This window comes from Typha latifolia, chromosome 9, assembly GCF_019914945.1.
Source record: "Typha latifolia isolate L0001 chromosome 9, TyphaL0001v2, whole genome shotgun sequence".
In the NCBI taxonomy this organism is placed as follows: Eukaryota; Viridiplantae; Streptophyta; class Magnoliopsida; order Poales; family Typhaceae; genus Typha; species Typha latifolia.
This window is the reverse complement of record NC_133094.1, coordinates 4,371,217-4,441,611: the sequence shown is the minus strand read 5'-3', so window position 1 is coordinate 4,441,611 and position 70,395 is coordinate 4,371,217. Positions and strand designations below refer to the sequence as shown.

The window sequence follows — 70,395 nt, the reverse complement described above, 5'->3', positions numbered from 1 at the left end:
CCTTTCCAGAGCTTACATGTGGCACACCATGTTCAACAACTCACCAAGTCATCTAGCTAGCTAGATTGCTCTCTCTCTCTCTCTCTCTCTCTCTCTCTCTCTCTCTCTCTCTCTCTCAGATGCCAGTATATGAATTTTCTCCAGTGATCTATGTATTTGATTTGAAAAGGGTTTTTTACCTTGTATGTATGTTTATCCTTTCTAGATAACAAACACAAAGATTTCTTTTATGTGCATTCAAGCTTGTAATTTGGTGTTCTAAAATTATGTACATCTTCGAGCATTTCTATGCCCAAAATGAATAGATTCATCCAGATTCACAGATCAAGTCTTTGCACTGGTTTGAGTTCAGTAAGACTTGAAATTTGAGGTCTAAATCTAGCTATTCTCATATTCCTTGGATAAATGGGTATGTGTCGTAAAGAATGATTACTTACAATAGCTGGATGTCTCGGAGACACTACAGTTGGTAAAAAAAGGTGGTGCTCATCCATCAGACGCGGCAAGTGTTCAAAACTATTTGCTTGGTCGGAGAAGTGCTGCCGGTAAATGGTAACCAAGGGGAACATGGTGTTTGCCATTGAATCGTTTCTTTTTATTCATCTCTCAGCCATGGTTATAGAGCTAGTTCACGGTGAGAGAGAAAGATGGACAACACATTGAAAATATAAGTGCAAACCATTTTACTGGTATATTTATAACGTCGAGAACTCCTTTTATCATTATTAAAACTAGAAAATTTTATAAATCATACCCTAGATTCACTCTGTGAGGTTTTTGTAACTTAACCCATACTTTTTTTTATAATTCTTATTTAACATCTTTTGTTAATTTAAACGGTATCAGCAAAGAAATATTCAGTTATTTATATGAAATAATTTATAAATGCCTAAATTATTCATGCATTCTTTGAAGGAGGGATAGACACGAGGAAAAATAGTGGTGATGATATTTTAGTAATTTAATCGATATTAGTTAGTCAAAATAACGTTAGGATGTTAAATGAGAATTATAGAGAATAAAAAATGTTGAGTTATAAAATTGTGAAAGACAAGGCGTGAATTACAAAATAGGTAAAATATAAGATGTGATTTATAAAATACTTTTAAAACTAATTTAAACTTATACTCATGGAACTTTTTTTTTTCCTTCTCTTTCTGAACTTTTAAATTTGGTTAGGCATAAGCTATTGTTTGGTCACTAAGTATGGATTGAGTCAAGCTGTCTCCTGCATACATCAATGTTTGACTAAAAATAAGTGGAAAGAAGAAAATTGGTCAAAAGCTATTCTTAATCCACATAAATCTATGTTTGATCGATAAGAAGTGGAAAGAAGAAAATGGTGAAAGTTTATAGGAAACCACTTCTAGCAAGTAATTATAACTTACTAATTTTTAGTAAGAATTGGAAGTGTTATAAAATTAGATAATTATGATAATTAATGATGATAGACAATATATATAAAAAAAAGTTAGAAAACATCACTCTCTTCCTATAGAAAAGGAAATTAAATGAGCCAAAATTAAGAAATTACGGTAATCTTAGGGAAATAGAGATACTTACAATTTTACTTTCTTTATCCAAACACTATAAAATAGGGATGAATCGAATTTAGATCATATAATGATAAAATTATATGTCTAACCACATTTTTTTTTTTGGACACTTATAATGAACTTAATTTCTTCGTCAAATTATTTGCTGAGTACATAAAAACTTAAAAACTTGTGATATAATTATTGAAATTTATAGACAATTAGTAGATATATGCACAAAAAAAGAAGAGAAGATTTGATGTTCATATAAAAGTATACAAAAGTCATACAAAACTATTATTTTTCAAATCATACCCATCTCCACAAAAATTATCTAGATATAGATACGAATTCAGACACTAAACGGGTAGAAAAATCTCAACCCGCATTACGGCAAAACCAGATACGGAGCCGGATCGGACCCGTTTCCACCCCTACTTGTAAGAGAAGAAAGATTTGAACCGCCCGGTTCACAATTTTTAGACGGTTCATGCGAGCCGAACTAGTCTCTCTTGCATTGCCACTTGGTAACTCGGACCGGAGATTGGCAAACCGGACCGGCCCAACCGAGTCGGATGACGATAAAACTACGAACCCGGCACCGGAGCCTCTCACCTCCTCCTCTCCACACGAAGTACTCATCAAATCTCCGACCGAAAAATTGAAGGGGAGAAAAAAAAAATCCCACCTTATTTTTTCTTTTCCTCCATAATTTTGCATTTCGCGAGATTGGGTTTCTATTTGCCATGGCGTTGAAGGCCCCCACCACCAATCTAAGCCTCGCACCGCCGTCGTCGGCCGCTTTGGTGCCGTATTCGAGGAGGGCTTCATTCGCTTGCCCGCTTCTTAAGACTTCTTTCTTTAATGGCGGGGGTATGATGTTTTCTTTTCTTTTCTTTCTTTTTCCTTTTTTTTTTTGTTGGTATTTGCTGATGTCTTTTAAGCTATGGTTGCATTGATAGTACTAAAACTTGGTGTAAATGGGTGATGATGAGGGTAATTTAATGGAAGGGTAAACTTACAAATTCTTAGAATTGGGTTATGATGTAGTGAAATTTGTGAATACATGACAGTTTCTTTGGAAGGGTAATTTGTGATTGAGTTGTTGCCATTGTGAGGTCGCTTTTGCTTGTTTCACTTGGTTGTACGTTTGAATGTTGTTGTTCAGATGTTGGTAAGTAAGAATGATGCAGCTACTGTGAAAATATTGTGGCGGGGAAGTGTGGCCTTAGGCCTAAAATTTTGGGAAAACTGGTGCTGTTATTACTTCTGTCAAATTTGTCCAATGTTAAATATAACTACTTTGATATTGAAAGAGAGCAAGCTTATCACATGAGTTACTTCATCTGTTTAAGCCTATTAGATGCTAGAAATAAATTGATTTCATCTTTCCTTCTTGAGAATTGATGAGATTACTTGAACCTACCTAGTACACATATAAAAGAGAGTTATTCATTAAAGTATAATGTTTATTGAGAGACAGGGAGAGAAGGACAAGCAAAGCTGATACGGAAAGAAGTATTTTGAAAGAGCAAAGCTAGATTTTCCTGAACCATAGCCTGCATATGTAACACATTTATGGTTCTTCACTTGTCATCGTTTTCTTCTTTCAGAGATAAAATTTGTTTAATTATTTTCTTGGTTCAATTTATGACTTTTTACCTAATTCTTTTGTTTTTAAATATTTCAAGTTTTGTCTGATTTGATTTTTTGTCACGTCTTAGCCCTCTTACTGCATATTCAGATTTAGCAGAAGGGTATGAAATGCTTGATTTAGAAACTTTGTCCTGAATTGTCTTACTTGCAGACACTTTTGTTGGTGTACTAGAGTCATTAGACTATATGGTATCACATTAAAACCTACCCCTTTCTGACTAAGAATAAGGTTAGTTTAATATGTAATAATCTCTAATGATACACCATTTCTATCCCCACTAAGTTAGTTTCAAAATCAAGTTCTCTTTTAATTGGCATGCAGTTATGAATGTGTTTGAGTGCATAGGTGTCGTCATGTTTACGTGTTAATCATAGCGTGTGTTGCAACTTGCAAATGAGAGGTTTTTTTATCATTGATGTGATTATTTCTGTGCTTGTACACTATGGTGTGTACTCAACCATTGTGCATGATACATGAACAAGTATCTTTAATTTTAAGGATTGACACAGGACAGAGAATTTATAGACTGATGTGGTGTTATGGACTTAACAGCTTGTTGTTGGCCTCTGAATTTTCTCCTCTCAATTGTTTTCTTTTATAGTGGGTTCTTTAAAAGCAGTACAAGTTCAACCACCAAAAATTAACACATTAAGATGTGGTGCTCTTGGTGCTCGGATGAACCTATTTGATCGGCTGGCTAGGGTAGTTAAGGTGGGAAACCTGATTTATGTTCTCAGTGTTATTTTGCGATGCTTATTTCTTATATATTCTTCATGTTTTCTTGTGGCTAAAGTAAAATTTATTACATATATGGCTTGTCAGTCCTATGCAAATGCTGTCCTTAGTTCTTTCGAGGATCCAGAGAAGATCTTGGAACAAGCTGTACTAGAGATGAATGATGACTTAGTAAAGATGCGCCAAGCTACAGCACAGGTATGTCCTCTTTCAGGCAATATAATTCTGTTTTATATTCCTCATTTAATGTTTTATTCAAGCTTGTGGGAAACAAAGGGCGACCTTTTTGTTAATGTAACATGTTTCTTCCAGTTTTCCAACTTGGCCTAACATTTGTTATGTAATTTTGGTGTCAGCAATACTCATGACTGGTACTGTGGATCTAACTATCCTGTCCACTTTTGCTTCCCACCAATCACTATTTATGGGAACTAGCCATTGTTGAAACCTTTAAAACATACTCCCCTTTTAATTCAACTTTAAGCAAAAATATACCTAGAAGGTTAGAACCTCTTCAATAATAACCTGTGCCAGGTCTAAGGAGAGGAGCTAGTCAATGTTAAAAAAACCCCTTCTGGAAACTTCTCCTTTGTCCTCTTTTTTTCCCTCTTTTCTTATGTGTGCCTCCCTTTTTTTCTCTTGTCATACTGAAGTATTGAGTTGTGTATGATTGGTATGCATGGCATTTTCAGTTTCTATTTTGAATAAAAGCTGTTAGTTACTATGTTAGTTGAATTATTTTGGTACAGTATAGCAGTGAGCATTACATCATCATGTTGGGTGCTAAAAAGTAAAAACTAGGCATGCCCTATAGAAATTTGAAACAGTCACCATACTAGATGATAGGAGATTAGAGGATGTATTGGTATTTCAACTTTCATCCCTTAGCCTTCTAAGAACCAAAGGGTGATCTACTAAAAGGATACCGATGTAGCATATATGTATATGTATATATATATAATTTATAGTTTAAAGATATTTGAACTTTTGATATGTAAGATACTGAGTAACAAATAGAACAGAAAGCTAAACAGTCACAAGGAAGAAGAAGCTACATAAAATTAGAGAAGATATGTTATTATGTTTGTCACCTGACCAAGATCACATAGAATTTCAAGTATATCATTAAAAAGTATGTAACTGCTCTCTTATTCATACAGTACGGTCCATCTACATTGGGAATTCAGCTAACCTTATTTAGGTATTTTAAAGGGATCATGTGTACATATGAGTTTTGATAAACCACATTGGTGCATATGCCATGACCAAGCTTCTGCCTATGGCTTACATCAGTTATAGAAAATTTAATTCATCACATCTGTAGATGCACTAAATGTGAAAGGAGCTTTGTGATTTGTGAATGGTACCACAGAATGTTATGCTAACCAAAAAGTTCTAACAATGAGAACATTACATTGGGAAACTTTCGGCGTGGTTGTTCAGTAATGGCACTTTTCTTGGTTTTATATATAAAAAATTTCAGCCTTTGATTGTATTGCGAAACAGATTCGCACGGTGTCCATGATGAGAAATCAGATGAGATATAATATTTTGTAAGATATCAACTTTACTTTGTGTAAAAACTGTGACATTAAAAGGTTTTAAGGTCTTGTATTATACTCATATTGGTAATGCTGTCCACAGTGTGTGCTCAAACCTTTCATATCAATTTAGGTTCATATTGACTCCACTGTCCAAGGTACAAGAGATGGATCTCTAAACTTGGATATTTGCATGTTTAGTTATTGCCAATGTATGCTGACTAGCAGACAAACCTTGATTAAATTGACCCTTGAGTGTCTTTGTACATAATTTCTGTTGACAATGCCACTTCACTTTCTTGAATGTAAAAAAGAATCAGCTGCATTAAGTAAAAATACAATTTAGAGGTTTGTCCATGGATTTTCCTTCCTTTTGCCATATTGTGCTCAAAAGGTTTAAGGGAGCTAGGCATCAAGCTATGCTCAACTTACTCGATGCCATTGTGTGATTCAGTGAAGGACAGATCTATCATACTTCGTTATAACTTATAAATAGAAAGAACAGTTACTTTTATAGCAAGTTCAATTTTCTTCTTGCGAGTATCGTCATTACCCATAACGATATGTAGATCTTGATCATATACTGTGTTTAATAAATTATTTTGTTTGGATTTCCTGTCTTGAAGGTATTGGCATCTCAAAAGCGCATGGAGAACAAATACAAAGCCGCAGAACAAGCTTCTAATGATTGGTGATGTCATCATTGAAGTGCTATTCGACAACGAGCATGTATCTGTGAACTTTAATAATAAACATCTTTCTACTTGCAGGTATCGCAGGGCACAACTTGCTCTGGAAAAAGGAGATGAGGATCTTGCTCGTGAGGCCCTCAAAAGGCGTAAATCTTATGCTGTAGGTATCCTATAAAAGTATAAAATCATTGGACTAAAGTTTTTCATTTATACATGAGTTTCGAAGTAAAGTAAATGTTGATAACTTTGATATTTCTAACAGAACAAATTGGATTCTTATCAGAAATTATTGGTATTAAAATTTTCTGACTGAATTGCTTATAAATGGTACGTTGCTCACTAAATCGTTGTACTGAAGTATAAAAGGTAGAGATCAGCCATTGCTTTACTAGTTTAAACAGTTGTAATATAGAATCAGTTTTTCTAGATTCCAGTTACTTTTCATAATTCATAGTTTGCAAAGTTTAGATCTATTTCCTTAGAGGTCGATTGCTACAATTAATCTACTTTCTGTTAATGAGAGACATCATATCCATCTGAAATAGCGGTAATTTCCTTTCTGTCTATTGTTTCTCTGAAAGGTAACTTTGAGAGAAAAATGCTCAGTGTAGCTTCGCCATTCTCTTCCATTTCATGATTTGCTTGAGGTTAAAGCTGTAACACGATTCCCAAAAGTTGTCAGATATCTTTATTGATGTGTACATGGAAACCCAAATTTGGTGGTGCCTGTATTGTTTGTGATATAGACCTTGAAGAATTGGAAGTTCTGAAATTTGCTATTACTTTGTTATGCACATATAAAATATAGTATCTTTTGAGGGAATAAATATTGAAGGGAGTGAAATGGATGAGGTGGCATAGTAACTAAGTTTTAGGTGGAATATAAGCTTGAATCTGGATATTGGAGAATGGATAGAAAATGGATGATCTGCAGTGAAGAAAATTGTTGAAAAGTTTTTTGAAGAAGAATATTATCCACATAAGGTGGTAGGGTAACTCTTTCTTTGCTTTTGTCGAAGGTTGGTTGTACTGGTGGAATCTTATTGAACATAGAAAATGACAATACTTTGGTGAGATAAGTAGGATGAGGGAAAGCTGTACCATTACAAGTCAATAGGTGAATATATTGTCCTTTTACATGTGAAGTTCAAACTGTTTATGTCAACATGCCAAAAACATGGAAAGAAATCTCTAGTGTGAAATGTTATCATGGACTGGACGAATTGTTCATCATCTATGAGTCATGAAATATTAGTGCTTTTTAAAAAGATTTGGAACATTTCCGCATTTGTATTCACTCTTATTCTTATCTCTTACCTTTAGACCAAGACAAAGATATTAGTTGCTGTTCTTTGGATTCATCCTCCTTGATTCGTTAATGATTTTTGAAATTTCTGTGAATAGCTATTATGAACTAGCCACTAGGACTACGGTGCATTATGTCTCATCTATGTAGTTTATTGAGAAACATAGAGTTTCTAATTCTGACTTGTGTAGCTTCATTTTCCCATAGGATATATAATATAGAAATGATTTTCTTATTTTGCATCCTGCGGTCTGCTAGAATTGAGTTGTTACTTTTCATGTAAGCATAAGCTAGCCTTTTCTAATATTCACCTTCCAATAACTGCTATGAAGCCTGGTTCCATTTTAAGAAAGTGTTATAATGTGTTGAATTATTTATCTATCTTGTCGCAAAAGAGATCTTATGCTAGAAATTTAGATATGCAAATTTGGTTGAATCTTGTTTTCTGCACTTCTGTCTCAGTATCTTGATTTCTCTTTTCATTCATAGAAATCTTAAACTGTCCATATGCATGTGAAGGTGCAGAGATCTGTGTTGTGAGGTGTATGTATGCATGTAGATATAAATTTGGCTAGATTTATTCATATAACTTTTTTTCCTGGAATGTTGATTATGATCTTAGTTAAATAATCTGTAATCATTTGTAACTTTAATTTGTCAATCATCTTCAAATAGTTTTCTGAATATATATATTGCATATGTAGGAAAACAGAGATGAGTTTATATCTGGAATTTGATAAGGGTCAAATCTAACATTTCGTCAATTATGTGTGAGTTCTAATATGCATTACATGTTGTAACTAGGATAATGCGAGCTCCTTAAAGGCTCAACTTGATCAGCAGAGGAGTGTAGTTGATAATCTTGTATCTAATACCCGGGTGAGCTTCCTACATCTTACATTTCTCTTGTATTTTTCTCTGTTTCTCACATGTCTTGTCATAGTTTTCACTCCAGAAGTTGTGGAACTCATCATTCATGTTATATAGTAGTATCATTTTTTTTATCATGATTAGCTTTCTTAATCGAGAAATAACCTGGGGTTATGTTCACTTCAATTTTCTCAAATCTTCTAAGTTGGGGCCAATAACTTCGAAAAAGACCAAAATTTCCTTTTGATTTCTAAAATTTGAAGTATAATGATATAAGTTATATAGATCAAGCATCATAATGCAAAAAATGTGTCAAAATAGATGAAAGAGATCTGAGTTAGGTTTATTTAAAGTAAGAGATACTTAATTCCTAGTGGCATGCATTGACATGGATAACCATGAGGGAGTGTCAAGATACCCCCTCATTGATGCCAATTATCATGATATGTATCAACCCGTGCCAACTTTGCCAATGAGTACGGCAATCCATAGGTCAAACGATATTTTATTGGTCCACATAAATTGAGATTGATATTGTTGATTTATATCGGTTTATGAACCAAAAATATATATGTACAAACAATTCTGATAGGTCATATGAAGTACCATGTCATTTGTTTCCACTTTTTCCAATATTCATTTACTTTGATTTATCAAATTGTTCTAAAATATTTAAAGAAAGAAAAATTGAGTGCTTTGAACTCTTTAACTCAAATTAGGTGAACAATTGAACACAAGACTAATAGAATCAATGTTCGTGCCTTTATGGAGTGTCTTTTTTTCCATATTTTTCCTTGGAATAAAGGCTGCTAAGTTAAAGATTTTCTATGTGCAAGGTTGTTTTAGCGGCCTCCTTTCGGTGTGTGTGGGTTGGGGGGCATAGAATCATAGAATCATAGAATCAATGCTCATACCTTTATGGAGTGTCTTCCGTCTTCCTTTCCATATTTTTCCTTGGAATAAAGGTTACCAAGTTAAAGATTTTCTATGTGCAAGGTAGCTTTAGCAGCCTCCTTGTCGATGTGGGGTGTGGGGGGCGGGGCATGGACCGCCACACATAGGCATATGTGGCCTAGAAATGCAGGCGGCCCCGTCTAACTGGTTGTTGTGAGCATATTTTCTAGTATTTTTGTTGAAATAACGAGTGTGGTTTTACTTCTTTACTAGATTCCTGTTGATCATAGTTTATATTTATAAAATATTTTTAATATATTAAGATGCTAGACTACATATGCTCCTGCACATAAAATTAGCATGCACTATGTGGTTGGGTGGCCATGCAGGTATTGCCTCCACTTTTTGTAACATTGACATTAGTATCTTGTTCATCAAGCTGCAGCTGACTCTTTACTTGCCACCTTATTGTCAAACAATCAAAAACTGTCATAATCATGGCTATATGCTTTGTAACTTTGTTATGACTATGTTTATTATTTAGTTTCAGGAATTCTGCTATGATAGTATGCTATGCCTTTTCTATGCTGTTTATATTTTGATCTATAATGCTATGCCTTTTCTATGCTGTTTATATTTTGATCTATCTTATAATACTGAATTGCTTGATTAGTGGATATCTGTTTCCTATAGCTTTTGGAGAGCAAAATAGCAGAGGCCAAGTCCAAAAAAGATACCCTGAAAGCCCGTGCTCAATCAGCCAAGTATGTATCTTTTATCTCGTTGATGAAAATGCCTCTGGTTTATCACTCAAGTATATACATGCTAAAGGCTGGAATAACTTTTGCCTTAGGACGGCAACAAAAGTGAGCGAAATGTTGGGAAATGTGAATACAAGTAGTGCTCTTTCAGCATTTGAGAAGATGGAAGAAAAGGGTAGGCTCTTTTCACTGTAGTAGAACATGCATGACAAGTCAAATCTTTCTTATAAGAAACCATAAAAAAGTTTGAAGTCCATTTTGATGGTCTTCTATGGTTCTTACCTACCAAATCTAAGAATTTGTTGCCTTTTTTTTACTACAGTTATGACAATGGAATCCCAAGCAGAAGCCCTTAATCAGTTAACAACTGATGATCTAGAAGGAAAGGTAGCATTTCTTTTCTGGAGCAGTATTGCGTGTATTTAGGCTTATTAACAATTATGTTACTTTAATTGATAGTTTTCTGTTTGCAGTTTGCAATGCTTGAGACCTCATCAGTTGATGATGATCTTACAAAAATGAAAAGAGAATTGTCAGGAAGCTCATTGGTACAATCTTCTCCTTTTGGATCCATATGCAACAATCATTTCCCCATTCAAGTCTTAATAAGCTGAGCAATATTGATGCTCAATCAGTTTTCTTGTCTTTCGTTTTCCTGCAAGAATCCTAATTAAATTTTTTTTTCTTAATCTGAAAAAGTGATAATTATAAGGTTGTCAACTGTTACAGCACTCTTTTCTTATTTTTTTGGTGCCACCTGCAGAAAGGAGAACTTCCTGCTGGTAGAACAGCAGTTAGCAGCTCAAAAGCATCATATAATTTCACAGATAGAGAAATCGAGAACGAGCTTAACGAGCTGCGGAGGAAGGCGCAGGAGTATTAGGTTTGTGCTAACGTGCTTGCTGATCTCCTCTCATTTAGAACGGAAAGCCTTCATTAAGGACCGGTACAAGGATCACATATAAAGTATGGAATGAGCAATCAAAATTCCAAAGTATATTATTGCATGGAGATTTCCTTTTGCTTTGCATTTTGTCAAGGGAGACATTGTATAGTTTGATGCTCTATTTAATAGACTAATCTTTTTTTCCCCAGTATCTGTTCTACAGATTAACATGGTATATTTTGATGATACATGTGATATTATATCTTGTGAGTATTACTAGATGTATGAAGGACTGAAATGTGATATTATATTCTTTTTTTCCTTCAAAGAAAAATCATATTTATATATTGCAAAATAATGCCCAAAGAATAACGATTTGTTCCATATAGTCCTAATAATTCACCACTGGAAATATAAACTCCATAAGCATCCTTGCCTTATGAATCAAATTAGTTCATCCGATTGGAGGTGCGATAAGCCTGATTACATAACCTACCTAATGAACCTAAAACATTGGTACTATGACTAGATAAATCCATTCAACCTAGAAACATTTGAAGCAATAGTGCCTAGCTATTGCACCACGAAAGCGTCATCCTTATTATCATACTAATGGAGGAATATACATTATTGTTGATTTATTACCTAGTACCCCAAGTTTTTAGGTCGACTAATTTTACTTTTCTATCTTCTGTTCTCATGCAGCGTATATGAGATTAGCTAATTATCTAAAATGGTATTATATTCATATTTATTATTATCATCAAGGAGACGTGTTAAATATATGATATACGCTGTGCTAGACAGACAAGTAGTGGTTATCTTACTCATTTTCCCTCCTATGAAGCAGCCAATAAATAAAAATAATCTTAGTCTTGAGTAGATGGTGAGCAGTCATTTAAACATTTAGAGGACTTCATTGCAGGAATGGACCAAATCAACTAATTAGCAGTCCAAGTGTCCAACTATGAGATGGTGACTAGAATCAGGGCATGTCATCTACCTGCCAATAATACATCACCTAATATATTCTTAGACCATTCTCTAATTATTCAAACACCATATATGAATGAAGTCCTTGTGGGAATTCTTGTACCATCCTGCAATTAATCAAAGCAACTCTCTGAGACACAAAATTCTCCTCCTAAACTAAACTTTTGCTTCTTCAAACATTGCACAAAGCCTCCTCTCTTGAATTCAAAAGTACCAACTCTTGTTTCTCAAGATAAGGATGCTGTTTATAGCGATAGTTAGGTTTAATTAGAGATAATTATATTTAGATTCTTCGGACTATAGCCTATTTTTATATAGACTTTCGAGGGTTTACGTGCAATTAACCTTTTAATTTGTTTTTAAAGAGAAGGGTCCACTAGCCTACTAACTCTTACATTTGAAAAGAATATTTTAAAAAAAAACATAAGCATGTAGTTGTGGAGATCTGATGTCAGATGTCATAGCTTTGCATTAAGAGGTAGGATTTATAAGTAGTTAAGACTTTATTATTGATCTAGAAGAGGCCTATTAGTTTATTACAAGGGCTACCTGTTCCTTTGGATATATCTAAACAAAGACTTTTTCTTTCATGGAATTCCTAAACTAATCATGAAGAATTATGCATGTGAGGCATCCATGAGAATATCACAATTAAGCCCACAACCTCACCTTCCCTGCATCTTCCTTGTTAATGAAACTAGCAACCATTCTTGAAGGAAGAATAGAGAAACAATGGGTATCTTCATCATTAATATTGTAAGAACTTTTCCTCTCCTAACATTGTTGACAATTTATCTCTCTCTCTCTGTGTATATATATATTGCTACTTATTAAAAAAAAATTTCTTAAATTTTGGTAATAGTAAAATTGAACTTTAAAAAATGAACGGATACATATCTTTTTATCATAAAATGCACGTAATTTAAACAAGCGAGCCGCACAGAAATAATATATATATATATATATAAATATATATTGATGTTTATTTTTATATCTTTTGCATAGATATTTTTAAAACTCTTTGTTTCTATTTTACGTGAATATTTCTCAAATGTAACTAATAAAAAAAGGCAAAAAAATATATATGATATTTCCACAAAAGAAAGAAAAAACCATGGGTTTTAAAAGGTACCCACAAATATAAAATTTGGAAAGACAAAAAATAATAAATTTATTTAGAGGGGTCTATATACATAAAAACAAGAACCATACATATATAACTATTATATTCTGAAACCAACTCTCACCTTCCAATCTCTATATTGTCCCATTTAAGCTGACTTCTCTCTAGCAATTGTAGACCTAGCTATTAATTTTCTCATCAATAAATAAACCTTCTGCCACTTACTGTATTAATTACTCTTCTTTCTTTTTTCTCAGTTACTTATTGTATTAATTATTGATAAAAAGTGCCCCTTAATCACCTGCTAATTTAATTTTTGTGGGAAATTTTCATAAATCTCCCTACATTATAGATTTTTTATTTTCTAACCCTATCTTCATATTCTTTTAAATTGTGCTTTTCCTTTTAAAAAAAAAAGGATTTACTTACAAGGTAATTCTGCCACCGTAGCACTTTGTTGTCAATATCATAAATAGAAATTAGGTAACCATGCTTCTAAAATTATCAAAATAATATTACTGAGAGTAATTTATTATAAGAATTTCAACACTATATCATTTTGAATTAGAATAGAATATTACTTTTTAGATTAACAATTACCTATTTTTATATAAACCTCCTCATGAAATGTTTTATTTTTATTTTAGAGAAAAAGAAAGAGTATATAGTGGAAGAGTTATTTGATATTTTTTATGACCAAAGACAAAATTGATGGTTGAGGGGTCAATTGTAAAAATAAGTAAGGAGAGGAAGTATGTGAAAATGAAATATAGTTCGGATGTAACTAATCCAAAAAAAATAAATGTGTAAGGTAGGGTTTAAAATGTAAAAAAAGATCCAAAAGAATTTTATGCAGCGGTGGAATCCATTTGTCGGATAGATATAAAGAGGCCGTATCTGACCCAGAAAATTCAGAAATATCAACCAACCGTAGTAGGGGCATTTTGGTAGTATTCCCAAACTTTCCTCTCTCTTCGACCTTTCTAAACCTCCTCCCTCCTTGTCCTTTTCTTTTTGTCCCAAGTCCCAACGCCACAGAGAGAGAGAGAGAGAGGCAGTTTCATGGTGGGAATCGATAGGATCATCGCCTCGTCGTGCTTTGACTCCATGAGCGGTGGGTGCGGTGCTCCGCCGCTGGTCGAAAGTGGAGTAGGCGAGGAGGGGAGCTTGGAGAGCAAGAAGAAGGTCAATTCGGCGAAGAATAAGAGTATGGATAGGAAGAATAAGAAGGGAGGGGATGTGATAGAGTGCAGGATATGCCAGGAGGAAGGGGAGGAGAGTGAAATGGAGGTCCCCTGCGCCTGTAATGGTACCCTCAAGGTCGTGCTCTTTCTCTATCACTCTCTTTTATGTATTAGAGTATAAAAATCACTCCTTTTCTGGATTGGTGAATTGGGTCTTGCTTATATTGGCGTGATTTCATCGTTTTCTTTAAGAATTTCGGATTAATGAACTTTGGGCTTTGGTGTCCTTCATGTAATTTGAGGTTTTTAGGCATAAATCCTTCTGGGTACAAGGAAATGGAACTTTCTTTTGCCTTTTTCGAAGATTTGTGGGCTTTATTCTTCGCAGATGAGTTGTTCCTCGAATTATTTTTAAAATAATTTGCTTTCGTAGTCACTTCCGGTGCCGCATTATGGTGTGGATTTCGCCAATTTGGGATTGCATGTGTTTTTTTTTTTTCTTTTCTTTTTATCTGGAATTCTTGTTTCGTGAATCGCAGTTATCTGAAGCCCTACCTTTTCCTCCTTTTTCTATTTTTGAAAGGGATGGCGCTCCTATGTTGGATAAAAACACTTGACTTTTTCCTCATCATAAACTAACTTAAGATTAGTTGGTTATGAGCTTTTATAATGCCTCTCAGAATGTTTCTTCCTTTCTATTTAATACTTTCAGTAGTTTTTGTATGTGGTTAATGATTCACAGCATCGGTTCATAAGTAAATTTTGTTCTTCTTATTTTGGATAAATTCCTCAGCTGGATTGTCACATTAGTATGCATGCCTTTGGGCTGTAAGGTCTTGAAAAGTAGATAATTTTGTTGTGATTTACAATGCATGCTTTTGCTTTTCCTCTTTTCTTTGCCCGTAAGTTTTTGAATTTATTTACTTGTTTCTTTGAGGTCCGCCGTTTCCTGTTTGGTTCAATTAGTTTATCAGGTTAGCATTTGGCCGTGGTCTTTGCTTCAATTCCATTTGCGTTGTGACAGGTAGTTTTAGAAGTTTGGGAAGATCAAACATGTATTCCATCTTTACAGTAACATGGGATGTGGCATTTAGATGAAACACGAATTACGCAACATGCATTTGGGGAATTGTAGACTTTTAGTTCTCTTGTCATGCATTGGATAGTCAAAGAATTATAAAAAAAAAGACAATAAGGTTGACATGTGTATGAGGCAAATAAGAATGGCTGTGATGCGTTAGATGGCTGGTGTTAAAGTGGAGTTTTGAGATGGTATCTTGATTATTTAGGTCCAAAGGCTACAAGTGAGCATATGAACCTAGATAACTACACAATTCATTTTTGTGCTTCTCCTTTTTTTGGAAAATATATTATCTCATTTCTTATTTGCCAACTATTTCTGCATGACTTGGTGCAACAATATTGTGTTATGCAAACCTCTTTGCTAATGTGTCTCAGTCATTTCTCCTCGAATGTATTAAGAATCCTTTCTTCATGTATTTATTCGTGCTGATCTATTTGGGCTGCTGTCCTTGTTTACTTTCTTCGTATTCTAACCAATACTGTTAGATCCTTAATCCTTTTATTTGTGGATTTCATATTTATAAATCCAGTGTTCTATGTATAAACTTTTTGTGTTGATTTTTCTCTTTTGAGGGTCTGTGTATATATATATGTGTGTGCGTGTGTGTTGTGGTTCTTTATGCTAGTTTTCTTTTGCTTCCATATATTATGGAGAGGGAGGCATAGTGTGGATAACCTGTTGACTGATTACTACGTCATTGGATTGCAGTTTGCCCATCGGAAATGTATTCAAAGATGGTGCAACAAAAAAGGGAATATCATTTGTGAAATCTGCAACCAGGTTGGCTATATGTTGCCCCTCTCTCTCTTCCCTAATTTTTCCTCTTATAATTATGTAACTGGTAAACTTATGAAAGCACTCTAACAACATTTCTATAGCTCTTTTGCTGAATTTTTTTTGATATAGTGTATGACAGATCTTAGTTTAGAAGAGAAATTCTTTTTGTTAGGTGAAAAATGTGAAACACTAGTTATCCCTCCAACTATTTGTTCTGTGATCTAATATTATACAAGAGGTGACCTGAGCTTAATGTAGGCCTTAACATATTGTCATATTTTAAGAAACATTTCATACTAAGCAACAAACCTTAAGCAAAAGAATGTTATTGAAGTTATCAATAGCTTGAAACTACAGATAAATAGATGATAATAATAAGAATCAACGATGGCCGTGCCACATGCACGGATTGTGCTGACCACCGGCCGGCACGGCACGACATATGCCGTAAGAGAAGGAGAGAAAAAGGTTAGGGAGGGAGGAAGAAAGATCAAGAGAGAGCGAGAGAGGGGTTATCTGTTAAAAACATAAGTTTCAGATCCGGATCCGGGTGACGGCAAGCGGCAATTGATGATCGACGATGGCGAGCTTGACGACGAGATCGATGGCAAGAGGCGAAGCTATTAGGAAGGGTGCTGTACGGCTCCCCTCATGCCACGTGCCGGTAAGCCGCCGACATAGCAAGTGCCGACCGGTACGCCTTATGCTGGTCGGCACAATCATCCATGATAAGAATATCAATTATACTCAAGGTTCAAAAAATCAGGATTGAGATTCGGATTGGTCTTCTGAAAAAAATGATAGGATTGGCCATATTGACCGTATCGATCGCCCAGATCAGATAGGACTATTTTTAATTACGTAAATTCTAAATATTATTTAAAAATACAGAAATTTTTTTAAAAAGTAAGAAAAATGATAAAAAAAATAAGATTCATTGGGTTTGACCAATCTGGCGAACTATGGTTATATTCATATTTTTTGAAAGCATCATTATTGAAAGTAAGATTGTAATGTCCCAATAAGACTAGGTAGTTGCTTAGCCTCTTGGTTCCCCTATTATGGCCCCATTACATAGCAACAAATTCATTGGATTTGAAACTTGATCCTGATATGATGAGAGGCCATCGTACCATAATGTGGGAATGCAGATGATATCATGGCCTTTATTTCCATAAATTTCTTTTGAAATTGTCTCCATATCAGAACTGCTTCATTTTCTAAATATTTGGATGTGCTTTGTGCATATCTTGTTTCTTGTACATTTTTCATTGATGACATGTCAATATAATATCTTGCTAGGCAAAATATATCAACTGATTGAAGGTTAGTCCAGTTTCCTAATTAAGTAGAAGGTAATTAACATATTTTTAGTTATCAATTTAGAATTATCAAGCTTCTGAATGAGGTCTCTTGCTTTATCGTTTAAATGAATAGTGAAATATATTAAACTTGCTCCTGTAACAGGTCTATGCACCAAACTACTCCCTCCCCCGAATCAGATCTGGTTCTGATGTTATGGCTATGGATATAAGGTACTCCATGAAATCTCATCAATTTCGTTTGTCTGAACTTTCGTTACAGTTTAACTTTCGTTTGGTTGCACACCCTAGTTACATGTGAATCATTTGCAAAGGCAAAAGCAACTGCCTCATTTGCCATCCTCTGTTATTCTTTTACTTTCTGTATCATACAGAATTTTCAGCTTTTAAGCCTTCGATGAGTATTAAGCATATCTTTTATGATCATATTCTATGTTTTATAGCATGTCTCCTTTTGTTCGCCTATTCAATGTAATTCTCAAGGTGGGGAGGTTCTCTCTGCTTTATCATGCAATGCGACAAATTGCCTAAAGAAGACCAGATGATGCCACTTTGTATTGGAACACGTAAATCTTCAATTAAAATCTAAGACTTATGCCTGTGTCTGGGTAATAAAAACTTGCTATCTGCATATCTGAGTATGTTCATATATGTGTCCGTATAGAATTATTATCTTCTTCTTCTTCTTCTTCTTCTTAATAATGATGTCTTTCCTGTAAGGAGAGCCACTGCAGATATATAGAGCTGATTAAATTTTGATTTAGATCCACATGATGCTTATAGAATTACTTTTGTTGGAGAATGTTTATATACATTCTACTATCTAGTTAAATTACATATAATGCACTATGCAGGCTAGATAAGAAAGAAATTCTCAAAAATTTGTATGGTGTACTTGCATACTATGCCATAACAATATGATTCCTCTGAAGGGCCTCGAAAGGTTAATAGCTGCTAAATTTCTTGGTGCACAGAAATCCTGTAAAACTTGCATAGGCTATTAAAATTTCCATGCATTTTAAATCTTGAAATACAAAACTTTTGCAATTTAATTATATTTGATTTTTTAATTTGTAATAAGAGACTCTAGTGTGCATCGTATATGTAAATTGTGTGCACTCATTATAACAAAATGTGTATCGATTATATAAAATATATGTACTCAGATTTATATGCTAAATCGAAGATCTAAAAATGCAATTAAATTGCAAAAGCCCCTTTGAGACATTGTGATTGCACTGAAGGGCCTCAAAAGGTATACAATGATAAATCCTGCTGGTTTTGGACTGGAATAGAAGTCATATTAACTTGTTACGGAAGAACTGGGAAGGACAGAAGTCTGCATTATATGGGATGGGATTTGCAAATTGGATGGGATGGGACCAGGTTAGGTAACTAGAATTATGGAACCAGATGTTTGACCCCCACCATTTCTGGGTTTTAATTAATTATGGATGGGGTGAGACTAGGTTAGGTAACTAGAATTATGGAACCAGATGTTTGACCCACACCATGTCTGGGTTTTATTTAATTATGCAACTTCCAAAATTTTACCAAGTTTTTGGAAATTTCCGGAAGGTAGAAACATGCCTAATCTGCTGACTGAGAATTTATTCTAGCTTGGTTTAGGTCACAAGCTGGTCCAACCACTCACAGGCTTATGTGATACATCAGATCTTAATACTTTTATGTTGATTGTGATTCGTGAAGTAAACTGATTACACCTCCTGGTGTTCGCCAAATTTATTTTGTAGTGTTAACTGATAAAATTCTCACTCTTGGGGAGATTCTTCAGTGTATGTTTTTTGGAGGATAATAAAGGATTGTCAGAAATTTTAGTGGAATTATGTGTCAAGTATCTTTTTCATAAATGTAGGTTACAATCTTGCACGAGTAAGTAGGACTGTAGGAGCATCATGCTTTGGACTCCCTTCTTTTTATCCCTTTTAAGTGGGTAGACATATCTTCTTCTTTCTTGCTTTGCATATTTGCTTTAGTTATGCTAGGAATTAGGAAAGAATGGTGAAGTTTTAAGGTATAAATGAACGTTCTCTTTTCCAAATTTTGCACTATCTTTGACTTTTTTTATCTTGTTATTTAGAATCAAGATAACTCTGAATAAGGATTCTTTTGTTGCATCAATCTATTTCGTTTTCACAAGTTTTTTGCTCTGTATTCTGTAATCATATGTAATAGTTATTTAATATCCCCTTAGGGAAGAGATGATCTTAACCTTTCAAGTTTAATCATTTCAATTTTCAACTAATTTCTCATACTTGCTGTGACATCAGTTTGCCATTCAACTGAAATTGATTTTGTTTCCTACCTTAAATTTTTTTTTTCAAGATTCTGTTTCCAAGTGGCCCTAATTATTGTTTATTCTTAATAGACAAAGCTGGGGGACACGGATTGATCTTCGTGATTCCCATTTTCTAGCCATCGCTGTTGCAGAGCAGGAGTTTCTACAAGCTGAGTATGAAGATTATGCAGCTGCAAGTTCAAGTGGTGTTGCTTGTTGCCGCTCTGTTGCTCTCGTTGTATGCTAAAATATCATTCTTATCTTACATTTATACACACTCATCTTGTATGGAAGCCTGAATATTATCTATTGTTTTTTACAGTCAATGCTGCTTTTGCTTGTACACCATATGCTTATGGTCACGAGGGATATTGGTATGCTGCAGGATATATCAGCTGTCTTTAATGTAAGCTTATTATACCTTTTCTGAATTTTGAGACATTCAAGTCAGAAAGTTGAGCACTGGTATAACAATAGTTTGGGGTATTAATTGTTTATGCTGATTATCTTGCATAAGATTAGTTAGGAGTAGGATGCCTAACCAAGCTTTGCTGCAGTGGTTTTATTGTTGAGGTGTGCCAATGAATGGATATAAATAACTTCTTAAAGTTATTATTTTCCATGGTGGATATGTTCTATATTAATTAAGATGCAGTCACATTCTTTGTCAACCATTTATGCAGTTAAACTTTATGCAAGTAGATTTACAATCTCCGCACCAGATTAAATTTCATTTGAACTTCAAGGGCAAGAAATTTTAGAACCTGTATAAGGATATTTTATTGTAATTGAATTCTGTTCATCTTTTACTTAATACATTTTTCTAAAAGATGAAAACAGGTAATTTTGTTTGCTGACTTGACTGGTTGTTGCTCGATCTTTCTAGAATTTTAATTCCTGATCTAGTTCCTGATGAACTTTAGCATTAAAGAAAACTTTGAAGAAAGGATCCTTTTTCTCCTTTTTTAAAGGACGAAGAAAGGATCTTATGAACGTCTAACATGTCAATTTTTTTTAGTTTGAAACTAATTAATTATAAGTCGTTAGTTTTGTTCTTCATATCGGGTAAAATTTTTAAGTTTTCCTTTGATTCCTTATCTGACCTACTCTTGCTTTTGCGTTTTGAGAAAAAAAAGAAAATTCTCCTTGAAATGTATTGAGCATTTCCTTTATTCTTCAGGTAACTCTCCAGTTTGTGGGTTTTCTTCTTCCATGTTACGTTGTGGTACGCTCATGCTACCTCATACAAAGCCGAAGACGGCGACAGGTGAACCTTTAATAATGATTTTTTGCTTGGTCTGGATAGATTCCAGTTCTTGGAGAATGTCATACTTTTTTTAAGCTATTTTTAGTTCAACATCTCACAACATACAGCAACACGTTGCAAATTAGTTTAACTCTAGTATCTATTTACACACTTTTTCTAGATGGCTTTGCTAGTTTTACTGGTCATTAGTACATAGTTTATAGTCTATTCAAGCAACATTGAGTATACATCCTCAAAAACTTGGCTCTATGTACTTTTCGGACTCTTTAAGTTTTGCTTTACTTTCTTGAATAAGTTCATTCATATTTCACTTACTTTTTCTGAATTTGAAGATATAATTATCAAAGATACGTTTTAGTTGATAATATGTTAAATGGCATCTGTTAATCATGTTCTACAGAGAGTATTTTACTGTGTCGCAACAGAAAGCCATATGGGAAATTCAACATTGGCATGATATCTTAATATGGTTTATCTAAATGGCTAGTTAGTATGAATGTTTTGGTCTTTGGAAACTTTTTATGCCATATGCAAATCACTGATTTCTCTTCTAAGGGGATAACAGTTGTTTCAAATTCTACATGCATCTCCTCACAACAAGTGATTCAACGTATTACTTTCTTAAGGAAACACAGATTCATAACAATATACCAAGTGAGTCAACGTTTTACATGCTCATCAGTCATGTTGTCTGTGGTCCAGAAAAAAAATATGGAATAGAAAGATTATGTTTGAGATTGTAGGATTCATTTATGTGGTCAGTTGTTCAAAAAGTATCTCATTGCAGTGAGCAACCTAGGTGTTTGTGCTTTTGAGCTTTTGGACAGAGTCAATTTACATGCATATAAAGCTCTACTTAAAAAGATAAAATATACATATGATACTAACTTCGCATATATATATATAGATAGATAGATATCAGCAGTTTCCTTAAATTTTCTGCATGTACGCTAAATTTTGCGCAAATAATTTATAGAACTGTGATTAGATAATTAATTAAAACTTCCCATCTTTCACTTCTTTGCAGATATGAAGACCATCACGTCCCCTTCTACTAAACTTCTGAGACTTTTGTTTACCGGACTGCAAAGCTCTTGGGCCTTTTTAACTCTCGTCGTTCCAACCTGCACTAGTATTCAGTCACTTCCCATCAACCCCATTGGAAGTGAATGTGAATTGAGCTCCTGAGAAGTCATGGTAGCTTTCAGTGTTTGGTTCTAAGAAAGATGTAAATAAGGGAGTAGTAGCTCCTCTCTTTATTTTCTGGTGCAATGTAATTCCTCTTCTATCGAAGGAGTGAGCTGATAGTTATGCCTTTGTTCAAGGTACCAAGTTTTAAGATGATTGCCCTCTTTCATGATGATCTGATCTGTTTGATGATGCTTCGTGTTGTTATGCTTGTAATATTACTAGTCTAATCTAAGTTAGATAACAAATTATCCCCTCTGGTTATTCTCGAAAACAAATTATCTGATAAAACTTTTAACTTTTATCATTTTATCTCGCTATGGTTCAAACAATCAGTGGAGCCATCAAATTATGGTACGTAATCTTCTGCTCATGTCTATTTGACAGCCTGCTCAAACCATTCTTTGTACTAGATCAGCCCACATAAAAAAAAATAATAATAATAATAATAAAATAAATAAATAAAAAGAATTTTTTTTTATAATAAGAATTTTTTTTATTTTTATAATCAAGTGTCGTGGGTTACAAAAGGGGATGTTGAGGTTGGAGTGCAAAAGCTGGAGCAGGGCCAGGGACCGCCCCAACCCAAACAATCCAAGTGCAACCAAATCAAGTCTTCTATGTGTAGGTAAGCCAATCAGCACTCCTATTGGCTTTTCTATACACATGGGTGACTTTTACATTTTGATATGCATTAAAAAGAAAAAAAGGTCATAAGGTTGGTGGATTTTGCACAATATATTTTAAGGACCATGGAGTCGATTTCTATCCAGATATTGATAAAGTAATAATTATTTAGTGCTTTCAAGCTTTCCTGGATCGCAACTACTTTTGCAGCAAGAGTTGGGTGCGCCTCTATGCTCAAGGGTAGCGGACCACAAAGCCTATATCCACTCGCTCAAGGGCTAATGGACGAGTTCTAGACTTTTAGGACGGGGTTCAAGGTATTATTCAACACGGCCTCATTTCTCATTTTTTAGATCTGCTGGTGAAGGATTATTAGCGTTGCTCGGAGCAGATTTTTACTCTTAGGCGCTAACCCTTCACTAGGAGTGGCAATTGAGTCGGGTTAAGCGGGTTCAGGTCGGGTCAACATTACTTTGACATGAACACAACTCGATTAATAAACGAGTTGCATTTGGCAAACCCGAACACGACCCGATTAATAAATGGGTAACACGACCTGACCTGCCTAATCTGTTTAATTAATGGGTCGAGTCAATGCGATATGCTAATATGACTCGTCTAACTCGTATACTTAAACGGGTCATGTTAACCCGACACGCTAACACGACCCGTCTAATCCGTTTAATATCAATCCTACATAAAATTCAATATTTACTGATTATCATATATAAATGGTGTATTATACAAACAAAATAACCTATTTTTAACTCAAAACTCAACATACAATGTAGTTTAGAACAAAGTTCCTAACTCTTAAAAATTGTATCATACATTCAGACAAAACAAGATAATACATTTCCAACTCAAAACTCATACAACATCAAAATTACAATACTCATAATTCACCATAATAAAAGTCCATATAATGGAGTTTAGAACAAAGTTCCAATAAAGTTTAGAACAAAGTCCATACAATCCCATGACAATTAGAACAAAATTTAAAGTTTACAATCCATTATAAATTACAAATAGTTTGAAATAAGCAAACACTAACATTAAGCCCTCCATTTTATTCTCCCAATATCATGATGTTACGGACCAGTCTAATCCGATCTGCAATGGTTCTGGACTCGACCAAGTACGTAACTTCCAAGGGAATCTGCGAACAATCTAACTAATGGATCCTTCTGAATTTTAGATATGTTGTTACTCTTGGATAGAGCTTTCCAACGAATCCATTATCACAGAATTCAAATAGTAGATCTCAAGATATCGACCAAACAGTGGCTAAAGGTCAATTAGATCCTAGCTTGATAGCCCACGCTAGATAGATGCTGGGTTTAGTTCTTAGTGTGAAGGGGGAGAAGTTATTGTGGAAGAGGGTGGTTAGAGGCTCGAAGATAAAGGCCAAAGCCAATTCCAATATCATCATCATAAACTCCAATTAGGGTTTCCTAGAAACCCACTCTAGGGAAGCATGAACTAAATTAAACAACTCTAACAAATTCTAACAAATTCTAACAAACCAACAACTAAGTTAAAACCCGAACAAACCAACAAAACTAGTCTTCCTTATCTTCTCAGATTAACCCCTTATTTCGTCGCAGATAAATTCTGAATCTAGATAAGTCATGAATATCAAAGTTGTAGATATGGAGGTTAGAGACCTTATGGAAGTAGTTTGATATTATTTTAATATGTGTAGAATATTCTACAAATATTTTTCCGAAACTGCTCAGAGCTGGATTTAGCTAATTAAATAAAATTATAACTTGCTAAGACTCTAACTAAACCAAATAACCAAATAAGATAATTAGACTCAATCCATTGAGCCTGATCTTCCTTTGATGTGATCCGATCTGACTCGGTTCGCATCACATGACCTTGTCAAAAAAAACAAAAGAGAACGTAAACAGCTAAAATATAAGATATAGATAAAAAATTCACTTACATTAGTCAATGAGTATTCACCGGATTTAGATTTATGCATTTGAGCATTCACTAGATTCTACAACTTCACTTGCATTAGTTATTGAGTCTAAATTTGTAATATCTTTCGTTAGCTCCTCCAATGCTACCAAATTTTTTATCATAATATGATAAAATGATTAGTAGACTAAACTTTTTGAATATTTATATAAGAAAATAATAAATATACTTACCTCTAGTATGAAACAACCAATCTTGAATATAAATTAAAGCTTTTAGACTTTAAAACACTTCTATATTGTTTAAGTACTTTACCACCAACACTAAAAGCAGATTCAGAAGATAAAAATACTTAATATATCGCATGCCATGAGAGAAAGATTTGGATATCTATATTGATTGGATTTCCAATAATTAAGAATACCCAATTTAGAATTTCGATCAATTCGAGGCTCTTTTAGATATAATTCTAATTGTGACTTTTGTGATTTACTCACAAACTCAAAACTTTCAAATGAATCAAACTCTTACAAAAAAAATTATTATTCTGAATATATAAAAACATTAAAAATAGTATGATAAGAACATACTAATGGTACTAAATTACTTTCATTATAGAGTTGTTATCTTCAGTATCATTTAAAACTTTACATAAAAAAGTTGAAGATATCACATTGGAAACTTTGGAAGTGTTCTAAACATAGTGATAAAAAAGAGCAAACAACTTCTCGCAGACCTTTATCATCTCATAAGAAGAGCCATATAGTTTGTTGTATGGGAATTTCATAAAATGTATTTTGAATCATGGATCTAGAATGATAGCTATCGCTAAAATAATACTGTATTATTTCTAATATTTCTCAAATTTTATATTCATGACCATACGACTAATAAAATTATTTGAGCTTTGCATGCCTTCCATTATATTAAATTGGATCAAAACCACCTTAAAAAAGTATAAATTTACTATAGGATATATAGATCTAGAAAATAGAGATGTAATATCATAAAACAATTTCAAAATAGAATGTAACTAATTTTTGAGTTTATCCTTCTCTCTTCTGTACATTTTTAAAATATCTGTCTTAGTTGTTTTTCTATTAATATGTTTGACCTCATCACATAAGTAACTATACAATATTCTAACTCCTTCATAATCAATAAATTAAAAAGGCAATTCATGCTTAACAATTGTCATTGTTATCAATTCACAGTATTTCTCTTGATCAAACTTATAAACTTATAAAGATATTGATTCTTCTGATTTGGCAAAGAATAATTAGCTTCTATCTTTAGTTTTCGACTTTGGTCATATAGATATATAGTGTTTCATATTTTCAGTCCCGTACTTTGATATGTATATAACACCACACAATTTACATTTGACTCTCTTTAACCCATATTCTCATTTTGGTAGCTCCATAAATACTTCCCAAACATTGCATGCTTGTTTTCTTTTTCTTTTACTACTATAATTCTCTTCACCTACTATGAGAGGAGAACCACTTCCTAAGAAATATTTTCTCCATCTTTAGTGAATATCTCCACACTATCATCATCCATAACTAAAATGAGAGCAAGAGAAATAATATCATGACATAGAACTAAAGCCATGAAACTAAATTAAACTAAAATCAAGTGAAATGGACTTGACTAAATAGATCTAACAAAAAATTTAAAAATAATGCACTAAAATAAGAAATTAAATAATAATCAATAATTATATTGACTCTAGAGGTATGGTAATATAAACCACACTAAGACAACAAATCTACTACATATAATGTTCATAATGTAGCTCCATATAGCGATATACTATGCAGCTTCATTTGTCAGCCATTTCTTCAATTTTTTTACAAATCATATGCTAACATATCATTATCTACTTGACATTATCTAGCATAGTAAAAGGGCTACTCATAAGCAGATGGAATATGTATTCAATAAAATGAGGAATGGTCATAACACTCAATTTTGCAACTTGGAAAATGGAAGGCCACTCAGTAAAATGAGATCATTTTCTGCCAAGATGGATCTTTTCTGAGTGGAACTTCAATGAACACATGAGATTGTGAAAGCATTCGGCAAATGTACTCTAGTTGGTGCAAAATATTTACCCACTATATGTGGACACATATATCCTCATCTTAATGGTATTCTTTTAGATTGAAAAGTTTAGCAGAAATAATGAATGCCTCTAAATAAGCCTATCATACTGAGATGAAGACTTGGCATGCTATTCAACGACAATCCAAAAATGCAAAATAATGGACCAATAATGCATAACATATGCAACATTTCGACCTACATTCAGCTAGACAGGGATGCCAGATAATAACAGTTGGAAGAGCAGTAAATTAGTTAAAGCCAAACAACTCTTTCCAATATACCTTCGGGTAATACTTGTAAAGACTACTTAGATAGATTGTAACAAACAACTAAACTAATTATCAAGTGAAACTTAAAGTTCTTGAGAAGATCATAATTGAGAAGATCCGACGGCGTGAGGCGATGACGGTGTGAGGAGCTCGGGTGTCCAACTGCGTGAGGAGACCTGACGGCGTGAGTGAGGGGAAGATTCGATAGGCGACCGGCGTGAGGAGTGAGGAGATTGGCAGCATGAGGAGTGGAGAATTCGACGATCTTACTCGGTGTGAGGAGTGAGGAGGGAAGGGGCAATGACAAAGTGTGATAGGGCTACGGGCATAGGTAAGGGAAGGGGTAAGGGAAGGGGATAACTGGGTAAGGGACGGGGGCGACGACGCTTTTTCTCACTTGACTTTAGAGTATTAGGATTAGGTTAGAAATTAGAATATGTGTGTGTGTGTATGTGTGTGTGACGGGTTGGCGGGTTGACCCGACCCATCTCGACCTGTTTACTTAAACGGGTTAAACGATTCAGAGGTATAAACCTGAACACGACCCGATTAATATTCGTTTATGATCTAAACCCGATTAGACTAACTCAAACCCAATTAAGAGCTGGGTTATCATGTCGGGTTATCAGGTCAGGTCAAGATTTGCCACCCCTACCCTTCACCCTCATTTAACCAGTTCCCGGTAGCCCAATTTTGACGATTAAAGCAAGTACCAAAAGCCTCCTTAGCGAAGGCCCAAAGAGGAGTACTAAATTGATAGTCATAGAAGAGGTGATTGATATTTTCAGGTAAGAGATTGCAGTTGGTGCACAGACTAGGTTGCTTAAGATTAATGGTTGATAAATAATCAGAGGTAGGCAACCTACCCCAAAATACCTATTAAGATGAAGTTAGTTAGGCTATTACAGCTGCCTTTTTCTCATTCGTTGGGCAGTTAGTTTGTTAGAGGGCTACTTATAAAAACCTAGATTAGCTTGTAAACAGAGAGAGAATGAATACATAATTTTTAGTTTTTCTCTTAATCTCTTCTTGATTCAATATGGTATTAAAGCACTAGAGTGCTTCTTCCTGCGTTCTTCTTCTAGAGTTTCTCTTCAAGCTTGTTTGCTTGCTTGTTTTTTTATTATTTATCTTCTCTACTGCTAATTCTGGAGATTTTTAGCTATGATGAATAGTTCTACTATTGAAGATGGATCAAATCCTTATTTTCTTCATCATTCAGACAATTCCGGTATAGTGCTTGTTTCTCAATCTCTTATAGGTGACAACTATGCTTCATGGAGTAGAGCTATGTTGATTGCCTTATTAGTTAAAAACAAGCTAGGGTTTGTCGATGGATCTATATCAAGACCAGTAAGTACTGATCCTCTCATTAATTCTTGGATTCGAAACAATAATATTGTGATTTCATGGATACTTAATTCTATATCCAAAGATATTTCTACATCTATTATATACCTTGGGTCTACTTACGAAATATGGATTGATCTCAAAGAGAGATTTCACCTTGTATATTTTAGCTTAGACGTGAACTAATGAATCTTACTCAGGGTCAATTGACTGTTAGTGCCTATTTCACTAAGCTTAAGACAATTTGGGAAGAACTTAGCAACTATAGACCAGCTTGTACTTGTGCTAAATGTTCCTGTGGAGGTACTAAAGCCCTTGTTGATCATTAACACATGGAATACGTTATGTCTTTCCTAATGGGATTGTCTGACAATTTTGCTCAAGTTCGAGGTCAATTGTTGTTAATGGATCCAATGCCACCTATTAATAAAGTCTTTGTTTTAGTTTCTCAAGATAAACATTAAAGATGGTTCTCAACCCAAATCAACCTCCAGCTCAAGCACAGTGCTTTGACCTAGATCCCTTCCAAGGGTGCAAAGTTTCATACTTTGCCTAACTAGATCCGGCCAATGTTTAAGGTGTTGATTTAAGATAGAAATAACTTTCTTAGCCACAAAAGCCAAATAGACATTGTATAGATCGTGAATAGCAAGGCCGCCCTTCTGTCTTAGGAGGGTAGTTTTGTCCCAACCCACAAGGTGGAGGTCACTGCCATGCTTGCCTTTTTTCTAGAGAAATTTCTGTGATAGCTTAGTAATGTGGTCCACTACGGCTATCGGGGTCCAAGTTGAGGATAGGTGAATTGGCATAGAGTTGAGTTTTGAGTTAATAAGTGTAAAGCGCCACACTTGAGTAAGTGAGGCCCACTTCCAACCCGCTAACTTGGTTTCAACTCGAGCTAGAAAATCCTTATGGTTATGGATTAACAACTATTTAGAAAAGACTTTAGCTCCTAGGTATTTAAAAGGAAAGGACTCCATTGGCATATTAAGGATGCGTAGGACATCTTCCTTAATAGGAGCTGGAAAATTATTTGAAAAATAAAATTAAAATTTTTGCCTATTGATTTGCATATTAGTAATGCTTTCAAAGGTCTTAAAATTTTCATTAACAAAGAGTATGACGCAATAAAAGCATCACTATTAGCAAATCATCAACATATATTAAATGGCTAATGACAAAATGATCAGATCATTATTAAGAATAACATTTTTTATAAGGGTCATAATTTTTTTTTGAGAACATAATAAAAAGATAGGGTGAGAGGGGGTCTCCTTGGTGGATATCCTTCTTTCCCACAAACCACTCGAAAACAGTATCGTTAATCAGAATTGCGGAGGTAAGAGAGGTGAGACAAGCCACAATCCAGTTAACAAAAATATTGGGAAAACCCATTTTAGTCATAACACTTGTGATTGTCTCTCTTTTAATATTGTCATAGCCTTTCTCAAGGTCCACTTTGATCATAATATACCATCAGATCTAGAAGAGTTGATAGAGTACACAATTTCCTAGGCGACGGCTATGTTATCATGGATATGTCTATCGACTACAAAAGCCATTTGCTTAGAACCCACCAAGGACTAGAGGTGAGGCTTAAAGGGTAATAAAGATCTGATCCTGTGTCCACTGAATATCACTCGTCCTTTGAAAATAGACCATAGCATCCACTATAGTGTGGCCAAAAGTGTTCCAATAGTTCTTATAAAACTTGGCATGATAATCGTCAAGGCATGCTGCCTTTCTGCTAAGCATCAGCCTAAGAGCATCTCTCATCTCAATCTCAAAAATGTCCTTAGTGAATACTAAGCCTATCCATTCTAGGGACCAGTGGCTAGTGATCCGAGGGGAAGTTCCCCTCGACTTCCTCAAAACATAGCCCCTTATAAAATTCAGGAATTTCTTCTACACCTCAGTGTGGTTAATTACATTTTTTTCCATATTATTGTAAATGCTAGTAATGAGGTTTCTCTTACTATAGATTTTAGTAGCGATATAAAAAAGATGAGAATTCTCATCTCCCTCCTTTATCCACATAGTTCTAGTTGCTATGGCATTGGAGGCTAATCTACTTAAGCAGACCACACATCTATGATTGAGGCAAACTAAGTCTAGTGAGTGTTGTTTTACTGTTTAGATTCAAAAAGAGTAATATCATTTTTAACTCTATCTAATTGCACTTCCAAGCGACCAAAATAGTTGCGGTTCCAATTAATAAGTTTATGTTGAATAAGTGGCAGATTATGATTAAGCAAAGAGGGAGGGGAAGAAACACTTAGATTACGACTTCTAGCCCACATATCATTAATGATATTTTTAACGTGAGGATATTCAAACCAAAACTATTTAAACTTAAAGATAGGCTTAAAGTGAAAATTATTTTCACCCAAATTGAGTAATCAAAGGAGCACATGATCAGATGTGATAAGCGGGATGTGAGAAACATCAAGTCGATTAGAGTTTAAATCATATATTTTTTTTCCTTTTGCAATTTACTCAAGTAATACCCACTATCTCTTAATTTATTACGAATTTTACCCTGCCACTTAGTAATACTCAATTCGCTCAATCAATTTTAAAGGAAGTGAGCGAAAGTGCTCGCATTTCCGTTGTCCATCTCGAAAAGATCGCGAGATGGAGGAAAAGGAGACGAGCGCATACGAGGAGATGCTTCGGGTGGTCGACTCCTGCATCTCCCGCATCCGATGGCGTCTCAAGCCTTCCTCCAAGCGTCGTCTCCTCAACGGTTTTCTCCTCTTCCCTGTCTCGTTTTCTATTTCTTTTTGTGGTGTTTTGTGTGGTTTTGGGTTAAATTCTGCTGCATTCTGGCGCTAGCTTTTCTTGATGATTTGATTTTTCATTTGGTCATTTCGGCGAGCAGTTTATGATCATTGCGGACACAGAGGTTTGGGTGTTATGCTTTCAGCTCCTAATTTTCCCTTTGCTATCTTCTATTTTTCTTGGAATTTGTTCCGAGTAGAAATCGTTTGTAAAGGTTGCTCCTTGGTTTATTAGAAACTAAGTAGGCCCCCCTACCAGCTAATCAGACATCTAAATTCGAAAGGTTTGTGAGGAATCTCTTGGTGAAGTTGCCTGGGTGATCATTTGCGACCAATTCCGAAAGGATTGTAACAACTCGATAGCCACCTGGAAATTATGCTAGTGGCTACAAGGATCTTCTTGATTTAGATGTGTTAGGATGGTTTCCATGATACATTTGCAGGGACAACCGGAAGTCTCAACACTGTAATTTCACCTACGGCCTATCATTTTTGTTGTATTTGTTTAGTTTCATTTTATCTTGAATGTTTTCATTTCTTGATTGAATATTTTTTAGGGACTTATTCAGACTTCTGTGCCACTAATTTCAATCTTATAAATGTGTTCCACAATGTGCTGCCCTTAATTCAATATTTGAGTTTGTTCACATAAGATCTCCGAGTACTTAGCCTAGAATTCTGGCGTCACTTTGTATTAGTCAGTTGACGTGTTCATGCTTTTTTTTCTTTGATATGAAATACTAAGATATGCGCAATTGGGTCTATTTATATCATGTCTATATGCTGGTTCTCGGCTTCCCACACATGATAAATCTGTTGCTTTGCACCTTTTTTGTGATCTTCTACTCTATTGCTTTATATAAGTTAAAATTTTTCATGCCATTTTGTTTACCTAAAAAAATGATGATGATGAAATTTCTTTTTTAAGTTGATATTATGCTTAATCTAAACATCAATTTAACTTGAAGAACTAATTTTAACATATTCTCTGACTGGGCAGATATTCTCTTTCTTTGCACTGGACTAAGGCCTGTAGTGTTAGTGGATTATGATGGAACAATGCCCCAACTTCAAGAGAATCTCTGCGCGCTACTTTGTATTGCTCAAAAGGTCTTTGCTTTTTTTTTTAGCTTAATATTCTCATCAAGTACTTCCGCTTGTGATCTCATGCTTTTAGGTAATCTTGTCCTTTTCTGGTTGATATATGCCTCCCTTGGATGGTTATTACTGCAAAAATGAGGACGGGTTACAGACTTCGAACCTAATCAGCATTTAATATCCTGGTTATCTCACATGTGAAGTTGTGAACATAGTTTCTATGATCCTGGTGATCTAAGCTAATGAGACCAGAAAGTCTGGACCCTGATATCAACAATTAAATATATAACCTACATGTTGGTTCTCATGATTATCACATTCAGTTATTGTTTTATTTGGCGATTTTCCAAAGGTATTCAGTACTTACATATGTACTTTCCATGCTAGTCTTGGAGCAAGCTCTACAGAAATTTGGGAGCTCAATTTGGTGAAACTGACAGCTCTCTATAAATCAAATGCTGATCATAGTTAGGATTATATTGCAGAATAAGAGCAAGTTGATATTCCCATGAGCGATGATTGCAACTAATGCAATCTAGACAGAGGAGTTATTGCAGGTTAGGAAAGGAGAACCAATCTCAAATTAATTTTCACCAACAGCAGGGGACATATCAACTTTTTAGTCAGATATCGCCTGTTTCTAAATGTATATGTATATCATCAGGAAATTGCTTGAAAATAAATCAGAAATTTGTGCATGTAAATTTCGAAATTATTATTTGTGATTTCTTTTTGGGTTTGGAAATTAATTTTACTAAAATGATGAGTTATTTGCAGGAATCAGTCATTTTACATCCACTAAGAGTAATGGTCATAGAAGACACTGCTTACATAACTCATGTAAAAGCACTTGCTGAGCATGTATCATCAAGTCTTAGCGCGCAGCAACAACTCCTTTTGGTGGATCTCGAGCAAAACCCTCCAAAGGTGCTTCTCATCTTTCCTTTAAAGCAGCTAGGGAAAAAGAGAGAGAAAGATTCTCTTTTATTAGTTCTATTATCATTGACAGATTAATTTATGACAGATGCTGTCATGTGTAGAAGAAAAGGAAATTGCATCAGAATTTGCCAAGGTGCAAAGTTTATTTTCATTAACATTTCCTTTTGAAACCAGCAAAGATCTATCGTCGGTGCAACCTCCCATGGCAACTCTAAACAAGGAATCATTAAAATGTAAGACTGTTGATGTAAGTTGCAGTGGTGAGCTTGAGCGAGCCTCTGAGGCTATTGATCTTCTTGATTTCCTACAGGATGCTCAGATCACTCTCCCATCATTAAATGGGTAATTTCTGCCACCTAATAACTACTACTTTATTGGCTTTTAGTTTTGCAATATGCATTATATGAATCGGATCGGCTGGAAATTTCTCTGATGAAAAACAAGAAGTGTGCTAAGAATATTATTAGTGTCACCAAACTCTGTAATATTACACATGGAGTGCTAACTGAATCACTGAAAATGCCCGTTTGATGTTATCATATTTAAGTTTGAGGGTCCTCTGTTTTCTCTTTACTCTTTGGTGTCTGATTCCACATTCGAATATGGAGATCCTATTGCTTATGAAGCTAATGAAGCAACAGCATTGACAAGCATGCATCTTTTATTTAATCAATTACCTACTTAGTGCTCTATCTTCTGTAGGTGGCTTCTAGGTTATCCTGTAACATATTTATTTAGCAAGAAGAATGCTGAGCAAGCAATGCGAAATCTCTCAACCCAATCTCTCCATATCTTCAAAGTTTTTGTTTCCAGGTTTGACATTTCTGGTTTCTTATTCAGAGGACTTTTATGTCTGAAGGGTCTTCTTAAACGATTGCCATAATGCCGATTCTTGCAGAAATCGGAAGTCTAGCTCAAGAAATTTTGAAGATGAACTTATGAGGTGAGCTATCTTTTTTTCATAATCTATTCTTTCTTTCGCGAATAAGAACTTCAAATTTGCTTACAGACATATAATCTGCTTCTTCTAATAAAATTGCCAGAATTATGAAGCAATACCAAGTGAAAGAATATTGTTGTTGCCTTTTAACATTCAACCTTACACTTGCAGTCCCATTTAGTTGCACTTATACTTCTCTTTGCATGACATTACTTCAACTCCTAAAACAGAAAAAACAAGCATCTAAGTTCAGTCTCCAAGTACTGTAGGGAAGCAAATCGCGGTTGACACAGTAAGTTATCTAAGAAATTATCAATGCCACTCTGTGTACAAGTAAATGTACAACTGTAAGTGTTGCTCCAGTGTCATTCAGGTTTCAGAGACTCAATTAGCAGCTCTTCTATTTCTTTATCTACCGTACTTTGTACTTATATTGAACATATTAATCTCAAAGGAAAATCATCTAATACAAATTTTGTGCTTGTACATGCTGGGACAGTTTCACAGTTCCTTGTGGTATGAGCCTGAGGCAAGATAAAGAGCCATGGGCTGACGCATTTCGCACTCGCATAACAGTGAAGCTCAAGAGGTTTGACCATGTCTGGGCATCAATGCGGATGGAGATCACAACTACTGATAGCCATTGCCAAGCCATTGTACTGTAGCTCTCGCTTTGAAGGGATTAACTGCATATGGTTCTCATGAGAATCTGTGGAAGCAGATGAAGCTTGTGACACAAAATAGAAGGGAAACAAGGGCCAGAACTTGTGAACCTCCAACCAGATTTTAAAGGCAAAAACAAGTGTAAGGATCATCTATTAGGAATCCTCTGTTGATTCAGATCAAAATACTGCAAACTTCATGAAAGGGCAACGCATGTGCACCTAACTGTAGGAATCTTAAGATGCTCGTCTGCCTTATTCAGCAACAGAATGGTTTCTGCGTCAGTTGGCAGAGGGGATTGTTACTGTTCTTGGACTGGATGAATTCTCGAACCTGAGCATTTACCTCAGTTTTTTTCATCCTGCAATCCATCACCATATCTAGCGAGCTGGGGATCAGATTAACATGACGCACTTGATCCCTAAGACATCTTTCTTTTCTTTTCTTTCTTTTTCTATCCTTTTCTCTCTTATCCTTTTCTTTCTTGCTTGCTTGAGAGAGAGAGAGAGAGAGAGAGAGAGAGAGAGAAGTTTTGATAAAATGTGGGAGTCCCAATACTAAGATATCATAGGCTTTACACTCTTACTTTAATCAATGATTAGTTCATTTGTCATCTTAGTTTTGCTTTTGTTTACTTGTGGAAATTTCTACAACCTATCTAGAACCATATTCAAGTTATAGAATTGTGTCATTAATTTATATAGACTAATAAGAATCTTGACTGCTGTTAAGCAGGCTCGAAGGCAGACTCGTGGAGCGGTTCTGGATGACCTCATTGATTTCATTTCTGTCTGCTTATCTGCTGGCTTGTAATTTTAGTTCAAATTTGTGATGTTGTGGTAGATGTTGAGTGGTGTTGTTTGGGACGTTATTTGTTGGTTCTGGCCTTCCTGATAGTCTTTGGTTAAGGGGACAATTATGTTGTTTCAGATATTATAGTTGCTGTTGGTGGATGTGTTTTTGTTAATCTCAGTGATAGAAGTTAGGTTAACGAGTTTTTTATGTTTCAATTAACGGGGTTGAGGCCTTTTTGTCTTAAAATAAATAATAAAAAAAAAAATCTTGACTCTGAACAAATGAGGTGTTGCCCTTCGGCGTTTCGCAATTAGATTTAGAATAAATAATAATAAACTTTTCTTTTCTTTTCTACAGACAAATGAAATCTTAATATATCTGAGGGACATCCATGCAAAAAAGAACAAGAATGTTAATGAGTATCTATGTAATGTTTTTAAAGGAAAAAAAATGACAATATCAGCCTTAGTTGGGTATGCATGAAAATAAGAAAATTTTAGAACGGTATACATGCAAAAAAGATCACCTCCTCGGCTCTTCCATGTTTAGAAAACATGGAAATGTTTACAACCATCTGGTATGAAAGTACCACTTAACACATCTACAACCAAGCAGCATAATTCATAAGAGAAGAGATCAGACTCGGAAATGAGATAACCTTTGATATCAACAATTAAGCAAATCATCGCTCGCAATAATCTCATAAAAAATGCGAACTGAAACAAAAGAAGCACTAATTCTGAAACTTAAAATCTTGAATCACATCATATTCACTAAAAAAATCAATCAACTCCACAAGAAAATAGTAGTATAACAAGACTTGGTGTAGAGAAATGATAAATAAACCCCTAAATAGAAAAGAAAAGGGAAAGTGCTTACTCTGAAATCTTGTAGTAAAATTGCAAATACGGAACATGTTGTATTTAAAATATGTCCATGAATATCAAAGGTAAATAATGCTAAACAATAAAGCCATAAGAAGCCACAGTTATAAGCATATGCATATCTAAATCCAAGGGGACAATACATGAAGAGTATCAAGCATATCAACATTCATATGCTTCTAAGAAATTCACCATTGCTATGCTATCCTTTAAACCTCAAAGATATCATCAGACAGAATTCCAACCCTCTGGATACTATCCTTTTTGAAAATTATAATTTATACAAGAACTCAAACACAATCTGAACCCAACTAATATTTAGAACAACTCATCTGAACATCTGCTTCCATTAAATATTGCATCCTTGTTCCCTGTTCAAAATTGGTCCAACAATACAGAACAATCCTATTTCAGCATATTAGTCTCACAAATATTCAATAATCATCAATTTCTTTTCTACATTTGGATGCAAAGGTAATCCTAGCCATTATTGTTGTCTACTCAAGGATCACTTGCAAGAGTCACAGTGATATACTACTACTGGAAGGTTGGACTCCTATGACTTACAAGACTTTGAATTGAAGCCTCTCAAACCCCATCGGGAAGGAAATATTGGCTGACTACTAGAACAGTGGTAATATAAATCCATAACACAAATACCACAAAATAACTAAGCTAATGGCTAAATTATACACCAACATCATAGTTATGCCAAATTAGAAGGTTGGCCAACCCACTTACTGACAAGGAAAAGAATGAAAAAGATCTAGCATAGAATGCATCATCACAAAATCTTCATATATTATGTTGCATGATTTTGTTACAGGTCACATTCAGCATACCTACCTTGGATAGTCAGTTCATTTGCCTCCCAAAAAAAAAAAACATAATCTTCATGAGGGGTAATTTACTTCTCATTATACGTAAAGCATGTAGTTAAGCACATCTGCACCACAATGGATACAACTATTATTAACTACAGATCCATATACATTAAGAATTAAATAAGTGCCTAAAGTCACAATTTACATGTACGCTCAACCATTAATTTGTAGTTAGCCTTATAAATCAGCAATAATAAAGAAGATATGCAACAGAGACATTAAAAACATCAAATTGTATCAATGAATATTCCATTAGTACTGGAGATCCTTACAACTACCAAAACACAAAGAGGCTGACAAGATAGTTAACTAGGTAAGTGACTGTTAACTCCTATCCTCAGAAGCCAGTTTTCCGAATCTCAGAAACCTAGCTTGAAACAACTTCCCAATAAAATTGCTCAAAAACTAAAACAAGTTTATAATCCTAATATTTCACTTAAAATATTCCAACTTCAAGTTTATAACACTACTGAAAATTTTCCAAGAATCTAGACAACTCCCAAAATTTCCCCACAGAAATAATCGGACTAAAAATTTGAAAAAGTTCGGTCACTATTTATATTCCTACATCACTAAGTAACTCTATTTTCACCATTAAAGCAAGAAAAAGGTGATCCCAAAGATTCCTAGTTACATTAGGTCCCCAAATTTGCTCTGCTCACGAATAAGGCAGTTGGCACTCCATCAAATCCTCAAAGATGGGGAGGAAAGTGATTCGTGGGAATGTTTAACACTACAGGATCTTTTAAAGAAATATCACTGCTTACAGATGGAAAAGGAAACCCAAAACTTAGGGGCAATTATGTTGTTTCCCTCTTTCTAGATTTTCTTTCCGAAACCTTTTCTTCTAATTCCTAGCATGATGTGTCAGAAACTCAAAATGCTACCTTCAGTTGGTTTGTTTCTTAGGATTTGTAAAAGCTTTTTCTCTAAGTCTTATATAAAATAACTATGAATAAAAGATGCTTGCAACTAGTAAATAGTAATTTCATGTGCATCTGAAACTTTCCTATTTCAGCTTAAAAGTAGTGAAGTACTCTCACCTTAGTTCTTGGACCTACACATATATTGATCCATCAATCTCTAACAGTATATAATCTAGTTATAAGCATCCCAATGTCTATAAATACACACAAATAAGAAATCCTACGAAGCAAGTTATCATATCAATCTGTACATCATCATCACTTCAATCGATAGGAAGCCCTTCTTGCGAGATCACACTGTGTGTCATGCTTTTTCCCTTGATCTCTTATCATACAAACCTCCTCAACATCAGCAGCCGAACTGCATTACTGATGAATCACAGCCCCTTCTCCATGTACTAATCATTTACTAAAATTAAAAATCTAGAGATCCCATTGGCTGACCATTCACCATTCTTAAATTTATTCTTCATATGCTTGACCATTTCAAGCTTCACAATATATATATACTGTTTTACTTGATTATGCCCAGAAAAACATTAAATCTCTAACTAGTCTACAAACAAACACATTTTTACAGATTAGATGACCATCAACACCAAGAAAAGATCATCTATATAGGTACCTGCTAGAAAGCTAAGTAGAAATAAAATTATATACTATGTTAAAATTAGAATGCAGCCCCACAGGCTTAACCTATAATATTTGCAACTACAAGATCTCACAATGACATATTGAGATATGAACAAAGGGGAAATATCATCCCAGAGAGCCACAGTATAAAGTAATAAGCTCACGTCAAGCTTTCTTTTCCCAAGATCTAATAAGCATAAGATAATAACGCAATTTTCAAGTAAACAAGCATCAAGATCACATATCTCTTCCCATTATCACGAGAAAAACTCATCTAATCTAATCAATCCCACCAAAGGGAGCTTATACACAACTTGAATCGCAAATTGTCATTTCCATAAATTCTAGTCAATATAAAGCATGTAACAGAACAAAAAAAAAAAAGAGAGGATAATTTAATCAAGTATCATCCATCATTATTCTCAGTTTCAAAACACGTAAAAATCCCAACTTTCCCCTTAACAAGATCCCTTTTTCCTCGAGATCACAGATCCATACTACCAACTCCGCAAATCTCACGGGGTATCCCAGGGCTTGGGCTCTGGAAGTGCAACAACCATACCTTGGTGATCCTGCTCGAGCACGACCTGGCACCCGAGCCTCGCGTGCTTATTGAGAATCCGATTCCGTGAGCTGCGCGTGAGCATGTACTGCTCGTCGTAGGACGGAGGTGGAAGCTTGTCGAGCCACTCCTGCGCGATATGGACCTCGCACGTGGCGGAGCAGGCGTCGATCTCCTCCAAGCGGTGAGAGGCCGGATCGATGAGGCCAGTGTTGGCCAGAGCTCGGAGAAGGGTTTGACCAGAGAGGCCGACGACTTCGTGCAGCTTTCCGTCGAAGTCGATGGCGGAGAACTTGACGATGCGATCGGCGACCTTCTTGGAGGAGGAAGTGGCGGGGGAAGGGGAAGAGGAGGTGGAGAAATGCTTGGAGAGCAGGGAAAGGGAAGGAGGAGATCGGAGAAGGGGGATTCGACGGAGAGACGCGATCGCCATTGCTAGGGTTTCGGGGGGGTCCTTGGAGATTGGGGAAGGGGGGAGAAAGGAGAGAGGAGGTTAGAACAGAAAATTGGGATATTGGAATGTGAAAAGGATTAACGTATCACTATTTGCCAAGTAGAGGTAGTAATGAATTCCTGCTTTCGGTACGACATACAATCCTGCGTGAGGAAAGTCGTTACATATTTCTAGATCAGCTCTTTGTTCGTCACATATGGAACTACCCTCTTAATGAGAGAGATATGTTGGGATGATGGAAACACGGGATAGGTAGGAACCCATCTATTTCTAACCGACTCCATGGGCGATGAGGGGGAAGATGTGCTTAAGCGCCGGGCCTCGTCTTCGAAGTCCGGCAGGGCCAGGGAGGATGTAGCAGGAACTGATAGAACGAAGACCCAAGGTCGGTCGTGGGCTTCGGTAGCAGCCGGCAGACAAACAGCGAGGAGGCCGACAGTGCAACCCATCCCGGCGGAGGTGCTGGCAAAAATCCGGTCACAACTGGAGGACTCTGTGGTGATCGACCCCGAGATCTTGGAAAAATGTAGAGAAAGATGGAAACTCACCCTATTCGGAAGATTCTTGGGGAGAGGCATACCACTAATGAGGTCAAGGCAATATTGGCTAAGTTATGGAATGGTATAGAAGGTTTCGAGGTCTCGGACATGCAAGAGGATTTTATGCCTTCCGGTTTTGAACGGCGGGAGGACCTTACCTATGCGTTGACTAACGGCCCTTGGACCATATTGGGAAGGGTGCTAAATTTGATACCATGGAGGAATAATTTCCGGCCATCAATGGAGGCCTTTGCTACGGCTCGGTGTGGATCCAGCTCCACAATCTTCCCAAAGAATATTGGGAATTGGAAGCACTTGGTTCAAGTAGCGGCCTACTTCGGAAAACCTCTCCGGATTGATGAAACGACCCTGGATCATTCACGCAGCAGGTTCGGCAGAGTTTGCATCGAGGTGGACCTCAGGCAACCGCTGAAGACGGCAGTCTGGCTGGGGCCAAAGGAGGACCAACTGGAGCAGACAGTGATCTATGAGAGCATTCCGCAGTTCTGCTATCTCTGTGGAATGATTGGACACAAGGCGGAGGGTTGCAAAGAGGCTCCTGGTTCCAAAAATGGTGCAGACTATGCGGGCCAGGAACAGGAGATGCCGCCGGCGCAAGGTGGCGACCAACCGGAGAGGAAGCAGGAGAAGGAGGAACCAGGGTCAGTGTACGGGCCCTGGTTCACTGTTCAACGTAAAGCTCGAAGAGGATATGCCCCAGCTGGCGAGATATCGAGACAGAAGGGGGATACTCAAAGGAGACGTGAAGAAGCAGGGCAGAGGGAGAACCGAGGTAGCGCTGAGACCACCCGAGGTACGGCCGACCAGAGTCGGAAAGCTCATTCGGGCACGAAGCAAGCAAGACAACCAGCCAAAAGCACGGGCTATCCCAAAATGAGAGAAGAAGAGGAGCGAGAGACCGAGAAGATATCACGATGGCCGAGTGCGAAGGTTCCCAACCAAAGTCAACATGCGAGGAAGGGGAGGGCGACGGATGTGAGGTGGGCGATGCATCTACCGGCGAAAAGCAAAAGGTAAAATGACCAACGGTGCAGATACCAACAATTTACCTGAAAGGACAAGTGGTGGGCCCCTTTCACTGGATCAGGAAGAGCCGACTCTGCCTAGCAGGGGTACGGCTGTAATCTCACCAAAGCCTACTCTACTGAACCCATCTTCGACTCAGAAACAGGCCGAGCCACCTGTCGACAAAGGGGCGCGTATGGACAAGGCGGGTCACACCTCCACGCATTGCATCGGGATAGCCGTATTAATGGCTGTCCATAAAGCCGGGTTCGGGTGGATCACGATCTCAACGCTCGCCTTACGTAAAAACCATACAACCAAAGGCTATTGGTCACATGCAGACTGGCGGGTATCCCAAGGAGATCATGCAAATGGGCATTGCCTCGGCTCAGTCCAGACCGGAAGAAGGGAAGATGAAGGAACCAACGGATGCCCACACTGCCGTTGTGGCTACAGTGAAGCAGGCTCTCCGGCTTGAGCTAGACCGGGAGGGAGCGGTAGCTATGGACGTGGAAGAGGAGGAGTCGAACCTGGCGATCGTGGAGGTAGGAGCCCGGGATATGAGTAGCCCACAAAGAAACACGGGGGTCTCTGCTGATGATGGGCGGCCCGGGGCAGCTAAGCGGGGCAGACAGGTCTAGCGCGCCCCTCTTCCTCTACCTTAGTGATTCAATGTTTAAGGCCATTACATGGAATTGTAGGGGTGCTCTCAAAAAGGAAGCACTCGATAGATGTAGGGATTTAAATAGGGAGCATAATCTTGATATGCTGATATTGTTGGAAACCCACACTAGCTGGGAAGGTGCCAAGAGGGTGGCAAGAGCCTTAGGGCGCTGCTGGCGCTGGTTCGCTGTACCGGCGCTAGGTGTGTCGGGTGGTATTATGGTGCTATGGAAGACGGAGGTCGGCTGGGTGGACGCGGTGGCGGTTTCTCGCTATGCAGTCCATCTAGTGATTACTTACAAGGACCACAGGACTTGGATGTGGACGGCGGTATATGCGAGCAACAACATCCATATTCAGAGGGAAATATGGGAGGAATTATCAACGCTGAGAAGCATCAATGTACCGTGGGTTATTGGAGGAGATTTCAATGCCTACACCTCAGTGCAGGAGAAGAAGAGCAATGGAGGAGTGGAGATGGGTCCAAAGAGCAAGGCCTTCAAAGCATGGGTTGAGAAAATGGGCCTATGCGACCTAGGTTATGTGGGGTCCCGTTCACCGGTGCAATGTGCCAGGCGGGGCTAGCCGCATTTGGGTCCCAGCTAGATCGGATGCTAGCTAACACTCGATGGGTGGGGGAAAACCCTCATTGCAAGGTTTTTCACTTGGACAGATCGGCATCGGACCATGCACCGTTGCTACTTACGGTACAAATGAGCCCTGGGAAAGTGATGCGGCCTTTTCGCTTTGAGTTAAGCTGGCTAGAAAATGAGAGCTGCGGCAGGGTGGTTGATAGGGTGTGGAGTCGAGCAGGCCAGACCAGTCCCATGCATGATTTTACGCACAAGATATGCTTGTTACAGGGGGACCTTAGAAGATGGGCTAAACATGAGGTTGGCAACGTGGAGAGGCGGTTCCAAAGCACCTGCAAGGATATAGTGGAGATGGAGGAGAGAGATAGCAGAGGTCTGTTAAACGAGGAGGCTCTGCCTTCTCTGAGAAGCTTGTACAATAGGAAGGCGGCTCTGAGCAGGCAACTAAACCTTAGATGGATGCAGAGGGCGCGGCAACGGTGGGTTAAAGACGGTGATCATAATACCAAATACTTCCAACTTCTGGCCACAATTAGGAGGCAAAGAAACCAGATCTCGGGAGTTTTTGATTCTACGGGCACCTGGGTGCAAGAGCAGGAGGAGGTAGAAAGGCAGTTCTCGGCCTTCTATAAGGAGCTATGGGGTGTGGTCGCTGACAGCACCCATCCTATGGTACCCTGGCCTGAGTTGCCATTTTTATCTGCGGAAGAAGCTCAGAGGCTGGAAGCCCCGGTGTCTCGTGAGGAGATTAAGGCTGCTTTGTGGAGTCTACCCCGAGGGAAAACACCAGGACCGGACGGTTTGCAAGCGGAGGTGTACATACACTTTTGGGATGCTATGGGAGAAAGTTTGATTCAGGCGATTCAACGGTTCTTCAATGCGGCCGCCCTACCCAGACGGTGGGGTCAGACCTTCATCACGCTCATCCCCAAAGTTGCTCACCCGACCCGGGTGTAGGAGTTCCGACCCATATCGCTCTGCAATGTTGCCTACAAGATAATAGCCAAGATCCTGGTCGGCAGGCTTAAGCCACTGCTCCCGAAGCTGGTTGGAACGGAGCAAGCGGCCTTTGTGGCCGGACGGAATATTGTCGATAACACGCTGGCGGCCCAAGAGGTGGCGCACTCGATGTGCTCAGACAAGAGATCACCTCCGGTGATGATGGCAAAGCTGGATATGGAAAAGGCCTACGACAGGGTGAAATGGGAGGCTGTCATGGAGACCATGGCGCGTATGGGCTTCCCGGCGGCATGGAGAAGGTGGATATGGGCCTGTATCTCATCTCCTAGCTATGCGATCCTGATTAATGGCAAACAATCTGAGTGGATTCATCCGCACAGAGGTCTAAGACAAGGTGATCCCTTATCGCCCTACTTGTTCATATTGGTATCCCAGATATTGTCTGGGTTAATCAATCAGAAAGTGAGCAGTGGTGAGTTGAAAGCATTTCGGGTTGGAGATGTGCGGATATCCCACCTATTATATGCGGATGATCCGTTGATTACCGTATGTGCCACGCCGAGTAATGCGGATCGCATCCTTGAATGCCTTAGCAACTACGAGACCCTCTCCAATCAACGGGTGAACTTCCAGAAATCGGCGTTGTATCTGCCTACCTGGTTGCAAGCTACTCAGCGCCATGAACTAAGTGGTAAGCTCGGACTCCTGTGTGCGTCACTTCCCTTCCTCTACCTGGGGGTGCTCATTTCTGGCAATAGAGTTAAGGTTAGGGAGCACCAATTCCTGATCGAGCGGGTAGATAGGAAGCTGGCGAACTGGAAGAAAGGTGTTTTGTCCATGGCAGGCCGCTGTACGCTCATCAATGCTACTCTCCTTGCAATTCCGACGTACTGGCTAGGAAGCATATGGCTTCCAGACTCGGTGCTGGACTCAATAACAAAGAGAGCTAGGTCTTTCCTATGGGATAAGGCCAACGGTCGTGGAATGCACTTGGTTAGCTGGGAGACGGTGAGCAAACCTAAAGAGGAGGGTGGCTTGGCGATTAGAGACCTTCGGAAGGCCAGGACTGCTCACTTAGGCAAGCTAGCGCTGAAGGTCTTGAACCAAGAGGAGGTGCCATGGATAAGATTGCTAACTGCTAAATATGGACAGCTGAGGCCTTGGAACAGGTTTGAAGGGCGACAGGTTTCATGGCTGTGGAGGGCGCTCAATGGGGTGGCTAGAAGTCTGAAAATGGGCTTCAGGAAGTTGATCGGCAATGGGTGCACCACCAGCGCGGCAACTGAGCCTTGGATCTCAGTGGTTCCTTGGAATAGACAACCAAGAATTATGGGAACCTCCCTTCTGGATGAGAGACTCAGAGTTGAGGAAATCTTGGACCGACAAAGATGGAGTAATAGTCGTATTGTCCGTGAAGCAAAGGAAGACTTGGCTTTCGACATCCTGTCATTCCAAGCAGGGAGTCACAACTCTGAAGATAAGTGGATTTGGTGGCCTCATCCGATGGGTACGCCAACAGTGAAGTCGATCTATTCCTTCATCAGCCCAGCAGTGGTGGATGCCTGGCCGGGATGGAAGGCGATATGGAAACTCCAGGTAGCACCTAGGGTCAGAACCTTTGTATGGAAGCTATCATGGAGAAGGTTACCCACTAACTCGATGCTGGAGGCGCTTGGGCTGGGATACGAGGCGGTCTGTGGGTTATGCAGAGTCCACAACGAGACTATCAACCATCTGTTCTTCACATGCAGGTATAGCCGAGAATGTTGGGAAGAGTTCCAAGGCTGCGTCGGTGGTAGGGAGGTCCAAGTGGACGAGAACTGGATGAACTCAACGTGGCAGGCGGATCGGCAGAAGGATATGGAGGATAAGGCCAAAGTGGCAACAGCTTTATGGATGATCTGGAAGCAAAGGAACGTGGTTACCTTTGGAGGGGAGAAGCTAAGTCCAAGGGTGGTTATCCGGAAGGCGCTAGCCATGGCCAGTGAATATGCTAAGACTGGTAAGGCTTCTAAGGAAGTGACGGCTAGGGGAAGTGCTAAATGGAAGGCTCCCGATAAAGGCTGGGTGAAGCTCAACATAGATGGGAGCTACGATCCATCGAAACCTCAGGGCGGTGTCGGAATGGTGCTCCGGGATGAAGTAGGCAAGCTGTTACAGCTTGCGTGGGAACCGTGCCCTAGCATTGCAGCCATCTACGCGGAAGCATGGGCGGCGAGGTTTGGGCTCAGAATGGTGGACAAGGATTGTCAGCTCATCCTAGAGACGGACTCCGGGGAGCTCGCCAGGTGCCTTCGCGGTGAATCGAGCCCGCCGTGGTGTATTAGGAATATGGTTGACGAATGCAAAACTCTTCTGAGCAAGTGCAGGGGGTGGAGTGTTTCGTGTGTTTATAGGGAGGCCAATAGAGCGGCGGATTGGGCAGCTAAGCGCGGGAAGATGGTTGGGGCCACTGCTTGGCTGGAGATGGGGGAGACTGTTCCTCTAGATTTATGTATTTTACTGTGTACCGATTCCCAGGTTAGTTAGCTAACCTGGGTTAATTTAGCTGAATGAAGCTCTTCAATTTCAAAAAAAAAAAAAAAAAAAAAAATTGTTCGTCACATATGTTTTTTTATGATATAAATATCCCAGTGAATTAGTTTCAAAATCATCCGGCAGGGAGGTTAAACGGTTGACATCCTCCCATATTTACTCATCCAAGCAACAGCTCTATTGCTCCTCTTTAAGCTAAACTATTAAACTAATTTTAGTAGAGTACCTACTTCCCCATAATCAATCGTTCAACTCTCCAACCCTAAATAATATTATGGAGAAATTATTTGGTGACTTGGTTTCATTCGGTTAATGGCTTGATAGTACTGTTAACCTTGAGAAATAGCTCGGCAGCACAACGGCTTAGAATAAGTCTCAGCAGTGTTTGATTCAGAACAATTGTTCGGTGATGCATATGGTTTGAAGCCTAGACTAGGTAGCTAAAAACTCGATGGGGCCTAAGTGTCTCTGTATCTAGGGATGGTTGGCCTTTTATCCAGCCCATATCTAACCTTCAGGATTATGAATGATCAAAAATAAATTAATAAGAATAAGCTTATTCTAGAATAAGCCTCTTTATTTTGGTGTAATAATTAAACAACATCTTATCTTATTCTAGTATAGTAATTCATCATTCTCTTTCATCTTATTCTATACAACTTTTAAAAATAATTTAATAACAATCTGCCATTATTATTTCACCTTTAGATTAGACAACATTTAATTATATATCATTTCGTTGAGATTTTCTATCTCCACTATCTCTTCTATTAAATATCGGTCGTCTCAACTATAGTTTAATTTTTTTCTCTCATCTCACTTCTTTTAAATAGTAGTTATCTCACCTACAGTTAGATTTTTTTTGAACTCGTAAATTCTGCAAAAATAAAAAAAAATATTAAGCCCAAACATTTTTTTCCACAATAATAGCTTATAATCTCGTATTACACAACAGTGCGAGCTTATAAACCTATATTACACCATAGTGAAAACTTATAAACTAGGATTTGCCTTTAAGGGCTTACATTTAAGATAAATATGACTTAGTTAAATTAGTCTTCCTTATCTAGCTCGAAATAGTTCTTCATTTTGTCGCAGATAGAATCCGAACCTAAGGAAGCTCTGAATATGAAAATTCTAGATTAGGACGTATGATCCTATCCTGGTGGTTTTATATTATTTGGATATCTAATGAATATTCTATGAATATTTTTTCATAACTGCGCAGAATGGATTTAGCTAACTAATAATTTCTAGTCTATTTGGGCTCTCACTAAACTATAAAAGCAAATAAGATAAATAAACTCAATCTATTGAGTCAAATATGTCATGAATGGATCCAATCCGACCAAGTTCGTATCACTTTGGGATTATTGAACATTTGGCATTTATTTTGTATCTTGGCTTGACCCAACCTTCTTATTCCTCTTATCTCGCTCTCGATACCTATTTCGAGATTCAACCTCCATTGCTTCTCCCACCTCACTCCAATGACCAAGTCCACTTAGAAGCCCCCTTCTACCCCTTCGACTTGTTCAAGATACTAACTCATCCACCGTAGCCATCTTCCACTTTTATAACCCTAACCTTACACACATCACTAATTTTCATCATCTACGTCCATTCCGCCATCCCTAACCCTTTGATAAGTATTTCTATTATATCTTTTGATATACTAATTTAATTGACAAGATTCTAAAGGCATTGGATTTATAATTTTCAAAGGAACAACATATATGAATCTCAGATCATTGCAACAGTTAGATCAATTCTATGGCTAACACTAATGTTAAGAATAAAAAACTTTAAAATGATGGCCCTTTCCATTGCGGAAGTTTACCTGAAAGAAATGGTCATCGAAGGTTTTGCATCCATTAGGATTGGCCCTCCTTCCAAGGTATAGCTAGAGCCTATGAAGGGACACACTCAAACATGGTATTGCTTAAATGCAATATCCAAATAGAGACACATGGGAGCTATGTGGAGCAGTTGGTGCAAGACTAATATAAGGACCTCACCCTAGCGGCTATAATGCTGACATCAGAGCTGGAGAAGATGGAGGAGGATGTTATCCAAGAAAAAGACTAGTCATACTTGAAGAGTAGGAGGAAGGAATAGCAAAGTCCTCCATTTCCATCTACATATTATCAATGATCAAGAGTGTCATAGGGAACTGTTAAGGAGCTTTGAAGAAAGAGAATCTAGACCGTTATCATGACCTTCACAGAAAACACAATCTACATCTTCTAGTAGAGACTCACATGGACTAGGATAGAGGCTACATTACGGCTAATACTATGGGATGCTAGTTGTCCTAATTTTGTATTCCTGTTGCTATTGGAGCTTGGGAGGTGTCTTGCTCATGTGGTGTGCTAAAGTAGGTTGGGTGGATGTCGTTGCTAAATCCAGATATGCAATTTATACATTCATCTCTCCACCGGATGTGCCAACGTAGATGATGGCAGTAGTCTATGCCAGCAACAATCTTTTGGAACAATGCGATCTGGAGGGAGTTAACAAAAATAGCCTCGACTGATCTTCCATGAGTGGTGGTGGGGAATTTTTACTCTTACCTCACTATCAACGACAAGGAATATTGTGGGGTGACTCGGGCCTAAGGCCAAAGCCCTTCGAGATTTTTTGGAGCAGATTGGCCTTTGTGATTTAGGGTTTGACAAAATTCTCTTCACGTGGTGCAATAATAGGCCAGACGAAGATCACATCTGGGTTAGGTTGGATAGAGATTTGGCGAACACTAGATGCTTAGCACCTATCACCACAACAAGGTAATACATTTGGATCGCTCCAGCTCAGATCATGTACCATTACTATTGTTTGGTGTAGGAGATTTGCGGCTAGGTGAGCTACATTCTACTTCAAATGGTTGTGGATAGATTATGAACAGTGCAAGAAAATTTTGGAGCAAATTTGGAGTGTAGGAAGCCATAGGACCAATGGATGCCTTCACGCACAAGGTTAAGGTAATGCTAAAAGGCATTGTGGGAGTGGAGCAAAAGTTATGTTGGGTCGGTGAAAAGGAAGATGAAGGAGACGCAATGGGTAGTTGAGGTCTCGGAAAAGAAGGATGTGGTGGCTGGGCTAAGCTGAGAAGAGGAGCATTCTCCTCTGCAGCCTTTAGAATAAGAAGCATGCTTTGAGTAGGTAGATAAATTTAAAATGCTTACATTAGTCTTAGATTCAATGGGTCAAAGAAAGTGATATGAACACCAAATTCTACCACTCGATGATGACCATAAGAAGACATAGGAATTGCATTGCTAGCGTGATGAGCGCGGAAGGATACTGGGTGCCTAACCATGAGGCTATAAGAAGCTGCTTCCAAAAACATTACCAAGAGTTGTAGGGCCTGCTAGATTCTATACACACGATGCACAGAGATTGACACTTTCTTCCTACACTCCTAGTGTTAATCGATAGTAAAGCTCTTAATCTAACCACCCCTATCACAATTGAGGAGGTTCGTGCGGCTGTCTGGAGCTTACCTTGTGGGAAGACTCTAAGCTCGAACGACTTGTAGGTGGAAGTCTACACCAATGATGGCCGTGTCACAGGCACGGACAGTGCCGACCACCGACCAGCATGGCGCGTGCCGTAATAGAATGAGAGAAAGAGGTAATGGATACTCACCTTTGCCATTGTAGTTGTCGTCGCCATTGCTCGCCGATCGCCACTCGCCGATTGCCGCTCGCTGATCGCTTCGTGCCACTCGCTGATCTCTCTCTCTCCTCTCTTGGGGCTAGGGCACGAAGCGAGTGGTGAGCGGCGAGCGACGGGCGGCGATCGGCGAGCGGCGAGCGACGATCGTGCCACGTGCCGGTACGCTGCCGGCACGACCATCCTTGGTCTATACAACCTATTGGGAGTCCAGTGGAACACATCTCTGTAATATTGTGCTGGCATTCTTTTAGTATGGTAGGAGAGACTTTAATTGCCCTAATACCAAAGAAGGAGAACCCAACTGTAGTCAAAGATTTTAGACCTATAGCTGTGTAACATGACTTATAAGGTGATTGCAAAGGTTCTTATAGCAAGGTTGAAACCACTCCCTAGCAAACTCATCAAGCAAGAGCTATTAGTGTTTGTGGTGGGCAAATCCATCCAGGATAACACCCTTATTGCATAAGAGCTTGCACACTCGCTAATGAACGACTAGACCGCTGCCCCCACTGATGTTGGCTAAGATGGACATAGAGAAGGCATATGATCGCCTCTCTTGGGGAGGCGATGATGCGATGATGCGGATGCTTGAAGCTTTGAACCTAACCTCCCAGCTGATTCAATCAGCTAGATTTGTGCATGTATTGAATCACCTCAGTTTAGGATCATCATCAACGTCACACCGACGGATTGATTTTGTACACCAAGGCCTTCGGCAAGGTGACCTATTGTCACCTTACTTGTTTATACTATACTCTCAAGTTTTAACTTCCATCTTGAATTCCAAGGTAGAAGCTAGTGTGCTTGAGGGCTATCAAAAAAATATGGAGTCAATTGTCCATCTTCTTTACACTGACGATCTGCTACTAGTGGCGAGGGCTACTAGGGAGAATGTAGAGGTGTTGTTGAAGCCTTGGACCAATATTCCAAGCTAATAAAATAGAAAGTAAATATTGAGAAGTCAATCTTTTCCTCCTGCCATGACTGCATGAAGATGACAAGAAAGAGCTCTGCGATCAATTACATCTTAAACAAGCCACAATGCCTTTCATGTACCTTGGAGTAAAGATCTCGAAACATCACATATCGATGGTTGACTACCAGGGCGGAGCTAGATTCAACATTCGAGATGAGAATGATCACCTTCTTTAAGTGGCGGCTAAACTAACAATAAGGGATTTTGCTAATTACTGTGAGGTTTAGGCCATACAAGCGAGTCTAAGAGAAGCGTATGGGAGATGAGACCAAGTTATTTTATTGAAGAAAACTAAGATTTTTATGAATTAACAAGATGTACTAATACAAAAGTAACACAAAAAAAATTATATCAATTTGCAAATATGCCAAAAAAAAACAAAGTGATGGTTTCCTGAGGTAAATGCTAAATCGTAAGCTTAATGCATAACTCTTGATTTTTTTTATATTTCTTTTTCATTCTTTTATGACCAAAATAGGGGAAAAAAAAAGAAGGTAAGAGTAGAGAAGATAAGAGAAAATAATTTTCTTTCATCTTATTCGGATATACAAAGAGAACAGTTAAAAGGGATAAAAAAATTTTGTTTTTCTATTCCTTTCTTTATTTTTCTCCACTTATGGAGAGCTCTGTTTCTCTCTCGTAAAATTTCTCTCCAAATGAGAGAAAATATTTTTCTTATCTTATTTTCTCCTCCTCTCTCCATATAAATAGAGTATTAATTGCTTTTTCATAATATCAAAAGAAGCCAATAACATGGTCAATTGGTCATGAAACTTTATATATACACAATTTAGGTACAGACTCACTTCCTATGTTTATTACAGTTATTATACATACTTACAAAAGCATAATAAACAGGAACTCCTAAAGTTGCCTCCAAGACTATTTTATTGAACAGATTCTGCATAACCCCTCAAGACTATGTTCTTACAACTTCATAATAATAAAAATTTGCAATGTAAGGAAAAAGAAAAAGAGTTTACATGCATGGAAAAAGATTCTAATATTTCTGCTTTCGAATCTTCAGACTGGATGACCGGACAACATCGTCATCAGCACTGAGCCTGGATTCAAGGACATCAATAGATTCTGGTCTGGTGAAGTATGTAAAGAGGAGGTATATTCCATCTAAGTATGTGTTGGTTTCTCCTGCCTTGTTCTTTTTCTTGATGCTATATGCCAGCGGGATGACTCCTCGGTTGAACACTTCAATGTACATCCCACCCCCGGCAACGAGCAACTGAAACAAGCAGCAGAATTAATTGACATGACAAAAGAGCTGATGAAATCTAAATCTTCAATAAACTTTGAAAACAGTGAAAGAAGGTGCAATGGATATCCTGGTACAGAACTGCAGTAGGTTGATCATAAAAAAAAGTAGTCATTAACACAACCAGTACTTAATTTTCTAGGCAACACAAATACGAGAACAAAATTTTAAAATGTCTTTACAAAACATAAAATCACATTATAAATTTTAGCTAAGTTTCCTCTACATGGCACTCTCTCAATACTCCAAGACTTTTCCCTTTCTCTACAAATTACATCTATATAATATCCACTGATCTTTATATCTACTCCGAAGCCAAACATGCTAGGCTACAACAGAAAAAAACTTGTGACTCAGTTATTGTTTTTAAAATAGGATGAACAATTTCACCACTTTTGCAGCTCAACTAATGAGAGATACTGTAGCCACAAACTATCAAAATTGTAAATCTACACTGAGTTTCTTCAAAATATGTTTGGAGAAATATGAGTGCTTCAAAGAAGAAATGGAATTTTGTTACTTTTTCCTCTTGCATTTTGAGAAAACTATGTACAAATATGACAATAATACAGTTAAGAAAAGTATAAGTTCAGATATAAATTAGCACATTTTGGATTCTCATACTAAGTTAGCCAATATCTTCTTTAATTTAATTTTCGATGTTATATCTTCTGACCAATAATGTCTAAACTCAAAAGTCTAAACAAATGATATGTGGGCAAGGTTCTTTTATTAAAGATGGCTGTGCTACCAAAGAGGAAGTGAATTTGGGAGCGGGAGCAACAGCAAAGCCTCAGTCACACCAAAGTAACATTAATAACAGTGCATAAGTGATAAGAATTTGGAAGCAAAACTAGAAATACAAACAGGCGTCTAGTGCTTCTAAATTGGTGAAAGGGGTGGGTGGCATAACTGAGACTAACAGGCATCTCTCTTCCAACTGCTTATAATAAATTGATGAACTACATCATGCATACGTTGTGCATTACTAACGTTCAAGATCCAAATTCTCGGTTTTCTTTAATCCTATGTTCTGGCCAACCTAATAGGCTCCAATTCCGGATCCAACCTAAGCAGCATATCATAAACAAAGAAGAGCCCTTTCCCGCAATTAGGGCGAATTCAGAAGAGATAGAGAGGGATGAGAAGACCATGGAGGAAAAACAATGGACATCACCTCCTCGTATCTCTGGACGAGGGCGAGGCGCTCGTCCTCGGATATGTCGGGCCGGAGCACGGCCATCGTCTCGTACTGGCGGAGCCCCGCGGGGCAATGCGGCTCCTTCTTCTCCTCGACGGTGCCCGCCCCGGCGCCCGACTCGACGACGGAGCCCGCAAAATTCAAGGGAAGGGCTTGGACGTAGAGAGGACGGGAGGATGAGGATGCGGCGGCGGAGGAGGAGGAGTGGGAGAAGGCGTACGTCGATTTGGGTAGCGGTCGAGGGGGAGGAAGCGAGAGGAAGAGCGTAGAAGACGAGGACGGGAGGAACAAAGCCATGGCTCTCGTCGTCTAAGAGAAAGGGAGTGGGCTTTTAAATCGGATAAGGAGGCAGAAGAAGTAGGGGTGTAACCGAGCCGAGATTGACCGAGATGACTTTGACTTTTGAGCCTATATCTGATCTAAGCTTAAATTGAAATTATTTTAATTGGAGCTAATTTCGAGCTCAAGCTTTTTAGCCTAAACGAGCAAATTAATAAAACAATTTTAAGCCTTACTTCATCAATTCAAGCTAATAAATTAAGCTTAATTTAGACTTGAATCAAGCTTTAAAAAAATATTCCTGTATTTAGAAAAGATATGATATGATTAAAATTTAGAACTAAACTCTATAAGATCAAAGTACATAATAATCCACTTAAGTAAATCTTAGAACATAACTAAATTATAATATGATATGGAAAATATGTTGTGAACCAAGCTAAGTTTATTTATAGATATGGTGACAGCAATTGTGCAGTGGATTTAATAGAGATTGTCAAATCTATAGGATGAGAGTGAAAGATATAATAGTGATGATAATGGCATAGGATAGATTTGTGATTTAGAAAGGAAGGAGGAGAAGATGGTCGATCCTAAAAGAAGAAGGGGGATTGAAGGATGAGGAGGAAGGAGCAAATTGACGATTAGAATTTGAGGGAGGAGGGAGAAAATGACCGACCTTACTAGACTAGGAGAATCAATAGTCGAGAAGAAAGAAAATAGCGTCGGCTTTGAATCGAAGGAGAAGGTTGAGAGATATGAGGTAGGAGACAGATAGAAATGTCAATGTTCTTCTCTAATCTCAAATGGTTGTCTTCCATATATTTAGAAGCTAATCAAATTTAAAATAAATCAAACTAACCCTATCATAATGACCTCATGTCGGCGTTCGAATATTGTTGGATAGGTTACACGCGGGTTTAGGAGTTTGAATGCTACTAGACAGTGTTTGAAAGACAAAACTAAGAGCGGTTAGTAACTATGGTGTTTGAATGCTGAGCTAACGATGTTCAAATGCCAAAACCTGAGAGCAAGTAGCAACTGTAGCATTCAAATGTCGAGCTGTGGTCGTTTGAATGCCAAAATCCGAGAGCCTTATTCTTTGACGAGGTTGTGGCATTCGAATTGTAACACCCGTTAAAAAAAAAAAAAAAAAAAAAAAAAAAAAAAAAAAATTAAGCGCACGCGCCATGCGCGTGCACCCTAACCGCAGCGCGCGCGCTTGGCGCGTGCGCTGACTCCTTCTTCCCTCTCCCCCACCTCTCACAGTTAGTTGCGAGAGGTGGGAGAGAAGCCGGAGTGGAGTTACCTCTTCTCTATTTAATCTCCACCCAATTCCCCCTCGAGTTCTTTTTTTTTTTTTTCAAAATCTTCTCTTCTTCGCTTTTCCCTACTCTCTCTTTCTCTCCCGAGCCGCCGAAGTTTCCGTCACGGGCAGCGAGTCACCGGAGCGCCGGCAGCCAACCAAAACCCCTCACCTTGATTGTCAGATTCAGCATTGTGCGGGAAGGATATTGAAATTCAAGAAGAGCCGACTGAATAGGAGAGTAAGATGGATTCCAGAAATACCCTAAGCGAGTAGAATTTCATAATAGTCTTTAAAAATACATGCTTATGTCACATCTTACCTGTGATAGTTAAATGTCGTTTTCTTATGAAACTTATATGACATCTCATATTTGCATTTAATTACATATCAGTTCTTACTTGTATTATTTATCACTTAATGCACATGTATGATAGACTATATGTTTGTTTATGATATCTGTTATTGTGATGATTATGTTAATTAAATAATAGAAGTCATGGCACCACGTGCACGTATCACTATTAGTTAAGTCCCAGTTAGGCAGTGCTATTTTACCTACTCAACCCGGGGTTAGGGGTAGAGTGTATATTATATAGTATCATATTAGCAGCCTACACCTGAGGTCGGTAGCAGGTGGAGCATTCAGGTGATTACACTGCCATAGTTGGAGACTTGACTAGTATGATATTAGAAAGATGATTGAGAGGAAAGGATTGTAGTTCTAGCGGTACCCGAGGACGCAGGGTCAGGGCGTCTATTGAGATGTGTGCTCTTACCAGCCGTATGTGATGATTTCGCTTTGTGCGATAATTACTAGAACGGTGTTGATGGGCCTACGACTGGGGTCCTTAGTCTGATGGCCACAGACAACCAGTCATATGCAGCGTCGCCAGGCATGTATGGGCGATAATACCGCTAGTTGACTAGTCCCCCTCAATTTTTATGATGCTATGTGAGATATGTTATTGTGACTCAACTCCTGTGTGGATTTCTATGTAAAATAAGCTATAATGATGAAAACTATTAAAAGTCATAATGTACATTTTTTCCTGACATGTTATGAGTTGCATTTTTACTTATTATGTAATATTCTTAGATTATTATTAGATTTTACTTGCTGGGCCCCGTGCTCACCGCCATTTTTTGTGGGAATATTTCAAAGATGATTATAGAGGATGCGGACATCGAGGAGTAGCAGATTCATTCCTTATTTTTAGCATTTGTTTATTCTATCATTTCAGTTGGACTTAGCCCCTGCGAGGGTATTTATGTTTTAGCAAATTTGTGTTGGACTTGTATTCCTAGAAGCTTGTTGAGGCCTGTGATATTATAATTCAGGATTATTATAATATTTCTTGACTTATTCAGATACTTGGTGAGATTATTTCACTAACCGATCACGTGGGAATCATGTGGACATGCTCCACGTGAAGAACACATGAATTTTTGGAAGTGGATGTTTCACGAATGCCATAGCCCGAGACTACTACTACTGAAAAAAATAAATTTCGATGATAACTAGGTTCATCCCATTAAATCTAATCTCTTTTATGAGGTAATTTGATCAGGCTCGAATCACATCAAAATATTACTCATATATATATATATATATATATATATATATATATATATATATATATATATATTATAACTTTTTGAGTCTTGTCGAGTCTATTTGACCGAGTCAGTTCATGGTAAAGCTTAGCTTGAAATTATGTTCGAGCCGAGCTCGAGTTGGATCCTGATTAGATCAAATATTACATTCAAATATAAAAGGAATAAATAAGTAAAAAAAGAAAAAGAAAGGTTCTACATTTTTTTTTCATTATTTTTGCATATAATCTTTGCTAAAACACTAAAAAATCTCCGAACAAGAGAATTATATAATGAAACCATGCATCAAACCAACATTTATTAATTGGAGGTACAAGGAATTAGAGTTATTAAACATTTTAAGGACATTCATCAGCACATACTATCTCATATGGCAGAGCTGAGACATTAGTAATAGCAGACTACTATCAATATACATTTCTCCTCATGACTTGGATTCTGTTGATGAAACAAAGCCTCTTGCCGAAAATGAATCACCTCAAGCAACAAAATAAATTTGCAATCTGCAGAGTAGATTTCAATATTTCAATAGATGTATGCTCGTGTTCTGAAGTAAGAGAATATCAGAGTAAACAGAAAGTTGATCGTAAAATATATCCATACCAATGAAGAATGTTGTTTCTTATATATTAACCACAGATTTCAAGTAAGTGGAGTCATGGCTGGAGCGGCGGCAGTTAGCGGAGTCTGCCTGTTTATGAGAAGGGGAGAAAGTGCCTTCACTATTATGGTCATATTGGGCCTGAACTCAGCTTCGTATTGAACGCATAGAGCTGCCACTGCAGCAAGCTGCAGCCATAGAAAGAACCTAATGGTCAATCTTCAGAGAATGCAGTGATATTATAGATACTGTCTATCATTTTCTATGTCAAATGAGATGATTTGTGTGTGTGTGTGTGTGAGAGAGAGAGAGAGAGAGAGAGAGAGAGAGAGAGAGAGAGAGAGAGAGACCTTAGCAACTCCTTTTGGCGGATATTCCCCCTTCAACCTTGGATCTACACATTGATTTACCTTGTCCTCGCTCAATCTTGGAGTTGCCTGCATGAGGGGTGAAAAAGCAGTATCATCCGAATGCAGGTTAAGCAAGGACTGAAGGATATGTAGATAAATATTAAATTCTTTGACTTTGTCATAGGACAGAGATACACGCTGACCTTTATATATAATTAGGAGGAATACTCATCATTATGCAGGCTGAGATCTGAAACCTACTCGCAAATTTAAGCTAAAACATCATATGGTGTTAACTTTTAAGCCTCCGTAAGTATCAAATACATGCTTAAGCTGAAATATCATTTATAAGATACTAATAGGTCAAATTTTAAACCTCAGTAAGTATCTAATGCATGCTTTTACCGCTCATTCAAATCTAGAATCTACCAAACATATAATGGACAAACTATGATTTAGTGTTTCTTACAATATGATATTCTAGATGTAAGAAAATACATAAAATTACAGTAAAGAAACAGAAAACATGTAAAGTTTTATTATCTAAATTCAAGGCTTAAGACAAACCAAAAGAACACCTAGAGATATTATAAGAATTGTATTCCAACATGATACTTTTATTCATTTTAGAGGCTCTTTTTGCATAAACCACATGCAAATACTTCTTTATTAGGTATCACCCAACAATAGGGGTTCCTGTAAATTTCAGAGTTTCAGAATTTCTGAACTATTGCATAATATGCAAAAACCACACAGACTATTTTAGTTGATCTAGGAGAAATATGAATCAAGTTATATGTACAATTATATGAACATTGATTCTTCCTTCAGACGTTAGAGAAGCAATAACAACATCACTTGAACAGTATCAGAGTCTTATCAGTTACTATGCAAGGGGAATAGTGTTGTCAGATGGCTAAAGGGTCTGCAAAATATTCTTGTGGAGTCATAGACCTTTCACCAGAATCAATTATCTGCACAATCATAGCCTATCATCAAACAATTCAAGATTAGAGAAATGATAATATGTCCAATTGAGTATATCATTGTATTTGCAGAGGGAAGATTTCACATGCCACAAGAAAACACATATGCATGAATTTTCTTGTGGAGCTTCTAACAATCGGGAAGATCTTAAATGTCATCCACAAACTTATTGACTATTGAGAAACATATTGAGATAATTACATCTTCTGGAAGCCAAACTTATGTCAGCCAACCAACTCCTAAGAGAAGGATTTAGCAGCATCATTTTAATGTATGCATCAAGAGAGAAAGGATGATAATTCTATTCTAATTTACACTAAACTGATTCTTGATTTTCTTTTATCCTTCTTATTGTCTACACTTTTGCTTTATTTGATGGTTAGACGAATGATTCTTAGTTTCTTACTATATGAACCACTAATCTTTGATTTGTATAGTATCATCAGATGTCAATTGAGGATTGTAATTATTCAAATCAACACCAATCAACAAGGCAGTAAAAGCTTACCCAAGTAACTAGACTCTGCTGCCCTCTAGGCATGGTATGATCCACCGGTTTCCTTCCTGTAAGAAGCTCCAAAAGTACCACTCCAAAACTATACACATCACTTTTCTGGGTCAGCTGGCCAGTCATAGCATACCTGCACAAAGTTGCGTATCATGACCATTCTAATTTCTAAGACAAAAACAGCATTCTGCATTAAATTTACACAAAAATGCAAACATTTGTATAGGCAACAGAAAGATAAAGGCACCTTGCATTTGACTGCAGTATCTAGAATTACAGCTATGATATAAAGGATGAAAGTTATCTTTCTGTGTTCATTCAGTGATTAAAAGATCACCCAGAGTTCAACTCTGTAGAGTTTTTAAAACTTCTCAACAAGGATTGCTATGAAGAACAGTTCATATAAAAATCTACAGATCTACACTTAGTGGTTGTTTTCTCTGTATAAAGGGCTGAATTAGCCAGTACCTAGGTATGTACAATCATTATTTGAGGAAAAAAGGCTCGAAGTCTCTTATTCATTATTTTTCTCTTCGCTCCCTTCTTACAGTGTTCTATTCCTTTTCTCTCTCCAGTTGTAACTACAGACTCTATGAAGTATTCTTTCTTATCATTCTCAAAACCTTACATTTCTTAAGCCTTTTAGGCACATTGGCACATTGGAGGATGTTTCCTCTTTGTCCTCCATCAATTTGGGTATGAAAATATAGATAAATTAAATCAATCATAAGGGAAAATATCCATGTCACTAAAATTTCAATATGAAATGTAATAATTATATCACATCTAGAAACAAGACAAATATAAGTTAAAAGAAAATCAGATTAAAAACTCATATATTTTGCCTAATAAATATGATGGGGCATTTTAATCATTTGGGCACGCTTGATTAACTTTGACAAAATATGATTAAAGGGACTGATTTGAGACTTTTTGAAGAAAATGAGGATAAAATGATTTTGAGCATAAATATAGAGAGTAAAAATATATTAAACCCTTTTTTTTATCTACTTTCATCACAATAAAAAAAATTCCAAAAGGAAAAGATTTTACATTATGAAAATGGAGAAAATATATAGTAGGAAACTATTAGAGTTGGTACCAATTTTTACACATGCACTTTGATGTGCACTTCAGAAGGGTCTTGATGGTGGTTGTCATACTACCCTATTTGAAAATCCAGGTGGGCAGATCACAAGGAAAGACAATATGTTGTATAAGCAAGTATAGTCACATGCTCAAGAGACAAAAGTCAAAGATACAGCCATGCGACCAGTTAAACTGAGGACAAGAGGAATATGAGTGTGCAGCTTGCAACAGTGTGCAATGCAAACACTGGTGTAAGCGAGCATAGTCTGATTATCAAGTATGGGACTTTGTCTACACAAAAAACTTTGAGGCTCACCTATTATCAAGAAAGAGAACAAAAAGAAAAAACTACAACTACATAAGAAGCTGGCTTTCATCCACAGTAAATAATTTAATAAGGACCCAAGATTTGTAATAATCTAAACATTTTGCCAGCATCTTATACCTCAAGGTTTTGTTTGGCATCAGCTCCAGCTTTGTGAAAATTGGAATTAGAAACTAAAAGAAATTTTGTATCTCTTTCTATTTACGAAACATGTTTGATATGAAGGGTGCCATCATAATGTGATGAGCAATATAATTTAAGAGAGAAAGGTGTGGCAGTAAAACAAAGTTCAAAATATTGAGATCTGAATTATAAAATGATACATGTAAAAACTAACTAGAAAAAAATTTAGGGGTTGAGAGAGGAGGGTGCACGTGCTCTGCACGTGCAGCTCCTCCCCTCTCCCTCTCCGGCACGCAACGAGGCGCAGAAAGGATTTCATCTAATCCGAATCGGATTAGATTTGATCTTCTTTTAATCTATAAATTAAACCCTAAATCTTTTCTTTCTTTGCTTAATCACCTCAGCCCCTTCTCTTTCTTCTTCCTCCCCTATTTCACCTTCTTCTTTCTCACCGACGGAGTCACGCCTTGGAATCGGCCTGCCGAAGTGCCGCTGGAGCCAACGGAGACCACCACGTGACTCTTTGGTAAGCCTTCTCCCACCCCTCAAATTTAATTAAATATTAATAGGATATAGCAAAAATACCTAAATTTGGGTTTCTCGGCTTCATTGGCAAATCAGGTTGGCCAGCGGCTTCGGGTCGCAACCGCATCGTCACCGAAAGCTACATGCTCTAAGCCTGGTGAGGGTGATATCTTCTAGGGAGCCCTTGTGGCTCCAATCGACGTCGGTGTCGGCATCGGCCGTCGGTGATGGGTTCTTTTTTACCTCGTGAGGACGACAAAGTAGAGAGAAAGAGAAAGAGAGAGAGAGAGAGAGAGAGAGAGAGAGAGAGAGAGAGAGAGAGAGAGAGAGAGAGGGAGGGAGCCGGTCGTGACCCGCCACCGACAGAGTCACCGGCGGCCACTCTCTCGATTCTTCCCTTCCTCGCGTCGGATGCGAGAAGGGAGAAAAAGGGGTTGGTTGGGCTCGGGTTTAACCCGAGCCAACCCCTTTTTTTCTTTTGAATTCGGGTTCGGGTTCGGGTTTGGATTTCGGATCCACAGACCCGACCCGAACCAATTAAATTGGATGGGCTGCAGGCTAAACCGCAGCCCAATCCATTTTCTCGGTTGGGCCTTGGCCCAGCCCGATTAGTTCCATTTTTGGAATGGGCCGGGCCAGAAGTAGCCCAGCCCAATCCAATGGGTAATTAAACCCATTTTAGTTCTTTTTAGTTTTTTTTTTAATTTTAGAAATATTGATATTATTCAAATTGAAAATTTTATTATTATTTATTATTAAAGGTGGTGATTTTTAGTATGTGAGCTAGAGATTTGAGATTTCGATTGTCTTGCCTAGACTCAGGTGAGTGGGTTCACTCACATATTTATTTTATTATATTTCATACCTTTGTCGGATCATATAAATTTTCTGTGTGCAAAATTATTATTTCATCCATACGTGCAAAAATTTAATTGTTACATTTTCTGTGTGCATTTAATCATTATACTCAGTGCATCACCATACTTTGTGCAAATATTGAAATTAGTGAAAAGAATAACGAGACTAGTATTGGTACGACTTAGAAAACAGTCTCGGTATAAATCGCTTGCGATTTTCCGTGGTAACTCAAGTCTATCTGGAAGTCCAGAGGAAAGTCCTAAATCAAATCACTGTGGTGACTTTTGTAGGTGACTCTGGCGGGGTTAGGGAACAGTCCTAGGATGAATGAGAAATTCCTAGGTAACTCTAACTTCTCTCAACGATTAGTACAAAAGACAGAATGGGTTGATCACATAGTGATACCATCTGATGACCATAACCGGATCAACTATGAAGAAAAGTCCCGAGCGTCATCTCGATGTGACTTCTAGTTGATGTAGATCCACAGAGTTTAGACCCATTGAAACATATGGTAGTATAAATATTAAAAAAATATTAATACGTTGAAACTGTGCAAGGTTACAAGTTGTGACTCTTTATGGTTATCATTTTTATTATTTTAAAGAGCATGCTTATTGCAAATTGTTATGGATATTGTTACTTTTAGTTAATCTTATTGAACATTAATATAATTAAGAATTTATTTAGTTTTCGAGTGGATTCTACTCACTGAGCTATAGTTGTTGGCTCATGGATTTTTTTTTCTGTATTTATTTATCTATCTCAGGTAATAGTGCGACTGAGTGAGATGTACCTGGACTCCACCTCCACTTAGGATTTACCTATTTACTTTTTCGCTCTTTTAGATTTTACGCTTTAGATTAGAAGATTTATTTATTTCGTTAGAGACTCAAAAGCAATAACATTGTTTTATGTTTATTGCAATTAGTTATAAATTTAATAAAGCAGATTTTTATTTTATTTATTTATTTGCTATCGTACTCGTAGAAAGTATTATTAAGGCTTCGTGTATCTCAAACATATTGAGATGCATGGCCGGTCATGATTACTATTTCGGATCGTGACAATACATAATGACCATATTGATTGTATTGGCCGCTAATATTAGATTTCAGTATCAGACTATTTTTTTAATTACATAAAAATTCTAAAAATTATTGTAAAATATAAAAAATTTAAATTTTAGAAAATAATAATAGATAAATATAAATAACTTTATAACTTTCATATAAGATCTAAAAATTAAAAAAAATACTAATCTCTCCATCTCTCTCTCACTCTTTCCCTATCACAAATAAAATAATTCTTTCTCCCACACTCCCTACTTCCACGTCTCCCTCTCATCTTTTCTTTTTTCTCTCTCAATCACACCCTCTCTCTATTCTCCTCTAGCCTTCCCCATCCTCTCTCTCTCTTCCTCACCTCTATCTCTCTTTGTTACTGTAGCAAAAAGATTACTGCAATAATAGACTTAGAGTGAGAGAGAGAGGGAGGATGAGAACGGGAGAAAGAGGGGGAGAAAGAGAGAGGAGAGGATAGAGAGAGAGAAAGGGAGGGGATCGAGGAGCTAGATAAAAAAAAGATAAGAAAGGAAAAAATAGAAAATAGAAAGAAAAAACATACTCAAACTTGTCGGATGTTGAGGGAGCTGTATCCTCCTCAGAGGAGCTCGTTGGATGTCAACCGAGGCTGGATCTGCATCAAATGGCATGGGAGAGAAAGAAGTGAAAGAGAGAAGCTCTCTTTCATGCTATGTCTCGGGTTGGGATCGACTTTGGCCAATCCCAATCCGTATCGGCTGATCCATATTGAGATCGGCCGATACTACAATCCATACAACAAAAGGACCCCAAAAAGTCACAAAATGATTCTTTTCTTACTTCTGAAGATTTAGAAATTATCTAGAATATAAAAAAGCAAGTTCAAAAACAAAAGTAGAAAAGCAGAAATTCTATATTTGAAATTATAAACAGTAAAAAAGAATAAAAAAATGCAGCTAAATACATCATTATTTTGACATTTTTATTTCTTCATACACCAAAAGACTTGCATTACCTTATTTCTATTATTGTATTTTACTATTCTATCCTCCAAATATCACACACATATAATTTATAACCATTAAGATGAAGGCTAAACTTCTAAGACTTAATCTACGATAGGTTAATTATGAGTAATTTTGTATAACCTGACAACGTTTTTTTCCATAATGAAGAACAGAAGCTTAATTGAACTGTAAGGCAGAAACCAAAGATTGTGGAGTAACCTAGTAGTTGAACTTATTATGTGGCCATATGTAAATAATTCAATATACTAGTTGAGTTGTTACTCTGGTGCATGATATCCAAAGGTTCCCAAGACACGAGTTGAATGGAGGCGAGCGGCCATATCTGGAGCCTGATTTGAGAGATTGAAGTCGGCTATTTTTGCTTTTAAGTCCTCAAATAAAAGGACATTGCTTGATCTGATGTCTCGATGAATTATAGAAGGCTGAACCTTCTCATGGAGATATTCTAATCCTTTTGCTGCATCAATAGCAATTCTCACCCGTTGCATCCAGTCAAGTAGAGGGCCAGGTTGTGCACCCTGAACTCCTTTTCTTCCTGTTTTTCCAGATATGGATTACTGTCAGTTTTACATATAAGACCAAAGACTAAAATCTGCAAATAGTTATGAATACTAAATACTGTATTATTAAATTATATGGCATGCCAATGTCATACCATGCAAAATATCATGCAGAGATCCCATGGTTGCAAATTCATAGGCCAAAAAACGGAGATTTTCTGCCATGCAATAGCCTAACATCTCAACAACATTTTCATGCTTCAATTTTGATGCCACTGAGACCTAATGTCAGAAAGTAACCATGAATTCTTAAGGAATAAAGAAGCAAACAGTCCAAGTTTAACTGAAATTATACTCCCCTATAAAGTTAAATAGGGAATGTTTAAACAGAACAAGAACAACTGATATAATATAAACAGTCATACCTGAGTCAAAAACTCAATGTTGGACTCTGGCTCCAGTGAAGCATCCAGTTTTTTAACTGCTGCTTTTTTCCCATTATTCAAAACTGCAAAATATACTCTTCCATATGATCCTTCACCAACCAAAGCCTTTAACCCAAAATTCTCAGTCTTTTCTTTTAATTCATCCAAAGATAATGAAGGCACTTCAATGGGAGGAGGTGCCTTTTGGGGTTCATTTGTGGGAGCAGAAGAAAGCTTTGAACTCTTTTGAGTTCCTGCAAAATAAACAAAGATTAGTCTGTAGAAGCATCAACAGAAGAAGAAAACCAAAAAACAAATAACAGGTAAAGGAGCAAGAGTGTAGCCATAAATCAAATGGAATCACTTCAGAAGAAAATCTAGTATGGATTGAAGCTTTCAGGTGCCTGCCTAGGAATATAATCTTGGCTGACCCTAATCTCCAGTGAAAAATAGAGCTGCCATTTAAGGTCAAAAACATCAAATAATAGAAAATCATAAAATAGAAGGTATCTGTCTTTCAATCTAAAGTCTTCACAGGCCCAACAACCAATAGATCTTTTTCAATGAACTGCAGTGGTTCAGCTTGCTTGTAAGGCACTTGCAGAAAGTAAATACTGAAGCAATAAATAGTCTAATAGTTCCGTTGAAGTGGGAACTTTTCTTTTAACTGCAAAAAATAAAGCCCCAGGTAGTTCATCGTGGCAAGATAAATTGATGAACAGTACAAGCTTTATGTAGACTTAATGAACTTCTAATTCAATATTTTAATTATTTATGACAATATGTTTATAATACTGATGGGTCATAGCTTCACTATATAAATGGAAGCACCCTCTAATGCAACCAAATGAAGTTAGACAAGAAGCACTAGCTTAGAAAAACCAAAGGATTGTAAACAAGATTTAGACTACTGTCAGTCAGTCACTATGAAGCATGAGTATGAACACGGAATATGGAGATACAACGATATAGATACTAGGATACGGCAATACACATATGAGGATATGGAAATAAGGCGATACGGGTACAAGAATATGGCGATACGGATACGGGGATACATCAAATACAGCAAGGATGCATTAATAAATTAATTAATAAAAAATATATTTGTACATGTATTGCCAACATCAAAGCAATTGCAGACTAAAATATTTCTGCTGCTGGCCTATAATAATATATTCCTAATATCAAAACATTTTATACAAACTTTACAGCCTATACTAACATATTCCTAACATCAAAACATTTTATACAAACCTATGGCCTATGCTAACATATTTCTCTTACTGCAGCCAACTTCAAGAAAAAAAAGAAGAAAAGAATAGAAAAGAGAACGAAAGAGAGATCGGCATTGAGAGAAGGAAACAAGGGTTATCGTCACCCATCATCGTCTTCGTTGTCATCATCATCATTCGAGAGAGGAAAGAGTGGTGTCATCGTCGACGCTATCATCGATGGAGAGAGGAAGAAACACGTCGTCAAGAAAGGGAGATCGGCATTGAGAGACGAAGGCACGCCATGTCATCTATGAAGGAAGACTGGCATGACGCTAGGGCACATTGTCGAGAGAGGGATGAGGGGAATAGGGTTTGATAGCTTACAAGTCAATAATTTAACGAGTCGATAGCTTCTTTTCACCTGATATAATCAATCATGGATAGCCGTGCCGACCGGCACGGGGCATGCCGGTCAATACTTGCCGTGTCGACGGCATACCGGTACATGGCACGAGGGTGCCGCACAGCACCCCTCCTAATAGTTCCGCCACTTGCCGTCGAGCTACCCATCGCTGATCACCGTCGTCGTCGCCGTCGCTCGAGCACGTCGGGTGCCCTAGCCCGAGGGAGGAGGAGGAAAGAGACTCAGATCCGCAACTTAAGTTTTAACCAATATCCTTATCTCTCTCTCTCTCTCTCTCTCGACAATGGAGAAGGCGAGCGATGAGCGGCGATCGGCGACGGTGACGGCGAAGATAAGTATCCCTTCTGTTCCTCTCATCTTACAACACGGCCAACAAGTGCCGCGGCACATGCCGTGCCATGCCATATTGGCCGGTGGTCGGCACGGTCCGTGCCTATGATACGGCCATCATTGTAATCAATAACCAAATACAAACTGTATCCATTACATATCTAAGCATATCCAAGTTGTATCCAACAATTAAAATGATTTATTTTTAATCCAAATATTCTCGATACACAGCAAATTTTTACATATCCTAGCATATTCGATACGTATCCGTATCCGTTATGTATCGAATATGGATACCTCAGCTGTTTTGGAGTATTCGTACTTTCTAAATTAGTCACTACTATCTAAGATTAAGAGTCATAAACCAGAATAATAAAAGGTCATACCCCAATTTACATATATAAAAATTACACATAGTGTTAAAAATCTTCCTAAAGAGGAAAGACCTGTATAAGTAAAAATGTAAAAGCGAGATTATATTGCAAACTGCTTGCTGCAATAATTTTTTATTGGAATCTAAGCATGGAAGTGTCTCAACGAGAAGAATCCAAAGAGAAGTTCTATGTTGAAAGGCATATTATATCTCTGCCAAAATGTTAATTATTAAATCACACCATTAACACTATGCAAGTTGGGACCCGGAATCAATTGAGATGCAAGGAAAAATGTTAATTTGCAATAAAATTACTTTAATGAAAAAAAGATCACTAAGGATCTAGCCGTCTTTTTTGTCACAGAAAAATATGTTTATTATAAGAAAGTTCTAACAAAATCTTAATTGCCACTCTCACTAGTCAATAGGTAAGCGCCATAAGTTCCAACTTCCAACACAAATATAAGTACTAATGAAAGAAGACAAAGTATTTTTTAAGATCATATAAGAAACAAGATTAGCGTTCACAATACAAACCATTGATTACTTTTTCTCGATAAATGATCAGTAAAATCAGGGCTTACTCTTAGCAATAAATGTTTTAAAGTAATGAAGCAATAATGCAAAGAAACATTATACTGCTTCATGAAAGCTGTTATCAATCAATAAGTTGTGTATTAAAGTAGACAAAGAACACACCATATATGTAACCGGATGGGCCTTTGAGATGTTCATTATCATGTTCATCATAAGACTCATTCACTGGGCAACTACAGCAAAGCCAGTTTCGCATCATACTCTTCTTCTTTATATCTCTTCTTTGTGCTGCATTATCCTTAAATTGAGCAAAGAACAGAACAAAGATTAAATTATAGCCATATATAAGCATATATGTTGAATAGGTACTAACTGTGACAAACTAGAAATTAGAACTAATATGAGTATACTCCACTAAAGATATTGCTTAGAAAATAGTGAAGAAAGAAGTTGAAAGTTAATTATCATAGAAATTAAAAAAAATAAAAGTGCAAAAATAATGACAAGATTGGCATCATATTTTTTTTCATTGTTAAAACTTTCATGTTTTTCATTTGAAAACTATGAATCTAGTGGAAGTATCTTTTTTCAGCCTTGGATTACCTTTTTTTATAGCAGACTTCTATTTTGATTTGACTTCGAAATAATTTCAATTGACTGAATTTGATCCGTCACATTTCCTCATGGTGAGGAGCCATCTATTAATATACTTCAAAGTAAATTTACAACTGAGGCGAAGCAAAGCTGATGTCAAAGGAACCCTAAATGGCCACATAGGAATCTCAATGAATTATAGCATGTAAGATCTACATCCATTTCCCATTATCCAATGCCCCAAATTGGTCAAACTCAAAATTCTTTGGTTATTTACTAAGTATTGGCAGTTTCGACAGCAAGTCTTGGGTATTCTTAGCCAATTTTAGCTATATTCAGCCCATTTTGGTTCTTTCGACTAGAACTCATATGCAACAAGGATTTGGGACTTCTTTGGCAACTTCATCTGAAATGCACAAAATAATATAATTCCAGGTATACTTGTAAATTCCATGATAAGAGCAATCTTTCACAATTTAAAGTATATGAGTAAATAAGCAACAACAACTGCAAGACTGCAAGTGTACACATACAGACATACTAAATATCATAGGTTGTTTCAAACTCATACAACTTCCACTGATCTTTATTAGCCTTTTGAGTATTCTCAATAGAGAATAAAATGTCCAAAGTCCAAACAACCCTAAACTTCGGAAACTGAAATTCCAATTGCCCAGCCAAAACTAAAATCGTAGTTTATAATTAGAACTGTGATCATATATACTAATCTTTAGCATCATAATGTGCCAAAAGAAGATATGAACTACTCATAATGTTCTCCAACTATCCAGTTTAATAGATTAGAAGAGGACTGAAAGGGTAATCATCATGATAATCAAACAGAGCCCAACATTATTCTAGCAGATACGATATATTGTTTGCAATGTTTCACGCGTAGCTTTTCTATTAATATATTCATGACGGTCCATCCATAGAACGGCTTAATGCTAGTTCTTTATGAGGTCGAAACATTTATACATCATAAAGGTACCCACATCAAGAAGAAAATTAGTAGGAAAAGTTAGATCTTGGGTGAAAGACGATTCCCATTGATCACTTTCAAGAATGTCAAGAATAATTGACACCACAAATTCCTAGAACTCCCAATTGAAAGTAAAGAATCGTGAAAATAAAAAATAAAAAAACCAAATCCAATCGAGCTTTCAAAGAATATAAGTCCCTCCAACAAATCGAATTCCATTCAAGGGCCTCAAATCCAGCTTAAACGATAGGATTCGGATAAAAACAGGCAGATTTTTATTCCCCCAAGCCCGAAATCAAATCCAACCTTTCCCCAATGAAACAAAACTCGAAAGAGATACGAACAGAACCCAACAATAAGAATCGAACAAACGAACCACCCCGTCCAGGAAACACCGCGATCGCAGCGTGAAATTCGAGAGTAAAGAGAGGCAACGGAAGGGAAAGAAGGGACCTTTAGCTGGAATTGGTTCCCCCCTCTAGGTAGGGTTTCGATTGGATCAAATGGTACAAGGCGAAGTGGAGAAAGAGAGGAAGAAGGCGGAGCTCCGGGAGAAGGAGCTGCCCTGCCTTATATATATATATATATATATCTCTCTCTCTCTCTCTCTAGCTCTCTTCTTTATATACGTCAATTTATTACATTCGGGGATTTCTTTCCATTCCGCCCCCTACATAATGCATTTATTACTATTTACACTCATAAGAATGGATCTGAAGATGGTGAAAAGAATGGGCGTAACGGAATAGGCGCATAATATAGGGTCTGAAATGAAAATATCTCATAAATTTTATTACAAATGGGAGAAAGGTAGGTTCCGTGCAACGGAACGGAGCTGGATGACCGTTGGAGCCGGTGGGACGTAGGGTTGATAACAAGACATGCACGTGCCCCATGCAAAAATGATTCGTGAAAAGAAATTGGAAAAAAGAAGAAGGAATACTTCTAAAATTAATGTAACCCATTATATATCTGAT

At 37.3% G+C, this 70,395-nt stretch overlaps 8 protein-coding genes across 12 annotated transcripts in view; 5 read left to right on the top strand and 3 right to left on the bottom strand.

Annotated features, from left to right (window-relative positions):
• Positions 1-328, top strand: part of LOC140795679 (GTPase-activating protein gyp1) — a 15,440-nt gene extending 15,112 nt beyond the window's left edge. The window contains exon 10 of the mRNA XM_073148390.1: positions 1-328. This exon is cut by the window's left edge and continues 98 nt beyond it. Within this exon, the coding sequence (XP_073004491.1) occupies positions 1-64 (64 nt within the window). The 3' untranslated portion in view covers positions 65-328.
• A 1,819-nt stretch (positions 329-2,147) lies between these two features.
• On the top strand, positions 2,148-11,085 carry LOC140795712 (membrane-associated protein VIPP1, chloroplastic). Its single transcript, XM_073148438.1, has 11 exons — positions 2,148-2,408; positions 3,794-3,903; positions 4,015-4,125; positions 6,095-6,159; positions 6,239-6,320; positions 8,271-8,345; positions 9,924-9,994; positions 10,084-10,166; positions 10,314-10,378; positions 10,465-10,539; positions 10,755-11,085. Exons 1-11 carry the CDS (start codon positions 2,282-2,284, stop codon positions 10,872-10,874), a joined length of 984 nt encoding a protein of 327 aa, XP_073004539.1. The 5' UTR covers positions 2,148-2,281; the 3' UTR covers positions 10,875-11,085.
• A 2,910-nt stretch (positions 11,086-13,995) lies between these two features.
• LOC140794625 (uncharacterized) lies at positions 13,996-22,286 on the top strand. The gene is made up of 7 exons (XM_073146727.1): positions 13,996-14,313; positions 15,970-16,041; positions 17,506-17,573; positions 19,750-19,897; positions 19,982-20,065; positions 20,840-20,926; positions 21,954-22,286. Exons 1-7 carry the CDS (start codon positions 14,056-14,058, stop codon positions 21,957-21,959), a joined length of 723 nt encoding a protein of 240 aa, XP_073002828.1. The 5' UTR covers positions 13,996-14,055; the 3' UTR covers positions 21,960-22,286.
• An 8,669-nt stretch (positions 22,287-30,955) lies between these two features.
• LOC140794660 (uncharacterized) lies at positions 30,956-35,754 on the top strand. Of its 3 annotated transcripts, none has more exons than XR_012110171.1 (8): positions 30,982-31,144; positions 32,179-32,288; positions 33,054-33,203; positions 33,301-33,557; positions 33,918-34,028; positions 34,114-34,158; positions 34,655-34,959; positions 35,554-35,754. XR_012110171.1 is itself a non-coding variant. In XM_073146785.1 (8 exons), exons 1-7 carry the CDS (start codon positions 31,033-31,035, stop codon positions 34,441-34,443), a joined length of 843 nt encoding a protein of 280 aa, XP_073002886.1. In that variant the 5' UTR covers positions 30,982-31,032; the 3' UTR covers positions 34,444-34,447; positions 34,655-34,786. The 3 variants fall into 3 exon arrangements, 2 of the variants coding, with proteins under 2 accessions (XP_073002885.1, XP_073002886.1); XM_073146785.1 differs by lacking the exon at positions 35,554-35,754 and adding an exon at positions 34,386-34,447 and having other exon boundaries at positions 34,655-34,786; XM_073146784.1 differs by lacking the exon at positions 35,554-35,754 and having other exon boundaries at positions 30,956-31,144; positions 34,655-35,436.
• A 3,489-nt stretch (positions 35,755-39,243) lies between these two features.
• On the bottom strand, positions 39,244-40,194 carry LOC140794632 (uncharacterized). Its single transcript, XM_073146736.1, has one exon. The coding sequence runs from the start codon at positions 39,933-39,935 to the stop codon at positions 39,456-39,458; it is 480 nt and encodes a 159-aa protein (XP_073002837.1). The 5' UTR covers positions 39,936-40,194; the 3' UTR covers positions 39,244-39,455.
• A 2,703-nt stretch (positions 40,195-42,897) lies between these two features.
• On the top strand, positions 42,898-49,340 carry LOC140795054 (uncharacterized). The gene is made up of 3 exons (XM_073147414.1): positions 42,898-43,676; positions 43,800-46,257; positions 49,212-49,340. The coding sequence occupies exons 1-3, from the start codon at positions 42,898-42,900 to the stop codon at positions 49,338-49,340; spliced, it is 3,366 nt and encodes a 1,121-aa protein (XP_073003515.1).
• A 2,340-nt stretch (positions 49,341-51,680) lies between these two features.
• Positions 51,681-53,736, bottom strand: LOC140795214 (small ribosomal subunit protein bS6c alpha-like). The gene is made up of 2 exons (XM_073147655.1): positions 53,374-53,736; positions 51,681-52,166 (listed from the first exon to the last, which is right to left on the bottom strand). The coding sequence occupies exons 1-2, from the start codon at positions 53,692-53,694 to the stop codon at positions 51,927-51,929; spliced, it is 561 nt and encodes a 186-aa protein (XP_073003756.1). The 5' UTR covers positions 53,695-53,736; the 3' UTR covers positions 51,681-51,926.
• A 3,128-nt stretch (positions 53,737-56,864) lies between these two features.
• Positions 56,865-70,036, bottom strand: LOC140794657 (PTI1-like tyrosine-protein kinase 3). Of its 3 annotated transcripts, none has more exons than XM_073146780.1 (9): positions 69,872-70,036; positions 68,005-68,140; positions 64,962-65,215; positions 64,692-64,818; positions 64,298-64,571; positions 59,046-59,178; positions 57,551-57,637; positions 57,203-57,388; positions 56,865-57,102 (listed from the first exon to the last, which is right to left on the bottom strand). In XM_073146780.1, exons 2-8 carry the CDS (start codon positions 68,099-68,101, stop codon positions 57,242-57,244), a joined length of 1,119 nt encoding a protein of 372 aa, XP_073002881.1. In that variant the 5' UTR covers positions 68,102-68,140; positions 69,872-70,036; the 3' UTR covers positions 56,865-57,102; positions 57,203-57,241. The 3 variants fall into 3 exon arrangements, with proteins under 3 accessions (XP_073002881.1, XP_073002882.1, XP_073002880.1); XM_073146781.1 differs by having other exon boundaries at positions 68,005-68,130; positions 69,872-70,017; XM_073146779.1 differs by lacking the exon at positions 69,872-70,036 and having other exon boundaries at positions 68,005-68,324.
• Between the last annotated feature and the right edge of the window lie 359 nt (positions 70,037-70,395).

Coding starts and splice junctions, on each gene's coding strand:
- LOC140795712 (XM_073148438.1), top strand. CDS start 2,282: ATGGCGTTGAAGGCCCCCACCACCAATCTAAGCCTCGCACCGCCGTCG. Junction 2,409..3,793: donor TTCTTTCTTTAATGGCGGGG/GTATGATGTTTT, acceptor TTTCTTTTATAG/TGGGTTCTTTAAAAGCAGTA. Junction 9,995..10,083: donor GCCCGTGCTCAATCAGCCAA/GTATGTATCTTT, acceptor CTTTTGCCTTAG/GACGGCAACAAAAGTGAGCG.
- LOC140794625 (XM_073146727.1), top strand. CDS start 14,056: ATGGTGGGAATCGATAGGATCATCGCCTCGTCGTGCTTTGACTCCATG. Junction 16,042..17,505: donor TTTGTGAAATCTGCAACCAG/GTTGGCTATATG, acceptor CTCCTGTAACAG/GTCTATGCACCAAACTACTC. Junction 17,574..19,749: donor GTTATGGCTATGGATATAAG/GTACTCCATGAA, acceptor TATTCTTAATAG/ACAAAGCTGGGGGACACGGA.
- LOC140794660 (XM_073146784.1), top strand. CDS start 31,033: ATGGAGGAAAAGGAGACGAGCGCATACGAGGAGATGCTTCGGGTGGTC. Junction 33,558..33,917: donor ACTCTCCCATCATTAAATGG/GTAATTTCTGCC, acceptor TATCTTCTGTAG/GTGGCTTCTAGGTTATCCTG. Junction 34,159..34,654: donor TTTGAAGATGAACTTATGAG/GTGAGCTATCTT, acceptor ATGCTGGGACAG/TTTCACAGTTCCTTGTGGTA.
- LOC140794632 (XM_073146736.1), bottom strand. CDS start 39,935: ATGGCGATCGCGTCTCTCCGTCGAATCCCCCTTCTCCGATCTCCTCCT.
- LOC140795054 (XM_073147414.1), top strand. CDS start 42,898: ATGAGCCCTGGGAAAGTGATGCGGCCTTTTCGCTTTGAGTTAAGCTGG. Junction 43,677..43,799: donor GCGGCCGCCCTACCCAGACG/GTGGGGTCAGAC, acceptor CCTGGTCGGCAG/GCTTAAGCCACTGCTCCCGA. Junction 46,258..49,211: donor TACTGTGTACCGATTCCCAG/GTTAGTTAGCTA, acceptor TTTGGAGTGTAG/GAAGCCATAGGACCAATGGA.
- LOC140795214 (XM_073147655.1), bottom strand. CDS start 53,694: ATGGCTTTGTTCCTCCCGTCCTCGTCTTCTACGCTCTTCCTCTCGCTT. Junction 52,167..53,373: donor TCGTCCAGAGATACGAGGAG/GTGATGTCCATT, acceptor TGCTTGTTTCAG/TTGCTCGTTGCCGGGGGTGG.
- LOC140794657 (XM_073146779.1), bottom strand. CDS start 68,194: ATGCTTATATATGGCTATAATTTAATCTTTGTTCTGTTCTTTGCTCAA. Junction 64,572..64,691: donor TCTGCATGATATTTTGCATG/GTATGACATTGG, acceptor CTGGAAAAACAG/GAAGAAAAGGAGTTCAGGGT. Junction 57,638..59,045: donor AGCAGAGTCTAGTTACTTGG/GTAAGCTTTTAC, acceptor CCCCTCATGCAG/GCAACTCCAAGATTGAGCGA.